Here is a 65,585-nt window from a genome sequence, read left to right as displayed (position 1 = left end):
GGGGAGGGGGTCATACTCGGACAATCAGAGAGGGGGCATATTATTGTGGCCCTGGTAGCACAAAATAATCAAAGGTCTGACTGCACAGAGATGCTTGGAAAATGGTCACAACAGGGGACCAGTGTGTGTGTGTGTTTCAGAGGAAGGGGGTGTATCTGATCTCCATGTGTATCTGATCTCCATCACCTAGGACTTAACAATAGTTAATGAAATCTCCTAATCTTTTTTTGGGCTAAATTTTGCATGCCTTCTCAAACAGCTGCAACTGTATATGCATTCGTAAAACAAGTCCTTTCTTGAGTTGGGCTCAGGGATGGAACAACTGTTGAGCGTCTGAGCTTATGGTAGTTTATGGGGAAAAGGGGTTGAGTGTGTGTGTATGAATGTGTGTGTGTATGTATCCCACATCTGTTGCTAAGGGGTAATGATGTTAGGGACAATATAGGATGAATCACAATAAATGTGTGCTAAAATAATAATTGCTTACCAAAAATATTATTTTTGTAATGGCAATCCTGGTTATAGGTACTAATCCTTTGCATGAACAGCCTACATTATCATGCATATTATTTGTTCATTATGGAAATTAAGATACGCAGGATTTTTAATATACAGTGCATTTCGGAAAGTATTCAGACCCCTTGACTTTTTCCACATTTTGTTACGTTACAGCCTTATTCAATTGTTTTGTTTTATCAATCTACACACATTACCCCATAATGACGAAGCGAAAAACTGTTTAGACATTTTTGCAAATTTATAAACAATCCAAAACTGAAATCTCACATTTACATAAGTATTCAAACCCTTTACTCAGTACTTTGTTGAAGCACCGTTGGCAGTGATTACAGCGTCGAGTCTTCTTGGGTATGACGCTACAAGCTTGGCACACTTGTATTTGGGGAGTTTCTCCCATTCTTCTCTGCAGATCCTCTCAAGTTCTGTCAGGTTAGATGGGGAGTGTCGCTGCACCACTATTTTCAGGCCTCTACAGAGATATTCGACCGCGTTCAAGTCTGGGCTCTGGCTGGGCCACTCGAGGACATTCAGAGACTTGCTATGAAGCCACTCCTGTGTTGTCTTGGCTGTGTGCTTAGGGTCGTTGTCCTATTGGAAGGTAAACCTTCGCCCCAGTCTGAGGTCCTGAGCGCTCCGGAGCAGGTTTTCATCAAGGATCTCTCTGTACTTTGCTCCGTTCATCTTTCCCTCGATCCTGACTAGTCTCCCAGTCCCTGCCACTGAAAAACATCCCCACAGCATGATGCTGTCACCACCATGCTTTACCGTAGGTATGGTGCCAGGTTTCCTCCAGACGTGACGCTTGGCATTCAGGCCAAAGAGTTCAATCTTGGTTTCATCAGACCAGAGAATCTTGTTTCTCATGGTCTGAGAGTCCTTTAGATGCCTTTTGGCAAACTCCGAGCAGGCTGTCATGTGCCTTTTACTGAGGAGTGGCTTCCGTCTGGCCACTCTACCAAAAAGACCTGATTGGTGGAGTGCTGCAGAGATGGTTGTCCTTCTGGAAGGTTCTCCCATCTCCACAGAGGAACTCCGCAGCTCTGTCAGAATGACCATCAGGTTTTTGGTCAGCTCCCTGACCAAGGCCCTTCTCCCCCGATTGCTCAGTTTGGCCAGGCGGCCAGCTCTAGGAAGAGTCTTGGTGGTTCCAAACTTCTTCCGTTTAAGAATGATGGAGGCCACTTTGTTCTTGGGGACCTTCAATGCTGCAGAACATTTTTTTGGTACCCTTCCCCAAATCTGTGCCTCGACACAATCCTGTCTCGGAGCTCTACGGACAATTCCTTTGACCTCATATCTTGGTTTTTGCTCTGTCTTGCACTGTCAACTGTGGGACCTTAAATAGACAGGTGTGTGCCAAATCATGTCCAATCAATTTAATTTACCACAGGTGGACTCCAATCAAGTTCGAGTCTCATAGTGAAGGGTCTGAAAGCTTATGTAAATAAGGTATTTCTGTTTTTTACTTCTAATAAATTTGCAAACATTTCTACAAACTTGTTTTCGCTTTGTCATTGTGGGGTATTGTGTGTAGATTGATGAGGATTCTTAAAAAAAAATCAATTTCAGAATAAGGCTGTAACGTAACAAATTGTGGAAAAAGTCAAGGGTTCTGAATACTTTTGAATGCACTGTATATACAGAACCAGTCAAAAGTTTGGACACACTGTCACGCCCTGACCTTAGAGAGCTTTTTATGTCTCTATTTTGGGTTTGGTCAGGGTGTGATTTGGGTGGGCATTCTATGTTCTATGTTTTTGTATTTCTTTGTTTTGGCCAGGTATGGTTCTAAATCAGGGACAGCTGTCTATCGTTGTCTCTGATTGGGAACCATACTTAGGTAGCCCTATTTCCCTCCTTTCTTTTTGGGAAGTTGTCTTTGTTTGTGGCACTATATGCCCTTAAGCTTCACGGTCGTTTTGGTATTGTTTATTGTTTTGTCGGCGTCATTCTAAATAAAAGGAATATGTACGCTCACCACACTGCACCTTGGTCCAGTTCTTTCGACGGCCGTGACACACACCTACTCATTCAAGGGTTTTTCTATATTTTTACTTTTTTCTACATTGTAAAATAATAGTGAAGACATCAAAACTATGAAATAACACATATGGAATCATGTAGTAACCAAAAAAAGTGTTAAACAAATCCAAATATATTTGAGATACTTCAAAGTAGCCACTCTTTGCCTTGAAGACAACTTTGCACACGCTTGGCATTCTCTCAACCAGTTTCATGAGGTATTCACCTGGAATGCATTTCAATTAACAGGTGTTCTTTGTTAAAAGTTAATTTGTGTTATTTCTTTCCTTAATGTGTTTGAGCCAATCAGTTGTGTTGTGACAAGGTAGGGATGGTATACAGAAGATGGCCCTATTTGGTAAAAGACCAAGTCCATATTATGGCAAGAACAGTTTAAATAAGCAAAGAGACACGACAGTCCATCATTACTTTAAGACATGAAGGTCAGACAATTATGACATGAAGGTCAGACATTTCAAGAATTTCTTCAAGTGCAGTCACAAAAACCATCAAGCACTGAAACTGGCTGTCATGAGGACCGCCACAGGAAAGGAAGACCCAGAGTTACCTCTGCTGCAGAGAATAAGTTAATTAGAGTTACCAGCCTCAGAAATTGCAGCCCAAAGAAATGCTTCACAGAGACACATCTCAAAATAAAATGTTCAGAAGAGAATGCGTGAATCAGGTCTTCATGGTCGAATTGCTGCAAAGAAACCATTACTAAAAGACACCAATAAGAAGAGACTTGCTTGGGCCAAGAAACACAAGCAATGGACATTAGACCGGTGGAGATCTGTCCTTTGGTCTGATGAGTCCAAATTTGAGATTTTTGGTTCCAACCGCAGTGTCTTTGTGAGACGCAGAGCAGGTGAACAGATGATCTCTGCATGTGTGGTTCCCACCGTGAAGCATGGAAGAGGAGGTGTGATGGTGTGGGGGTGCTTTGCTGGCGACTGTCTGTGATTTATTTAGAATTCAAGGCACACTTGGCTACCACCAGCATGGCTACCACTGCATTCTGCAGCGATACGCCATCCCGTCTGGTTTGCACTTAGTCGGACTATCATTTGTTTTTCAACAGGACAATGACCCAACACACCTCCAGGCTATGTAAGGGCTATTTGACCAAGAAGGAGTTTGATGGAGTGATGCATCAGATGACCTGGCCTCCACAAGAATCTAAAATATAAAATATATTTTGATTTGTTTAACACTTTTTTGGTTACTACATGATTCCATATGTGTTATTTCATAGTTTTGATGTCTTCACTATTATTGTACAAAGTAGAAAATAGCACAAATAAAGAAAAACCCTTGAATGAATTGGTGTGCCCAAACTTTTGAAAGGTACTGTATATGTAAATATATATATACACTGCTCAAAAAAATAAAGGGAACACTTAAACAACACAATGTAACTCCAAGTCAATCACACTTCTGTGAAATCAAACTGTCCACTTAGGAAGCAACACTGATTGACAATAAATTACATGCTACATGCTGTAGTGCAAATGGAATCGACAAAAGGTGGAAATTATAGGCAATTAGCAAGACACCCCCAATAAAGGAGTGGTTCTGCAGGTGGTGACCACAGACCACTTTGCTGTGTCTGTCAGCGTAGTGTCCAGAGCATGGAGGCGCTACCAGGAGACAGGCCAGTACATCAGGAGACGTGGAGGAGGCCGTAGGAGGGCGACAACCCAGCAGCAGGACCGCTACCTCCACCTTTGTGCAAGGAGGAGCACTGCCAGAGCCCTGCAAAATGACCTCCAGCAGGCCACAGAGCTGGTGTAACTGAGTCAGGTTTGTAGGACTCCTTGCTCGCACACGCTTTTTCAGTTCTGCCCACAAATTTTCTATAGGATTGAGGTCAGGGCTTTGTGAGGGCCACTCCAATACCTTGACTTTATTGTCCTTAAGCCGTTTTGCCACAACTTTGGAAGTATGCTTGGGGTCATTGTCCATTTGGAAGACCCATTTGCGACCAAGCTTTAACTTCCTGACTGATGTCTTGAGATGTTGCTTCAATATATCCACGTCATTTTCCTGCCTCATGATGCCATCTATTTTGTGAAGTGCACCAGTCCCTCCTGCAGCAAAGCACCCCCACAACATGATGCTGCCACCCCCATGCTTCACGGTTGGGATGGTGTTCTTCGGCTTGGAAGCATCCCCCTTTTTCCTCCAAACATAATGATGGTCATTATGGCCAAACAGTTCTATTTTTGTTTCATTCATTTCTCCAAAAAGTACGATCGTTGTCCCCATGTGCGGTTGCAAACCGTAATCTGGCTTTTTTATGGCGGTTTTGGACCAGTGTCTTCTTCCTTGCTTAGTGGACTTATGTCGATTATGTCGAGGTTATGTCGATATAGGACTCGTTTTACTGTGGATATAGATACTTTTGTACCTGTTTCCTCCAGCATCTCACAAGGTCCTTTGCTGTTGTTCTGGGATTGATTTGCACTTTCGCACCAAATTACGTTCATCTCGAGGAGACAGAACACATCTCCTTCCTGAGCAGTATGACGGCTGCGTGGACCCATGGTGTTTAAACGTGCGTACTATTGTTTGTTGAGATGAACGTGGTACCTTCAGGTGTTTGGAAATTGCTCCCAAGGATGAACCAGACTTGTGAAGGTCTACAAATTTTTTTCTGAGGTCTTGGCAGATTTCTTTTGATTTTCCCATGATGTCAAGCAAAGAGGCGCTGAGTTTGAAGGTAGGCCTTGAAATACATCCACAGGTACACCTCCAATTCACTCAAATGATGTCAATTAGGCTATCAGAAGCTTATAAAGCCATGACATCATTTTCTGGAATTTTCCATGCTGTTTAAAGGCACAGTCAACTTAGTGTATGTAAACTTCTGACCCACTGGAATTGTGATACAGTGAATTATAAGTGAAATAATCTGTCTGTAAACAATTGTTGGAAAAATTACTTGTGTCATGCATAAAGTAGATCCTAACCAACTTGCCAAAACTATAGTTTGTTAACAAGAAATGTGTGGAGTGGTTGAAAAATGAGTTTTAATGACTCCAACCTAAGTGTATGTAAACTTCCGACTTCAACTGTATATAGTTACAAAAAAATATATGGGAGATTGGAAATGATGCAGACAATTACATTGATGGAAGCTACAATCTACAATATTAAAGCTGATCAATATTAAAGGTAATCACAGCTGCTCTTGAAAGCCTGACACAGAATATCATCACCGATGTCATGGAAGATTTCTGTAGAGATGAGACTGTACAGTAAATGTGGTTGTGTAGCGGACGTACTGTAACATTGCTTGCTTAGCGAGAACCACTTCCTCCTAATTCGCTCAAACACAGGACCTCTGCCTTGCTAGCACATGTAACTACCCTCCCGAAGCGTATTACCAGTCGCGCCACAGGGAAAGCTAGGGAAAGCGAGCTATTCAGTGACACAAGTGGGGACACTTCAGACCGAAGAGTGAGTTTCACACATCCCCATGTGCTACATTCACCCCTCAAACTTACTCAACAGCGACCCCAGTGTTGAGCTGAGCGCAACTGCAGATCCAGGTCACGGCACCATCTGTAACGGATGTCACGTTGCTTGCTTAGCGAGTACCACTTCCTACTGATTCAGCTCACACAGAGGCTCGAACCCAGGACCTCTGTCTTGCTAGCACACTTGACTGTCCTCCCGAAGCGTCTTACCAGTCGGGCCACGCAAAAAGCTATCTATTCTGTGACAAAAGTAGGAACACTTCAGTCTGAGGATTGAGTTTCACACATCCCCATCGGATACATTTACTTGTTTTGGAAATTCCAAAACTCATACTGTATGGAATGTCTAGGAATGTTCTGATTTAAAATGTAGTGGGTGCGTGTTGGTGGCAGGGAAGTCAGGCGCAGGAGAACGAACTTGGTATAAACGGAGTCGTTTAATAAGTGCTCATAAAACAAACAAAAAAGTATATATATACAAAAAATGATAAAAGTGGGTACAAAACCCATCGCACACCGACACATGACTTGCACAATACATACAATCAAACAGTCTCCGACAAGGACATGAGGGGAAACAGACGGTTAAATACACAACATGTAATTGATGGGATTGGAATTGGGTGTGAAGGAAGACAAGACAAAACCAATGGAAAATTAAAAATGGATCAGTGATGGCTAGAAGACCGGTGACGTCGACCGCCGAACACCGCCCGAACAAGGAGAGGGACCGACTTCGACTGAAGTCGTGACATAAAAAGACAGTTCGATGGTGTTCTTAAAGCGTCAATCAGCATTTGAGACAATAACAAAGTGGGTTACCCACTCCTATTTTGGTAAAAAGCTGAGGGATGGGGTGGGAGAAATGTAACCACTCTCAAATTCATAGAGGAAGCTATTGTTGCAAGGACAGACCATCGATGACATTACAACTATTGACATAACCATGTTTTGAGGCTGTTTGTTTACATTTATTTTGTTTACAAAAATAGGAGTAAAACAAACTTATATTTTGGGTTCTGATGGGGTAAGACAGTTGAACTTAGCTCATGAGGCATTTATAAGATATATTCTTCAATAATCAAAGGAAAGATGTCCAGACCTGCACAGCACAGTCCTGTGTGAAGAGGCATCTTCAGGGACCCTGCAGAGGGTTTCAGACGTTCACTCAGAGACTTCTGCACCAGTGCCAGAGTGCAGTCCTGGTGCCACACAGGCAGCTCCATCATGCAGCGGCTGATCCGGGCCTTCTCCTCTTCCATCTGGAGCCCTTTATGGTGGGCCACGTACACCATGAAGGACATGTCGATGTTCACGCCTCCCCGTGGAGTAGCACAGTCAGCACTTTCTGCAAAGAAGGTCAAGTTATACTGCATGCATATTTCTTCACTTGTCAAAAATATATCTGAGCATTCACACCTTCCCTGATGCCATTTTCTCCATCCTTTCATATCCCTTCCATATTAACTCAGTGATAAACTTTTACCATTCGTAGCTCAGGGCTGACTAGGTGGCCAAAGTCCACCAGTCTGTCCAGGTCATATTCCCACAGGTTGGGAGCCAACTCATCTAGCATGGTTTCTATGGCAATCCGTGGGGATGTAGTGGCAGCATCCTCCAGGTCACAACAGCCACTGGTCTTCTGGTCATAGGACTGGAAGCTGAAGTCCAGCAGGTCCCCCACCTTAAGTCTCCAGGAGTTCAAACAGGCCCCTGTGTATCATCAGGGCCATCTAGAAAACAAAGGATGATGGACATAGCTGATTTATTAGCTCCATACAGAGTTTGGAAACACAATGTAAGTAAGACACTATCAATGGGGTGGTTTAGGTTTGTAAAAAGTGTTTGTTCATTAGTAATGGTGATTAGTAAAGAGTGTAACAGACATGTAATAGAGAGCAGACAAATACAACCACATCTTGCTGTTAAGGGATGCTTGTCCCGTTATCCAGATATGTCTCGAAATGCACAGAACAGTGTTCAGTCGTTTTAGAAAGATGATATGCTCAGTTTGTAATGCTAACACATATTCAACTCACATACATATTGTGATGAGTACCTTTAACATTTCTGCCATCCCAATAGAAACCTGCCGGCGAGGAACAGTTCGGTCTAAAAACGTTGCGACCGGGGGGGGATGTAACTCCCCAGCTTGTTCTTTCCATTGACAAAGTTGACTCCAGTTTTAGCCCCCACACTGGCATCAATGTAGAAGAGCAGGGTGGTCGGGACACGGATATAGGGGGTTCGTCTCCGGTAGAAAGAAACAGCTAGGCCCACCACATCCAGGCACACCCCTGCTCCAATAGCAATGAGGGGCTCAGAGCGCCTGTCTATGCCAAACTTGTGGACCTCCTCCAGAATCCTGGTCATGTGCTCCATGGACTTGTTGTCCTAGGTAGAGTGCAGTGGGAGGATCCTATAGAGAACATTTAATGGACCTGTTCTCCTCTGTAGTGGGCAGTGGGAGGATACTATAGAGAACATTTCTGGCATCAAGTACCTGGTGACCTGGGAGCCATAGAGCTGATTGACTGTCTCATCAATGACAATGAAGCCGTTGATGTGCTTGGTGTTGCTTCTCATCGCCTTGAGCTCCTCCTGGTCCTCTATATGACCACACAGCAGTGGGTCGTTCCCATCATCCAGCAGGTTGTGGCATTGGATCACTCTGTAGGTGAACACAATGGGGCTGACCACTGTCCAGGACATATTGAGATGCTCTGGATGCTGAGGAGCCAGCAGAAATGGTAAGTAATCACAACAACAGTCAGAGAGTGGCACGTCTGAATGGTAACAGAATTGCCATCAGTTACAACCCATGGATTTATAAAGCTTTACTATTTTTGCCAGGCTTGTCTATAAATACTTAACATCTCAAATCTTTAATAATGAAAACAATATTATGAAAATTACACCGTCAACAAGAACAGTAGTCTCCTATTAAAGTTGGGATGCAAAGTAGAAGTGTACAGACCAAATTGAAAGTGTTAAACCGCTTTTCCAGTATACTGGTCTACTGTACACCTACAGAACCACACGCTGAAATGGCAGCTGCACCCAAAATAGAAAGAGATTGTCTTCCAGTAAATACGTCACCGCTCTATTAAAAACACTGCTGACCCACATTTAGTCAACAAAAAATTATGCATCTCATAAGATTAAAATAGGCCCTGTTCTAAAATAACTAATATAGTTTAAATGAACACTAATCAAATGTATTAAATAATTTATTGTTTCCTAAGATTTGGAAACAGAGGTATACTGCCCTTTTTTACACTGCTGTTCAGCTAGATCATAATTTTGGCATGCTTATGACTAGATGTGATAAATCCTTCAACTTGTTCCACAAGAAAAAGACAACATGTAAATGATACTCACATTTTAGCAGCTGACAACTGACAGCAGCTGAGACTGTGCACCAGTCTGTCTGTTCCATGCCCAGTTCACTTGCACCAGACTGAACTCTTGTTTGTTGGCTCGTACCACTATCAGACTCATCATGTCAGTGCACGCCGTCATTTACTGAATGGGACACAGTTGGCTCTGTCATTTTGGAAGGATATGTACTGCGTCCCAAACTCCTAGACTGGGCTTCTGTGTCTGTCATCACTCTTTTACCAGAGTGCAGTCCGGTATCCACCTTTCTCCTGTAGTGTGCACTCAGTTACTCCTCCCTCTGTATCTTGTATTTTATTGCCAAGGCAACTACTACTCTTGTTGGGGCCAGCAATACTAAGGCAATGTACATACAGTTAAAACATGCTCAACGGGTGACATGTCTGGTGAGTATGTAGGCCATGGAAGAACTGGGACTGGGACTTTCAGCTTCCAGAAATTGTGTACAGATCCTTGCGACATGGGGCCGTGCATTGTCATGTGGAAACATGAGGTGATGGCGGCAGATTAATGGCTCGACAATGGGCCTCAGGATCTCGTCACAGTATCTATGTGCATTGAAAATGCCATCAATAAAATGCAATTGTGTTCGTCGCCCGTAGCTTACGCCTGCCCATACCGTATCCCCACAGCCAGCATGTGGCACTCAGTTCATAACAATGACATCAGCAAACCGCTCGCCCTGCGGTTGTAAGGCTGGTTGGACATACTGCCAAATTCTCTAAAATGACGGCTTATGGTAGAGAAATGAACATTCAATTATGTGGCAACAGCTCTGGTGGACATTCCTGCAGTCAGCATGCCAATTGCACGCTTCGTCAAAACTTGAGACATCCGTGGCATTGTGTTGTGTGACAAAACTGCATATTTTAGTGGCCTTTTATTGTCCCCAGCACAAGCTTCTTGATATGCCACACCTGTCAGGTGGATTGATTATCTTGGCAAAGGAGAAACGTTAACTAACAGGGATCTAAATACATTTGTACACACAATTTGAGAGAAATAAGATTTTTGTGCGCATGGAACATTTCTGGGATCTTTTATTTCAGCTCATGAAATAAGGGACCAACACTTTACATGTTGCATTTATATTTTTGTTCAGTGTCATTTGTATGGGGTATGGTGGCCATTGGCTCAACTTACCCCAAGGTAAACATTTTTAAAACAGAGTCTGGTGCTCTCTAATGTGTGGATAGGCCACTAGGAGTAAACGGATACCAGAGTAAACGGATACCGGACTGCACTCTGGTAAAATAGTGATGACAGACACAGAAGCCCAGTCTAGGAGTTTAATGATGAAACAGAGCATACATGTGCTATTTGGTCAAAAATGGAGAAACATCCCTGCAAATGGAAATGGTCTGATCTCCACGAAAGCCAACCAACCTGAGAAATAAGTTTAGTTTTTATACTAACAAGTGGTTGTGTAACAGTTTTAACTTTAGTCCGTCCCCTCGCCCCGACCCGGGCGCGAAACAGGGACCCTCTGCACCGCTAACTAGCTAGCCATTTCACATCCGTTACACTCACCCCCCTTTCGACCTCCTCCTTTTCCGCAGCAACCAGTGATCCGGGTCAACAGCATCAATGTAACAGTTTAACTTTATGGCGTCCTCTCGTCCCGACGCGAACCAGGGACCCTCTGCACACAACAACAGTCACCCACGAAGCGTCGTTACCCATCGCTCCACAAAGGCCGCGGCCCTTGCAGAGCAAGGGGAACCACTACTTCAAGGTCTCAGAGCAAGTGACGTCACCGATTGAAAGGCTATTAGCGCGCACCACCGCTAACTAGCTAGCCATTTTACATCCGTTACAGTTGCCATGGTGAATAATTCAATAATAATTGGTAGAACACATGAAAGGAAACAAAGAGTTTACCAGAATCTCTAAATGAAAATACTGGTAAATCAATAAAATGTAAATTGTAGATCTAATTAAATTTAAAGGATACTAAATTAATATCTAAGGGGCTTTTATACAATTTTGACTACATTAGTCCACACCGCTACAGGGATGCACTTTCATGCTAGCTTTAGGACTTTATATTGTAGCTTAGAGACCCCAACTGATGTATAAAGCAATCTTAAAATGATCTACTTTAGTTTAGATACTGTACAAGCATCATAAAACCTAGAACACAAATGAATTTGCCTTTGTGAAAAATATTTTTTTTAACCTAAATTACTTACCACTTTTTCCATGTAGTTTCTTCCTTCACAGACTCCAGGAAATGATGAACTCTTCCTAAATATTTGGTGACACGATTAATTTCATGTATGGTTTCTTAGAAATAAGGGGTGGCTCAACTAACAATTTGGCTCAACTTACCCCACTCTCCCCTACAGAATACAAGTCTGCAGCAGTCAAGGTAGAATGGGACCACATTTGCTTAAGCACTCTTGCAATGGAGATAAATTCCCCACTATGATACTTGGCTCTACCATTAACCAGTAAATACAAAGATGACCCTAACCAGAAAAATAGAAGATAACCAATTTTTAAAAACAAAGCTTTTTCTCTCAAGATTCAGTTATTAAAAATGTTTGATAAAATTACCACATGCCCATGCAACCTAATAATATAACCTATGTGCCTATATAATATTTGCAGATCATATTCCATTCCTTTCACGTATGCATATTTATGGTAAGATACTTATTCTTAATTAAAAATCAAATTGACTTTCCCTGAAACAAAACTTCACAAAGGATAACAAGAAAATGATTTATTGTCCACAAAGGGACAGAACCATCCAATCCTTGTAAAGCTGCTGGATCCTCCTGTGTGGATGAAGCGCAGCTTGGATCGCAGTGCTCTGTAAACGTGCAGGACAGGACACCCCCCCATTTGGATCCAAGCCATAGCCAACCAGACAGCGCAAAAAGTTTTGGCAGGAGGAGTTTTTGTCAATTGTAAGTATATTTTATCACTCTGACGACCTCAGTCTATTCAGTCAGATAGGCTATCACGGTATGAGCCTATATAGATGCCACTATAGGTTACTTACTCATCTCTATGCAGTGTGCACACATCCTTGCTGGTTGATGATGATGATGATGTGGTCTGAACTGAATGAAGGGAGTATATTTACAGTAGAACCTTCTCCTGCCAAACAACGTCTTCTTCCTGCCATCCATTAGATATCCACATTATATTGACCACTGAAGTATGGCCATTACCACACTGTTAAAACAAACTCAGGTCATAACTCAAAACCTGCTCATAAACACAATAATAAATGCTTCAAACCAGACATTCGCCACACACTTTTTATACGGAATGTATTAGAGACAGCGTTTAGTGCACAACTATGGGAATGTATGATACAACACTAAATTAAGTCCAAAAAGCCATGTTTGGGATAGTGGGGGAAAAAAATATGATTAGTAGGCTACATAAATAATAATATGCCAACAGATCAGTTACACATAAATCATATTTTTGGCAGTGTACAGCTCCCTTTTAAAAGTAACCAATTCTCAAGGATATCATGTCAAACAAAACAGCTTATTACAATCTGGTGGTTGTCTGGTACTCTCATGTCAAAATTAATTAGAGGGAGAAAACAAAGATTCATCTTCATGAAGTGCTGTCCATAAATATTGCCAATGCTTTGGTTATTGATATACACATTCTTGAAAGAAAATTTTAAAATATCTCTGCATCACTGAGCGAGCTCCCCATAGGGCTCCCCACAGCCTCACAATAAGCCGATAGGGATGCATTATTTGAGGACAAGGGGTGTTACAAAGCTTCCGCCATCAGCTCTTGTCTTCAACGTGAGCTCCGGTGGATAAAACCCAGTACAACAGAGAGGACAAAATATCCTCAATAAATAAAATACTAATTTATTTCCTCAACAGAAAATGTGTGTTTTTCCACTTGATATGAAGCAGTTCTATATTAATTTGGTATATTTCATAGTTGTCCAATGTGGGACTCTTGCAGTGGAAAGTGACAGGTTTGAAAACAGTCCCTCTTTCACTGCGAAGGCACATGAGCCAGCTGCAGGTTGGGTCTCTCTGGGCTACCGCCGTCTTGGTCCACATCTGAGCTGTGCTCATCAGAGCTCTCAGTCTCTGAACAGTCATGGGGCACATTCTCATATGCCTCCTCGTCCATTAGCTCTTCTTTTACGCTGAGAAGAAAAGTAATGATAAGGAAGAAATGTACTTATAATGAATTATGAAACTAAGAACCATTTCTCCTCTATCAAATCTAGTTTTGAATGGTGATAGAACTCACAGAGGGTGCATTGGGTACTGCTCTTCACTGCTGTCACTGTAGGATCCATTCCCATACCAGAGAGCTGCATTCATCTCCTCCTGCTGGAACAGAGAACATAAAGGGAGCTCCTATAGAGGCTGGGTTGAATGGAGGTATACTACTCTCTAGCCTTTTAGCCTGAAAAGACACGCCATAGGTTTATCCAGGGCCAGTGCCAGAACGAATAAGTTGGACGGGCATTTGATTTCCATAGGCGGGGCACCTTTAAAAAATATATATATTTACGGGACCTCCCATGTGTGCACGCGCTTGCAAATAATTTTTTTCATGGGTGTTAAAGACCATAGGCAGCTTATCATACTATTTCTACCGATCTGCATGCTAGTTATCATTATTTGTATATGCGGTATGCGCATTTTCATGTAACAGTTTAATTTCGATAATAACGTTTTCGTTTCTCAAAATCATTGTCATGTGATTAATCATAAAAATCATTATTAAAATGATAAAAATCTAAAAGTTAAAATTCAACTAATGCAAGAACACCAGCCTCTGCCATATGGACACATTGATACACCGTGGTCCATTGGCGGCTAAAGAAATTAGTGCATCTAGCCTATAGGCCAATGCAGTAGTAGGGCTACAATTTCCATCGTCAACCAAGTAAAATACATAGACCTAAAGCCGACAAATAAAAACATCCTGATGAATACGATTGAAAGAACTTGAATTTTAATCTCTCCTCCACCTGTATGCCTCCCTTTCTATTTAATTAGCCTATTCCGGGCCCTCAGTGTTTCCCGTACCAGTGAGCACCTTACAGACAGCAGTTATTTTTTTAATGACGTTTCCACTGAATATATGGGGTCACCAGATCATGATATATTTGCTCTTTCACACCGTGGCTTGATGATTATCGAGGCCAGGAGAGTGTTGGAATTATTTTTCAAATACTGTGAGGAACTACTATCATTTTCAATGGCTGTAGGCTTCGTTGCCTTACTGTGTGAGGTATAAAAAAAAATGACTGAGAAGCTCAGTTTATTATTAGTAGTGGATGTGGTGAGTTAAGACAATCAGAAATCAAATGGGCACTTTCCTACATTTGCACACAGCAGGCCAAGTAGGCCTACTTCTAGCGTGCTCAGGCGCACGCTCCCTCTACGTTATCAGGACAGAGAAACAAGACATGCTCATTGCTCACATGGAACATTCCAAATAAAAGACAATGAAAAAGTTTACAAAACTCGTAAATTATGGTTATGAAATAAACCAAAACTTGTGTTGCAGAGTTCACATTCTGCTAACAACGTTTCCACTCAGAATGAGAATAGAAAAAGACAAATGATTACATGCATTAACAGAAATGTATGTAACCAAATGACAGGGATTACCGGTATATTCACAAGGCCTACTGGTGACATGCAGTTGAAGTCGGAAGTTACACCTTATCCAAATACATTTAAACTCAGTTTTTCACAATTCCTGACATTTAATCCTAGTAAAAATACCAGTTAGGATCACCACTTTATTTTAAGAATGTGAAATGTCAGAATAATAGTCGAGAGAATGATTTATTTCAGCTTTTATTTCATCACATTCCCAGTGGGTCAGAAGTTTACACACACTCAATTAGTATTTGGTAGCATTGCCTTTAAAATTGTTGAACTTGGGTCAAACATTTCGGGTAGCATTTCACAAGCTTCCCACAATAAGTTGGGTTAATTTTGGCCCATTCCTCCCGACAGAGCTGGTGAAACTGAGTCAGGTTTGTAGGCCTCCTTGCTCGCACACGCTTTTTCAGTTCTGCCCACACATTTTCTATGGGATTGAGGTCAGGGCTTTGTGATGGCCACTCCAATACCTTGAATTTGTTGTACTTAAGCCGTTTTGCCACAACTTTGGAATTATGCTTGGGGTCATTGTCCATCTGGAAGACCCATTTGCGACCAAGCTTTAACTTCCTGACTGAGGTCTTGAGATGTTGCTTCAATATATCCACATAATTTTCCTGCCTCATGATGCCATCTATTTTGTGAAATGCACCAGACTCTCCAGCAACAACATGATGCTGCCACCCCCGTGCTTCACGGTTGGGATGGTGTTCTTCAGCTTGCAAGCCTCCCCCTTTTTCCTCCAAACATAACGATGGTCATTATGGCCAAACAGCTCTATTTTTGTTTCATCAGACCAGAGGACATTTCTCCGAAAAGTACGATCTTTGTCCCTATGTGCAGTTGCAAACCGTAGTCTGGCTTTTTTATGGCAGCCTTTCAGGTTATGTCGACATAAGACTTGTTTTACTGTGGATATTGATACTTTTGTACCTGTTTCCTCCAGCATCTTCACAAGGTCCTTTGCTGTTGTTCTGGGATTGATTTGCACTTTTCGCATCAAAGTACGTTAATCTCTAGGAGACAGAACGCGTCTCCTTCCTGAGCGGTATGGCGGCTGCGTGGTCCCATGGTGTTTATACTTACATAATATTGTTTGTACAGATGAACGTGGTACCTTCAGGCGTTTGGAAAATGCTCCCAAGGATGAACCAGACTTGTGAAGGTCTACAATTTTTTTTCTGAGGTCTTGAATGATTTCTTTTGATTTTCCCATGATGTCAAGCAAAGAGGCACTGAGTTTGAAGGTAGGCCTTGAAATACATCCACAGGTACACCTCCAATTGACTCAAATTATGTCAATTAGCCTATCAGAAGCCATGACATCATTTTCTGGAATTTTCCAAGCTGTTTAAAGGTACAGTCAACTTAGTGTATGTAAACTTCTGACCCACTGGAATTGTGATACAGTGAATTATAAGTGAAATAATCTGTCTGTAAACAATTGTTGGAAAAATTACTTGTGTCATGCATAAAGTAGATGTCCTAACCAACTTGCCAAAACTATAGTTTGTTAACAAGAAATTTGTGGAGTGGTTGAAAAACTAGTTTTAAATGACTCCAACCTAAGTGTATGTAAACTTCCGACTTCAACTGTATATAGTTACAAAAAAATATATAGGGGATTGGAAATGATGCAGACAATTACATTGATGGAAGCTACAATCTATCTGCAATATTAAAGCTGATCAATATTAAAAGGTAATCACAGCTGCTCTTGAAAGCCTGACACAGAATATCATTGGGATTATTCTGGACAGAGTTTGGGGCGAGAGTGAACCCTCGTGTCACCTCTTCCTTTCTGCTGAAACTCTCACCGGAGAAAGCATCCGAGCAAGCGAAACAGCACTCCTCTGTCTTACTATATGTAGACCATCTATCTGATGCTGTCTGGACAGAAATAGTATGACATGCCATATTGTTTTTGTCCAGACAGCATCAGATACACGGTCTACACATACTGAGACAGAGAGGAACTGTTTCACTCGGATGCTTACCCGAGATGAATGAGTCTTTCTGTCGGCGTGCTTCTCGGCCCAATAAATTATCAAGATTTCAATATATATTTGGACGGGAAAGGAGGTACAGTATGTGGCCAGGCCCCCTAACGCCGGTCCTGGGTTTAGCACTCAAAGTAGTCAAAAGAGCATTTACCTTAGGAGTAAGGAAAGCTGAGCTGTGACCATGGTCAGTGTTCTCCCTCTTGAGAGACCTGCAGTTACAAATAAACACATGTTCATCTATTCAACACACACTGGGAAATATAGGGACAAGATATCCTCACAAGACACTTTTATTTTAGTTACTAGTGCTGAGCGAATAACCGAAATATCAGTTATTTTCCATTTTTTAAATAACTGATTGACCGATGTCGATTCAATTATATGAATTCCATTTAGTTCGGGTTTTTCTGTGAACTCAATGTGCACATTGCTCTACAGTTTCTCTAGAGATAAATCAGATCATGCCCAAACTTAGTTACATGGTTTGTATTAGTATAATACCAACAAAAATACAGGTTTAACATGTTGAGAAACAGAGACATACATGGAGCTATACTGGAGATACCGAGCATGTTAAACGTACCCTTCACCAGAAGGCTTCTGGGGCCTTCTCCTCTGGAACTCCATCTCATCAACTGTCCACACAGCTCCTTTTACATTCTCCACTCGCACAAAACACTTGTGGAGGCTGAGGTTGTGTCTCACTGCATTCTGCAGAGTCAGAAAGAAGAACATACATATTCCATACAAGTTGATCTAATACCATGTAACATTCCTAAAAAACTTAATGAATATGGCATGGCAACTAAACATAGGACAAGGGTATTCATATACATGTAAATTACCCTTTAAATAGACAACGAAATACCTTCCATGTTGCGGCGTTGCGTCTAAAATAGGCAAATGTTCGTGTGAACCAATTGTAGATTTCATTTAGTGTCAGCTGCTTATAGGGCGATTCAAATATTGCCTGGAAAAATGCAAACATTCAATTAGCAAACAATAGCTAACATTTAGTCATCGGAGGATAAACCAGGGTGAAATAAAATAAAAGATTCCTTACCTGTCTTATTAGGGCTGCATATGTAAATGGCGGTCTAGCTTCTTTATTCTGAACAATATCTGTTAAGGAATTAACAAAATGTGTTTTATTAAAATCAATGATTGAAGCCATTCAAGTAGATAAACTACCACAGGCATCAAAATATGTACCCTACTACCCTCATTAGGTTCAGCATCACACTGCTAACTCACCTTGATTCATGGTCTTGCTGTATTTCATGGTCTTGCTGTCTGAGTACCATCTCCTTCCAGAGCTCACAGTGAGCAGGGTGTGGGGAGGGAGGATAGAGGAGGTGGTTGGGGGTGGTGTCAGGGGTGTAGAAGGAGCAGTGGCACTTTGAGACAAGCTCATGGAAGGAAGCACCTTGGGAAACGTCACCTGGGAGAAGGAGACATTGGGCACAAGATTCCCCTAGCAAATAAAAAGTAAAGATTAATTTAAAACGCAATACAGATAACACAGCTGTAGGGAATGCAAACTTGAAGGGTGATTATTTTACCATTGTGGCTAATACTCGTCTTACTCTGTTAGTAACATGATTTGAATTTAAGAAATGCCCACTTTAATACTCCAGAGACTTACCGTTGGGGTTGCTGGTTTGGACTTTTGCTCAGAGGATTTGAGGTGAGACATCATGGCTTGCAGACGCTCTTTGTCTTTTTTCAACTTCATTGAGGAGAAGATAAAACAACAAAGATGTCATGTGAAGTTGATTACAGTGAGAAGGTACTGTACAATGAACGGGCTTTATTTAAGCAAATGTCTTGTCTACTGTGTACCTGCAGTTCTAGCTGCTGAACAACCTGCATCTGTACTCGACACTGTGCTGTACTCTTGTCATCCAGTGTATGTTCACTGTTCAGATGCCTGGGAGAAAAACACATTCTATTATAAAACAAGAAAACACTGAAGAAGCCACTAGAACCCAGTGTTGCTATTACAGTAAGAGAGATTGACCTTAATTTGTATCTCAGAGATTGAATAGATGAGGAGAAACTCACTTGAGAAAAACTTGAAAGTCTCCAAAGACAGCCTCACAGCCAGACCATTTGCACATGCCGTGTCCATAGAGCGGGTGAGTGTTTTGTGTGTGATTATCCACAGGCCCACTGCAGAGAGACACACATATATATCATCAATGTAACACTTCAGGAAGAGGTTGGACAGATGAGAATGAATAAACACTGTTCCGAAATGACTAATCACCTGTCTTTCTTCTTTAGGATCTGTGATGAATGATTCCCATTGGTGCTAGACTGCTGACTGTGGAGCAGGTTCTTCTGAAGAGTGGCTGGATTCTCACCACCAGAGAGCAGGCTGGTGCCATTCTCACACCCTTTCATTAAACCTAGGAGAAATACACAAGTACATATATTAATTCAGCCAAATAACTATAATATTCTTGCCCAACAACAACCAAAACAAATGTAGCTGCCTTGTAGCCATGGAGGAGGACAGCAACAACAAACTAAGCATGGGGCAGATACTTGATGGGGGAAGGTATGTTAGATTAGGGTTGGGGCTGGGGGGGTAGACACTTACCCTGAGCTGCAGAGGGGCTCATGGAGGGCAGGACAGACAGGAGACCCTGTCTCTGGAGGCTAAGGAGGTGCTGCTGTTGGACCTGCAGGAGCTGCTGCTGGATGGCCATGTGCTGAGCAGCTAGCTGCTGTAGGGGAGTGGGGAAGAGGTACACATGAGGCCTCAGCAATACTATAATAATACATTGATTTTATATAGCGCTTTGGAACATTTAGATGACAGCAAAATACAGACTTATGACAAAAAATAAGTACGTCGGCCTACCTCTTGGCCTGACTTCTCAGCATGCTTCTGCTGTAGGAGCTGGGCATTGAACTGGTCCTGCTGTTTCTGGCAGAGATCCTGTATGTGTTGCTGTAGATTTTTTTTTATAGAAAAAACCCCACCTTGAGTTAATGGAAGGTCATGAGGAAATACAGTGGTCACGTTCAAGCCATCAGCATCTCACTGGAAGATCCACATGAAAAATAGGTGACGTACAGAGAAATGAACAAAAATTCCTGCTAATATTACAATTTTGAAACAGAACACAATAAAGCATTTACATGTAGATTTGTGTGGCGAATATGATGTAATTACCTGGTGTAACATGAGTGCTTTCTGCTGCTGGAGCAGGGCCTGGATCTGCTGTGGATTGAGGACCTGCTGCTGCTTTAGTGTCTGCTGAGTAGTCTCCACCGGAGGGGTCATCATAGAAACTGAGACTGGAACCTGACAACACACAAATACAGATGAGCACAGATTAGACATAGCCATGCCTGAAAATAACAGAAAAACTAAATGCCAACAACACCATTGAAGTGTTTTTTTAACATTTTAAAACCAAAACATATGAATAACCTTTGCTAGGCATCCAGCAATTACCCCTCCCTCTCTGCCTAACACCCACAGCTCTGGGGATGTTTACAGTAAACATAATAATTAAAGCCAAATAAATACACTGAACAAAAATATAAATGCAAAGTGTAAAGTGTTGGTCCAATGCGTCATGAGCTGAAATAAAAAAATCCCAGAAATGTTCCATACGCACAAAAATATTATTTCTCTCAAATTTGGTGCACAAATGTGTTTACATCCCTGTTAGTGAGCATTTCTCCTTTGCCAAGATAATCCATCCACCTGACAGGTGTGGCATATCAAGAAGCTGATTAAAACAGCATGATCATTACACATTGGGTGGGCCTATGCCCTCCCAGGCCCACCCATGGCTGCACCCCTGCCCAGTCATGTTAAATCCATAGATTTAAGGCCCAATTTGTTTATTTCAATTGACTGATTTCTGTATATGAAATGCAACTCAGTAAAATCTTTGAAATTGTTGCATGTTGCGTTTATATTTTTGTTAAGTATAGATAAAAAATGAATACAAAGCCAGGGATACATGGCAAGTTTTGCAAAAACAGAACTGCATTGCATTTTAGAGCCTCGTCACACTTACAATACTTTTGTAAAAATATCGTCGGATACACATATTATTCAAATGTAAACTTGCGTACTTGCAGGAACTTGGGGGTTCCTGGGGCCCAGAGTTATTCCTGATCTGATAGTAGGCTAATCTAACCAACTCTGGACCTTAGTTGTAGTGTATGACATAAATCAGCTAGAAAAAAAGAAAAAAAACATTCATAAACTGTTTTATATGGGCTATGATGGAACCAGATTTATTAAGTCATATGGTTTAAAAATTTGACAAAGATTTGACAAAAACGAACAGGGCTGAGCTCGCTGTATGGCTGGTTGCATCGTGTAAATACTCATATAGCATGTCATCACTATTGTATTGATTGACTCATTCCAGTCAATCATTTTGGATTAAAAAGACCTACACTACATAACCAAAAGTATGTGGACACCTGCTCGTCGAACATCTCATTCCAAAATCATGGGCACTCGGAGGTCCTGTTCTGTGAGCTTGTGTGGCCTACCACTTTGCGACTGGGCCGTTGTTGCTCCTAGACGTTTCCACTTCACAATAACAGCACTTAAAGGTGACATCCTATGAAAGTTGAAAGTCACTGAGCTCTTCAGTAAGGCCATTCTACTGCCAATGCTGGTCTATGGAGATTGCATAGCTGTGTACTCGATTTTATACACCTGTCAGCAACGGGTGTGGCTGAAATAGCCGAATCCACTATTTTGAAGGGATGTCCATATACTTTTGTATATATAGTGTAGGTAGCCTTGCCACCCGAAGTGTGAATATAAAATCACTTTCTCAGAACACAAATAAATGGGCCTATTTTAGGCTATAAAAACATGACATTACATTTCCCCTGGCCAAGCCCAGATGGGATCAGAGCGCATAGGCTTCTCTGGCTACCTGCAGCTGTGGTTGTTTTCAGTAGAATGTAGTTGGTCAGACTGAAGCACAAACTAATTGTGCACGTTGACAAATCATGAGGCTTTTTATTAAACAAATTTGGTGGCGGGTATGGACTCCCATATAAAACAGCTTGTTGTGGTGAAGTCAGTTATACTCACGTTTCCTGTCACAACTCGCTTTTACCACATTAAATAATTTTCATGATATTGATCAAAATGAAGCCTGGTTTGTTGTAATGTAGGCCTACTGTACTTTTATAATAATATGAGAGGGTTAATCCTTCATTTTTGATATGCTAACGTTACTTGATGAAGACATTTTGTTAGCTTTAGTTACCAGTAACTCTGTGCTTTTGTCTTGAAGCTAAATTGTATTGAGTGTAGCCTACAGACGAGAAAATAAACCCTTTAAATTGTCTGCACATACATGCTTGTGAATTGTTGCAGTGGAATATGGTTTGGTTGCATTATTCAACAGTGTAATATGTTTTAGAAGAAACTTTTGTCAATGTTGAATAGTTTGTGCTTTCTGGCTAGTGGCTACTGTGATATTTACAGTCAATTTGAGCTACGGACCAAGATTGTCATGTGGACAGCCACAACGAAAGGTAAGGCAAGGATGTAATGTGAATTGAAAAGTTGAATTCTCTTTCGCCACCCCGCTCCTTAGAGTCTTCTTCATATCTCCTAGTGGGAATAGGGCCTTAATTAAGGTCTGAACCACAAACAAACAATTCCCACTAAGGCTGGCTCTGTTTGGGATCCAGTAAACAAACTGCTGGAGGATGTCACAGACGCTCTAGGCTAACAATAACAGTGGATTGCCAAGGAGATGGCCCTTTCCCACACGGACTAAACATGCTCTGATGCTCAGTGCTCATCAAGATCCTTATAGACCTATACCCTGGAGCAGATACTGAGGATAAACTCATGGCTTACATGACTTAAAGCAGAAGGTAAAATAATTGCATCAGCTGGACTTAAAGTCTGCAGTACAGAAGAAAAAAAACTTCAGAGAGCCAGATAGGGCCAGTTAGTCACTGTATATGGTATGGGAATGGCTCATCTTTTGTATGCACAACATCAGCAAAACCTAATCCTGCACCTAATCCTTGTTTCCATGACGTCAGGGCAGACCAGCCCAAACATCTTTTGTTATTATTATTGTTGATGTGACAGAAACCCACATGCCCATGAAGGACAATGTAAACACTGGGCTAGTCCTCAAAGAGAGGTCTGTGCTCTATGACTAATGTTGCCAAAAACAAGTTACATCCCTTTTCTGAAACCCAGAAAATATAATCACTTTTCATATAACAGACCCTTATACTTAATCTCTCCCTGAACTGAGATTTAACAAACCATATGTAACCAAACTCAACTGAGACACACACAAACCATCAATGCACTAATATAAACTACAATGCAGGAATATAAACTACAAGACCAGAGTAAGGAAAATGCTTGGAAGAGGCAATAAAGAGCTAAGGACATTTTCATATGATTTAAGTAAATTACCTTTGATTATACAGTACAATAACATTATAAATATGTTAGGTAGTAGTGACACATGCAAATGCACTTTAACTAACACAGACACAATTACTATCTTGGTCCTTAGTTTACACAGATATGTGATGACCAGTGTTTCACTTTAACGTAGTCCTTTTCACCCAGCAAATTCTACCAATGTATATACCAGTAAACAAACGAGCGTTATCTATCTACATGTAGAAATAGGCTAGTAGACCAAAATACAATAATCAAGCTGACAAACCTGACCAACTCCATTTACAGTGGTCGTCTTTGGCAGTTAGAGACGCAGGGTGGAGAAAGACAGAGCAGTAAGCCGAGCACAACATTACACTGTCTGGCAGTCTGACAAAGTGCTTGTGTGCATACACAAAACTAACCAATAACACAGATCTATCCTTCTCCACCAATCACAAAGTGTCTCAGCAGTCTCTGTCTGCAGCACTACAGTTGGCTCAAAGCTCAGTGAGAGATATCCTACCTATCATACAAACAAAGAAATATGCTAAATGTGACCATTTGAGAACCCATATGCTTTAGTTGTGGAAAGTAAGCATGTGGCACACTTTATAAAATATGTTTGGTAACCTGGTTTTGCTGCTGGCTGTCAGCCCCAGAACCCTCTGGAGTTAGTGGCTGAGCACTCAGACAATCATCCTTCTCAGCACTGTCCCCATTCTCCGTCTGATTGGCTGGACTGGTGCAGGCTGTCTGTTCTGACCCAGACTCATGCATCTGGACTCACTGACCTGAGAACAGAACAAAAACAAGAGAGCCGCTGTAAACCTCATGTATATTCACAGTGACTTTCCACAATACTGATTTTAGGCTACATTTATTTTTGGAACAATTACATATGCACATGGGCAATTCCACGATAACGGAATTAAGCTTGAATTCAGATTGCCCATATAACTACATGCACATGGACTACTTTGAACAATTTACACAGAAGTTTCACAAAAACACATTTACTGAACAAACTGTGCAGATGCAAAGTTTGGTAACAGAATTACGTTAAAATCTCCCTCAGTTTTTTTGTTCAACCACATTCTCCAAAAAAGCTTAAATATCAGCTCTGAATTAAGATTCAAAGAGGTCTGCAGAAAGAATGGGGTGTCAGCTACATGACACCTTGAGTTTGAAAAATATATATTTTGGTTACTGAACTACAGTAGGGGAAGTGGATTTACATCCGGTAATGGAATTACATCCTGACCTGTACTATACAGAAATGCATAATTATGGACATGAATATCATTCTCTTCATGGTGATGTATCCTGAATAGGTACATAAAAGTAGAAATATGCAATATCCTTATTTTGCATATTTGGGTATTATGCTACACACTAGCTATTATTGTAATGAGCGCCGCCCCCAAACAAGACCACATCTGAAACAATCAGACGTCTTCGTTTTACAAGTTTGGACGTCACAGTACAGCACAGTAGAGTACGGTAGATATGTTCAGTACATTAGATTGTACTCCACTCTAGTGTGCTCTACTTGTCTGTACTGTTTTGTCCAAACTTGTGAAATATAGAAGCTTATGATTGGTTCAAATTTGGTCCGGCCAGGGCGGACTGACAAATTTCAACGTCCATTGATCTTTGGTATCGGTCGATGGTCAGTGGGTGAGGATGCTTGTTACACTAAATGGAAAGTGGGTAGGTGGTAGAAAGAGTCAGAAGAGGTGACATTAACTGAAAGAAAGACAGACAGACAACCAGACAGAGACAGGCAGGCAGACAGACAGACAGACAGGACCAGACTGTTTTCACAGTCTTGCTTTGACCACCAGACAAAAGGTATGAGCTGAACAGTATACCAGTGGAAGGAAAGACAGTAGCAGGTGACCCAGCTGTGGTTTGTGAATTGGATTTCCAATTGTAGCCAATTTAATTGCAGTAATTACGTTACTGATTTGATAACAGAATTACGTGTTTTAATCACTTAATAATTCATAAACAAATAAAAACACTAACTAATTGGTAGGTCTACCTTTACTTGTTATTTCTGTGAACGTTCATTATCCTCTCTCATAAGGGTGAGAAATTAGAAAATAACTTAAAAGATATGGGGTTTTGGTAACAGAATTACAAAGCACAAGGCAATGTTTCTTACATTTAAAGAAGGCAAATAATGTCTAACTATAATTTATAGAAGGCTTTCATTTGACATGCTCCTACAAACTTCACGTTAGTGAAGATCCTTTTACATGGAAATGCCCACATGCGGTTTCTTACTGAAGACAATCTATCTTATCCTAGAAACATCTTCAATATTGTTGCAGATCAGAGAAAGACAAGATGTTACTCTGCTTTAACTAATCAAGGCAACAGTTTCCCTCTTGCCAACATAAACCGGAGATATTTGTTGAGTAGCTGATTGCTGCCATGGCTACGGTAAACAAAGGGACCCTGGGTCGGTGTTTATGAGTAAACATGTCGTCCTTCTGGAGCAATTTAACATTAACCAGGTGGTGCGATAAACAGATCTGGCAGGTAGCACAATACCGCATTAAAGGGAGGGTCATGTGTACAGTTGGAGAAGCGTTCGACTCAAAAGCAACACAGCTAAAATAAACAGCAAATGTCCACTTAGCTGAAAACGTAGATACATTTTATGAATGTATTTATGACTTATCTACTTCTGGAGAAAGCTGAAACATAGGCTAACCTACTGTTAGATACAATATTGCATTGCCTATCAAGTCTGACTTCAGTACGTACTGGCCTTTTCATTCAACAGCAAAACTGATTCCTGTTTATTTTAGGCTACAGCAGCCAAGGGTGTATTTGCACACAAAACAGTGTTTCATCCTAATGCCCTTCAACATTCCCAATGTCGGATCCAGTGCTGCTAGCAAAGCAGACAAGCAACACAAACATTAGGTTTTTAGGGTAGAGGGGAATCCTCTGAATACCTACTTCAACAGTCAGGACCCGAAAATATAGGCCTAGTCTATACCACAATGCAACAATGCATTTCAATCCTGACTCTTAGATATAGCCTAGCCTACCATAGATCTGTAATACAGATCAATGAGAAAGAAAAAACACATTAAGAATTGTAACAAAGCAGACTATAGAAAGGTCAAATTAGTAGAACAATCATCAACGAGAGATTGGGGTTCAAGTCAAAATATCAAACCAACTGTTATGCACATCTTTACAATAGTACACCATCCTTACCTTGGCAGAAAAGGTACAGCGCTGTAGGTGTTCAACTGAGTTCAAAGCAGTAGCGTAAGAAGTGTGCAGCCTATGTGGACTGTGAACACATGAACAGGTGCTTTGGTTTAAAATGCAGGAGTACGCCTGTTTGCATAAACACGAACACTCTGCAAATAGAACAAGGGCAAACCATATGCCCACTGCAATTCCTGTCTGTCCAGGCATACACAATGAATAGCTACATTCTGTTAATTTTATTGAATGCACATTTCATTGTCTAATGTTCAGCTCCTTGCTACTTTTTGGGGATCAACATTTCCCTCGTGTTTCCATTGGAAGTTGTCACTCTTTTTAGTCAAAACTATAATTCAGAGCCACAAACAAAAGGCATTGTATGCCTGCACCAAAGCATTAGTAGGGCACTATAAAATCATAGGCGTGGGAACAACAACATTGGATGTTCTAAGTCCACAACAATGTTTAAACCACATCAGGTGACCACTTTGTAAGTCTGGGAAAAATAGAAGACATTTTTATTTTTGGGTGTAGTTAATCTTTAATGCAAATGTGCACCAGCAAGAGACCTTTGGTTAGTGATGTTTCTGTAGTGCTCATGTGATTGCAGAGTTTGTTAAGCAAATGGCCTGTGGATTGATGCATATAATCATGGTATCATTCTAACAGATAGGCTAATTGAGAAGGTTTTCGGGAAGGCCTTCCCATCTTTACCAGAAGGTAATCATTAGCATAATTGCTAACAGTTACACAAAGTGTAGACATGCGCACACCCCCCCCCCCCACACACGTTTCAGAAAGTTGCAGTAAAATAAAAATCACTGACGCATTTTGTTCATGACATGATTCATTTGGGCAAATTAATGAATTGTCTAATAAGTTCAATACATTTAGTTGATTTCCTACAAAGTTCAATACATTTTTGAATATTGTTGAATTACATTTTAGTGTCTGGATTCCGTGATTCTGTCCGCATTCTCTGCAACGTGGATATTATAGGGCCCTACATACTGTAAGGCTATCCTTTATAAGTGAATGTGTGTTAATCAATCACTGGCATGCTAAGTTTAACACACTGGGGAACAATTACCGGATAATGCAAATAGAAATAAGCAAATGTGAAATTCAATCAAATGTTTTCGTTGAACATTTGCATAGCTGACCCGCAGGAAGTTTAGTTTTATTGCCATTTTCATAAACCAGGTGGATGATGCTAGACTAGGCCTATATCATCATCTTCTTTGTTGCTGTGGGAGAGACACCACAGGATAGTGATTCTGAAAAGAATATCCACTCAAAGCCATCAAACTCTATCATGGATCAGCTTGAGCAGCAGTACAACATTAAGCATAGGTTCTGTCAGCTAGGTTGACTGGTCCCTACATGATCATAATATGCTGTATGCCAGGGATCATCAATTATATTCAGCCGTGGGACGATTTTTTCTTGAGCGGATGGTCGGGGGGACGGAACATAATTACAAATAATTTGTAGACAGCAAATTGACCGCAAGAAGCACAAACAGATAAAGAGTTTGACTAAAACATAATCATTTCAAACCTTGCTTACATTTGAATACGATCACGTCGTGTCTCTCTATTATCCGTGGGAATACTTGGGAACAGATTTCTTAAATTAAAATCACTTGATGTTTTTTACAGTCTTATGTCCAACAATGAAAATTCCACCCCCAAAAATACAACAGCAGGTTCCTGTAAAGATGTTGGGATTTGCAAGATGTCTGGAAGCTAAAATGGCAAGGGAACTCATCACTAGGTGCAAAATGTGGATTTAATATATTTCTGAGTTTTCGCTGTTTTTTGTAGAACCACCTGCAACTGGACATGGACATTTTTTCTCCATAGAATTGAGAATTAAGAAAATATCATCAATAACAGGTTAGTTAAAATTCCTTGTATGAGGCTTTCCATTAGCAAACCTGTAAAGGGTATGGAGAATCACATATCCTGTAGCAACTTCTAGCCTAAATAACTACATTGGAAACCATGCAAAAATATACAAAACAGCATGGGGTGATAATGTTTCAGTGCATTACATCTAATGTGAATGCTTTAATGACAGCACACCTGCCAGACATACACCTGCCCAACTGAAAACTCTTTGCAGTTGTTATTAGTAAGCTCCAGGTTTGGTACAAGACGCTATGGGCATAGTATGTGTGGGGGCCACATTCATCCAGTTGATGGGGGCCACATCCATCCACGAATCAGATTGCCAAACGCATGGGAAGAGAAGAGGGACAGTCAATTTGTCTTATGAGGCTACAAGTTCTTAGCTGGTGTTGTTGAAATGGGGCATTTCTGGCATTTCACAGCGAGAAAAAAGGAAATGCCAGTGGTGTAATGTACTCAACTGAGACTGCTCTTCTCTGTGTCACGGAGGCGCTCCGCACTGCTAAAGCTAACTCTCTCTCCTCTGCTCTCATCCTTCTAGACCTATCGGCTGCCTTTGATACTGTGAACCATCAGATCCTCCTCTCCACCCTCTCCGAGTTGGGCATCTCCGGCGCGGCCCACGCTTGGTTTGCGTCCTACCTGACAGGTCGCTCCTACCAGGTGGCGTGGCGAGAATCTGTCTCCGCACCACGTGCTCTCACCACTGGTGTCCCCCAGGGCTCTGTTCTAGGCCCTCTCCTATTCTCGCTATACACCAAGTCACTTGGCTCTGTCATATCCTCACATGGTCTCTCCTATCATTGCTATGCAGACGACACACAACTAATCTTCTCCTTTCCCCCTTCTGATAACCAGGTGGCGAATCGCATCTCTGCATGTCTGGCAGACATATCAGTGTGGATGACGGATCACCACCTCAAGCTGAACCTCGGCAAGACGGAGCTGCTCTTCCTCCCGGGGAAGGACTGCCCGTTCCATGATCTTGCCATCACGCTTGACAACTCCATTGTGTCCTCCTCCCAGAGCGCTAAGAACCTTGGCGTGATCCTGGACAACACCCTGTCGTTCTCAACCAACATCAAGGCGGTGACCCGTTCCTGTAGGTTCATGCTCTACAACATTCGCAGAGTACGACCCTGCCTCACACAGGAAGCGGCGCAGGTCCTAATCTAGGCACTTGTCATCTCCCGTCTGGATTACTGCAACTCGCTGTTGGCTGGGCTCCCTGCCTGTGCGATTAAACCCCTACAACTCATCCAGAACGCCGCAGCCCGTCTGGTGTTCAACCTTCCCAAGTTCTCTCACGTCACCCCGCTCCTCCGCTCTCTCCACTGGCTTCCAGTTGAAGCTCGCATCCGCTACAAGACCATGGTGCTTGCCTACGGAGCTGTGAGGGGAACGGCACCTCCGTACCTTCAGGCTCTGATCAGGCCCTACACCCAAACAAGGGCACTGCGTTCATCCACCTCTGGCCTGCTCGCCTCCCTACCTCTGAGGAAGTACAGCTCCCGCTCAGCCCAGTCAAAACTGTTCGCTGCTCTGGCACCCCAATGGTGGAACAAACTCCCCCACGACGCCAGGTCAGCGGAATCAATCACCACCTTCCGGAGACACCTGAAACCCCACCTCTTTAAGGAATACCTAGGATAGGATAAAGTAATCCTTCTAACCCCCCCCCTTAGAGTTAGATGCACTATTGTAAAGTGGTTGTTCCACTGGACATCATAAGGTGAATGCACCAACTTGTAAGTCGCTCTGGATAAGAGCGTCTGCTAAATGACTTAAATGTAAATGTACTTAATTAAAACTTATTTCAAGTACTACTCAAGTCGTTTTTGGGGGTATCTGTACTTTACTATTTATATTGACTTTTACTTTTGGTACCTTTATTTAACTAGGCAAATTCACTACATTCGTAAATAATTTTATTCTACTTTTTACTCCATACATTTTCCATGACACCCAAAAGTACTCTTAACATTTTGAATGAATAGTAGGACAGGAAAATGGTCCAATTCACACACTTTTCCAGAGAACATCCCTGGTCATCCCTACTGCCTATGATCTGGTAGACTCACTAAACACAAATGCTTTTTCTAAATTATGTCTGAGTGTTAGTGTGCCCCTGGCTTTCCGTAAATTAAAAAAAAAAATTGTGCCGTCTGGTTTGCTTAATATAAGGAAATAATTTATACTTTTACTTTTGATACTTAAGTATATGTAAAACCAAATACTTTTAGACTTCTACTCGAGTTGTATTTTACTGGTTGAATTTCACTTTTATTTGAGTCATTTTCTATTAAGTTATCTTTACTTTTACTCAAGTATGACAATTGAGTACTTTTTCCACCACTGGGAAATGCATTGTTTTAGCTAACGTTATCTAGCTAAGACAGGAAAATATCTACAACAACATAACTACGGACCATTGAAATTTATTTTTCTAGCTAACGTTAGCTAGCTAGTATTAACACAGAACAACGAACAAGATATAACACCGGATGTATAGATGTGAAGCGTCCGCTTGGCGGTTCCACTTACTACCAAATTTGGTGGTGAGAGGAAGCCTAGTGGCCAGCAGTGATAGAAGGAACAAGATGGATTTTGGCCGAAATTCTGAAAAAAAAAATATTGATGAAACCTTTGATCTCAATAGTTTTCTGTTGCCAAAACTATAATGTTACATTGTGTAAACTTTACCCTTTGCTAAAGTAAAAAAAACAATTACGTTGCTGAGAAGTGCAAAGGCGAATTGCGTTATTGCACTCGCGCACTTCAGAGTAGGCGTTCCCTAACGGAAATATGCAAACGTATGCTAGAACGCGCCAATAGGATCTCAAGCTCGTGCTTGAATCTGCCCAACTCCTTTATTGTTCTGTCCACTATGACTAATTTCTTCCCGTTTTTAACGACTGGCTGTGGTCTATCTTGGTTTATTTATAAATACATATTTGGTATTAAAGCTAACGTTAGCTAGCAAGTAAATGTAGCGAACAGCTAGCAGTCGTAGATAGGCAAGTTACCGAACAACATTGGAATTCGTTAACGTTAGCTAGCTATCCAAGAGAACATCAAAAATATTGGTTAGTTAACTAGCTGTTAAAAGCCACTTCGTCGTTGTTGTAACGTTAATGTTATTTAGCTAAACAACGGGTTGATGTGGTTGTTTTCCGCCTATGTTGGCTAGTAGCTGACTAGGCTAACTAACGAGATGAATAAATGGCATCAGCTATCCAATAACAGCATACTACCATTTACTTACCGGGTCATCAATGTGTAGCCTGAGCTACTAGCTAGCTATTTGGCACGTCTTGTTGAGCAAGATAAGAAGCGATTGACATACACTCACTCAGTAACCACCGTTAGCAAACAGATAAACAGTTGACACTGGACTGTGCATTTGATGACATCACTGCCACCTGATTAAAAACAAACAAAAAACAGCACCAGAGACCATAGATAACAACAAGGCATGATTGTTTAGCATTTCATTTTTCCAACATTTCAAAATCTATCAGCAAAAATATTGATTTTACATTTTGACTGGTTCAATGTTAAAAATAAACAACTTTCAAGACTGAAACCCTTGGAAAACACAAGGCACCATTCCAAAGATTAACAATCAGTTGAGATCTCACCTTGACTGGGCGCTATAGTAAAAACGGACAGAAAGTCCAGCTACATTATGTACGATTATTTGTTTCTTTCAACAAAAACGTCACTAATTAATGTGCTTAGTGTTTGAACATGGATGACCTGAGTCACAGAGAAGCTCATCAATCAACTACAGACACCGCATCTGATGACAATTACAACCAACAGGTTACAAAACTTAAAAAGCTTGGCAGGGAGCATGCACACACACATGCATGCTTGTGCACACACACATGACAGAGAGAGAGGGTTAGAAAGGTCTTTGGTAAAGATAAGTACTCATTCAACCCAAAGCACGGTTCATACATCATATCGTTTTTTGAATTTCAAAATGGTTTTCTTTTAAAGTTTGTAGGACTTAAATTAGAATGAACCAATTGATATATGCAATTGATATTCTTCAGAAAACTGATACCCATCTAGGCGTAGTCTATATTCCTTGATTAAACCACAATTATGTAGTTTATAATAAATGAGTGCACAACTTAGAAATCAGCATTAGTGAACTGAAGATACTGTAATAGTAATCCTGTCCATTACAGTAAAAATGAAAAAGGCCTGTTGTGCATTTCTGAAACAACAATTGAGTGTTTGTACAATGACCCACTGCTAATTACCAAAACACTCAGGGTAAACTAAACTATAGCATTTATCTGGTACTACGCAGAGTGGTGATTTAGATTTTGTAAAAAAAGTTGGTGTTATTTGACAAATCTAACAACCAGTAACAGTTAACAGATTTCTTTCCCCCCCTGCCAAAAACAAACTACCAACCCCCAAAAATAAATAAACAATTAGAATGTGCAACATTTTCACATAAAACTGTATGAATAATACTGGCTTGAGGAAAATACTCTCCATCATTCTAGAATCAGGGAACAATGTAAATTCAATGTAAGATCAGGAAACTGTGAAAACAACTAAAAGGCTCTGGTAAAAGTGCACTGTTGAGATAAAATGTGTGGTTTAGCTAAATATCTTTGTATAAAACAACGAACACTAAAGAACATGTATTAGTCATCCTAAAATGAAGCCCAGCTATGACATTTTCTGTCTGCCCAAATTGAAGTAATTGTATAACACATTTACAAAAGACAGTAGAGCTCAGAAGATTCAGTCAATTTCCAAGACCAAAAACAACAAAGTGTCAAATGTGCAAAGCTTGCTAATGTCTTGGGCGACCTCCTTCGAAGGCATGGTGCTCCTCATGTGCTGAAATAGAAACAAACACATTAATCTCATGAGTTATCAATAGGCTCATTTATAGTAAGGGAAGAGTAAAGTTGTTTTGATGGGTGAACTACCACGTACTTTACTCTTGTTTTTATCATGTCATACAAGATTGAAAGTACTCACGCTTATAAAATACTGCTTTAAAAGTTATCTGTGGAAGAAGTTCATAGATCCTTCCTAGGATGTTTGCTTCGTTAGCAAAAAAGGCATTTCCATTCCAGATTTGAACAACATCTTCTCTGTCTCGAACGCTGACACTAACACCAACCACCTCATCCTCTGAAACATAACCAGAGAAAAATATATATTTCAGAAAAACATCAATACCCTTACATTTACATTTAAGTCATTTAGCAGACGCTCTTATCCAGAGCGACTTACATTTAACCTTTTTATTTAACTAGGCAAGTCAGTTAAGAACAAATTCTTATTTTCAATGACGGCCTAGGAACAGTGGGTTAACTGCCTTGTTCAGGGGCAGAACGACAGATTTGTACCTTGTCAGCTCGGGGATTTGAACTTGCAACCTTTCGGTTACTAGCCCAACGCTCTAACCACTAGGCTACCCTGCCGCCCCTGCTGCCCCTTCAGTATTTTGAGGTACAATTTTACAATGGAATATTGTAAAGCTGTAAACTTTTTACATCTTTACATTTAGTCATTTAGCAGATAACCTTAATTGCTCCTGTAAGTCACTCTGGATAAGAATAAGTGTCTTGCTCAAGGGCACATCAGTAGATTTTTCACCTAGTCAGCTCAGGCATTCGAACCAGCGACCTTTCAGTTACTGGCCCAATGCTCTTAACCGATAGCCGACTATGTTATATTACAAACACACTCTGTAATACATATAGGGTATTTCATCTTATACATCCAAGTCAAATAATTAATTATATATTAATAATAACATATCCATTCAGAACAAAAATACATAACATCTAATATAAAGAGACAGATGTAAGATTAATTCGCTTTACAAACAATCAAGTAAAGCATCTTCATAAAGACCGAAAGTTGATATACAGCGTGACAACAGCAGGGTTTTTGAAGAGATTCTCACAGCAATCTCATATGTTGTCACACATTAAGAAGGTAACATCTAGCATAACATCAGAGGAGTGTAGTTGTCATTTAATACTACCCTTCTGTTTGTGCCAAGGTTTAGAGAAATTGCTTTTGGGCTCTTCACCATCAAATCAAACTTTATTTGTCACATGCACAGAACAAAACAGATGTAGACCTTAGCGTGAAATGCTTACTTACACACCCTTAACCAATAATGCAGTTCAAGAAAGAGGCAAGAAAATATTTACCAAATAAACTAAAGTAAAAAAAGTATAAAAAGTAACAATAAAATAACAATAACTAGGCTATATACAGGGGGTAACGGTACTGAATCAATGTGCAGGGGTACAGGTTAGTCGTGGTAATTTTTACATGTAGGTAGGGGTAAAGTGACTATGCATAGATAAACAGCGAGTAGCAGCAGTGTAAATACACTAAATCAAATAATCCGGGTGGCCATTTGATTAATTGTTCAGCAGTCTTATGGCTTGGGGGGTAGAAGCTGTTAAGGAGCCTTTTGGTCCTAGACTTGGCACTCCGGTACCACTTGCCGTGCGGTAGCGGAGAGAACAGGCTATGACTTGGGTGACAATTCTTTGGGGCTTCCTCTGACACCTAGTACAGAGGTCCTGGATGGCAGGAAGCTTGGCCTCAGTGATGTACTGGGCCGTACGGACTACCCTCTGTAGCGCCTTACAGTCAGATGTCGAGCAGTTGCCATTCCAGGCGGTGATACAACCGTTCATACTAAAAGCAAATCCAGGAGATTGAAGTACAAGGTTGAAGGTGAATTAAATATTTCTTTGTGCAGAAAGAACAATGTCTCCAAACAGAATCTCACACACCTGTTTAATACCGCTACTAAATCCATGTAAGACGTTACTACTAGAAGGTCTGGTCGTGAGACATGCAGAGTTAGAGGGTTAGTAGGTAAACAAAACACTGGTTTATTCTGAATTGGACCCAACTACATTGGAGCAGCTACACACACAGTATGTGATTGACTCAAGACAGATAGTCACTAGCGCCACCATTAGAAATGTCCCCGGAGAGAAGATCTACTCATCACTTTTGACTACTGGACACACACACACTTAGTATGTGATTGCATCAATAAATTGATGACCGTGAGATTTGCTGATTGTATTGGAGTTCAGTTAGAGGTTGTGTGATTTCTCTAGTCTAGTATAACAGCTCTTGATCAGGGTTCAATTAGGTGGGTGAAATACAACGATCTATAAAGTGCACAAGTTGCTGGATGCTAGCTAGCTAGCAAGCCAAGGATAATTACTTTGTATATAGGACATCCTCTGACCTTACAGACAGTCTAAAGCAGAGGTTACTGCATACATAGAGAATAAAGAGTCATATCAGACAGGTCTCAGGTCTTCAGTATGTGATAATACTGCAGCAGGTCATTAGTATGGGTTCTGGTAATACTGAAGCATATCGTAGGTCTTGCTCCTGCTGCTGAGAAAGCAAATCTGGATGACCTTGAAAGCAGCAACCTCATACTGAGGTTGAGTCGCTACTTCAGCACTTTGATGGTCTGTCCTCTGAAGCATGGTAGTCCAGTATCAGAGTAACTAGAAACACCATTGCATCCATGTAGGCCCTGACAGCCAGGTACCCCCTGACACACACCTCCATAAATCATTTGAAAGGTATGGCCTCCATCTTGCCTCCCATGATCACCACCATCTCATCAGTCAGCTTGATGTCTGGCTCCCAGCCCAGGTTACCACCAGGAGAACTCTCAAGCATGAAGCCAAAGTTGATGTGGATAAGGCATCCCTTGCTGTCCTGCATGATGTTCCTGTTGTGTCCATCTTTGATTTGTAACAAAGAGCAGCAGGGTGTAAGCAGCCATATTACAGATGAAGTTATACCTCGCCTTCTGGAAGGCTAGAGTGGACTCGTCTTCATACTGGTTTCTGAAGTACTCATACATCCAAAAGTCTGTCTGCCCATCTGGTCACGGGATTTACAGTCTGGGATACACTCGATCACACCACACCCAGGGTCGGTAGCCACCACTCTGTAGGGAAACAAACAGGTCCAGTCCCGCCAGTTGGAAGATGTTCTTAGACAAATGATCTGGAGAGCCAGCACGTCCTGTCTGCAGTCATCTTACTTTAAAGATGGCGACCTGCCAGACGATCCTGCAAGTTACGTCTTCGCCCAGCTCCGCATCCTGGGAGTCATTCTGACAACGCAGACCCTTCCTCTCCAGCTCACTGACCCCACAACACTTCACCTTAAACTTAGCCAGGTACAGGGCCTTGGCAGCACTCTGTATGGGTGTTCCAGACTCAATGTCCAGTACAACGGCCTCTGGGTTACTGGGCAGGTAGCAGCCTTGTTAGACCTTGTCAAACAGAGCTTTGAGACATGCCCTCTTCCTCTCATCTCCCTTTGGGGTGAGCTTGATGATGGCGGAGACGTTGGTGATTTTGTTGAAGTAGTATTTAACTGCACCAGACTGAGAACCTATTATCTCCTCAATCATCTCCACCGACAGATCCCCGATGTTAGTCTTCATGTTCCAGATGAACTGGTGGGCCAAGAGCTGAGACTTCTGGGCCACCCACTGGATGTACTCTCTCATAGCCCATCTTGTCATAGTGCAGGACCTGAACAATCTGAGGAATGTAGAACAGGATGGCATCCGAAGGAAAGGCCCAGAAACCGTTGGATGAGCATGGCATTTCACAGAGTTATTCTGTATGGTTGACTGACTGTTACGGATACAGGTATTCTGTGTGTATCCTGTGTATTTCTTTTCTCTCCTTCTCCCCTACTCACAGGTGACAATCACCATTCCCCAATCAGTCGCTAATCAGAACACCTGCTCCTTTTCTCCTACCCAATCACATTCCCTTTCCCTTGGTTTAAAAACCCTGTCAGTTGTGTTCTCTAGAGCTCAATTCTCTTTGTCAATGCCATCTGTCTGTAGATCTCTTGTTTGGTTTGCAACTACATGTCACTTTGTCCCCATCTGTGAGTATTGGTTTTGTTATGGTGTTTGAGTGTTTCTTTGATAGTGGGAAAGGGGGTAACCAGACAGGTCACCCATGGGCATACACTACCCGTAGGTAAACTTTGTTAAATACACTAGTTAGAACTGGGCGGACCACCCACTGTATTTTTGGTTAGTTAGCTGTTGAAGTAGGCTAGTCTAGCTTAGGGGTGTTTGTGGATACTTATTATTTATTTCCTTGGGTCCAGCTCAGCCCCTTTTCCTGCTCCCCCCATTACTGTGTGTTTGTAAATAAACCCTGAGTGTTTGACGGTAGATATTAGTTGTCATGGTTATTTCGTTCTCACTCTGTCACTATAATTTGCATGAGTTATGTTACGGGTCCCATTACCATCCCCCCTAGACTGTCGGGCCAAAGGGATTCGTAACACTGACTCATTAGACATGACTGTACAAGCTGACAACAGACCATGTAAACCAAAACCTGCAGTTGGAGTCTGAAAAACACTGCACACAATGCACTCTCTCTTCACACTCTTACCTGAAGCACAGTAATCAGTGAATTGTTCCCCAATAGTGGCCAGCAGTAACTCCTTCCATACAGCAGGCTGGGGAAATGAAGACACATTTGAGTATGTAACCAATACTACACCCATTTACTCAACATGATAAATTAAATTTGTATGAATAATTAAAACATAACATTACTTGTATTGTACTTACAGTGCTTTCTTTGGGTACTTTCATTTTCCAAACTCCCCCCTTTGCATTACTCTCTTCTTCCCTGGATGAAATAGAAAGACAAGAGTAAATGAAAGGTCATAGAATATAATTTACACATAAATATGCATAGACTTATGTATGAATTAGGTGAGTTAGGCTCACCAGAGTGGTCTTCTCTCCCCTCTCATTAGGTGATAGCTACATCTCAGTGGTAGGCTGGACACTCCAGGTATATTGTTGTACACACTCCAAAAGCTCTATTCAAAAAGATGCAAGGAAAAATAGGTTCTTTACCATGACTTTCAAATTGCCTTATTGCTGCATTATTATTGATAAACAAAGCCATAACATAAAGTACAGTACACGTATGTATAATGATGTGATGCAGGCAGATCGTAAAACTCTCAACTAAACTAACACGCAAACCTTACCTGAACTGTTTGCACAGTGTAGATTTTTTTCAGACCTGATTCACATTCTGCTGCCGTTGTTCCTGGTAAAGATCTGGAGGAAAGATAAACAAAACATTAGTGCTGAGCGATTAACTGAAATGTTCTTCGTTGACCGATGGCGTTTCTCTAGAGAGATTTCTCTCTGAGACATGTTATCCAACTTAAGCGAAAAAACGTGGTCCTTAACTACAATGATCAGAATACATTGCGCATGCAGCTGCTTGTTTTCGTTGGTTCTTACCAAGTAAGCCTGTGGGGCCCAAGCACAGTGGTATAATAAAAACTGGAGACTCATGTTAGAAAAAGCCGATTCATGAACCGTCTATATCCGGGTTGCATCCGGTTTATATAGACCAACATCACATGCGCACTAGCACTCAGTGCGCACAGGGAGCAGTGAAGGCAGCGACGACGCCATCACGTATTCCAAAAACATGACAGACATTGGATGAATCTAACTTGTTAGATGCAGTGCCTTAGACGGCTGCGCCACTCAGGAGCCCAATAAGTCATAGTAAATGGACAGTCATTACCATCAATTGGTTTATTCTGTGTTACAGCACTGAACCCACATAATGCATAAAAAAAATAAAAAAACGAAATTGAAAACTGTGACTATTTTTTTTTAAACGAAACCGAACTCGTAAACACTCAGCACTACAAAACATCAATATTTAAACGAATTTATAACTCCGCATCTGGCATGATCTATCAGTCCTAAAAAAAATCCCAAAACGAAACCGAACTCGGAATCGCCCAGCACTACAAAACATCAATATTTAAACTAATTTATCATCTATCAGTCTTAAAATAACCTGTTTAGTTTTGTACCTATAGCAAGCCTTCATCCCACTCTCTGTAAACAGGCCTTACTAGATAACTCAGCCAAAAGAGGTTGTGCTCAAAGCAGCCAGGTCGGAGATCAGGTGTCAATCCCCTTTCCACTGGACTCTAGCCCAGCAGTAAACAAGAATGACCCCCTTTAAATTGTCTGCGTTCTCTCTTGGCCAGAGCAGTACATTGATGGATATACATAATTTCAATAAAAACACATTGAAAGGAAATATCTGTATATGCAAAATGATAATCTATGGCCATTATTGTGACATCCATCACAATGCACATGTTTTTATTAGAAAAAAAGCTACATCTAAATTGAAACCAAGACAGAGAACAATTGCCCACATTAAAGTGTCAGTGGATGGCAGTTGCCTAAACAAAAACAGACCAGCCTATGATTTGACTTTTAGTCTTGAGATTGGAAATAAATACTTTCACCACTAGGCCGATGTTTCATAAAAAACATGTTTACAACAAATCAGAGGGCCAAGTGCTTTCCCCAAACCAAGGTCTTAACAGACTATGCCCCAATACAAGCACTCACAGTGTTCATGAAAATAGACAAAGTCCAATTTCTGCAGGTCATGTGTACACCTCCCATAATATAATCATATTTACAAATACAGTGAAGCGGTGATCTGAAGTTTTAAAATAAATCAAAGACTGAGTTTGAGAACACGATATATCTAATGGTGCGCATGGTATCAAATCAGCTGAGGAATAAGAAGCAATGTATCGTGATTGCGAAAACAGACATAGTCAAGTGTAATAATCATATAATGTATAATGAATATGGTAGTCATCTTGCCTTATTGCGGCGTTATACGCATAACTGATTGCAAGGCCTACTCCTTTGTTTTGGCAAGAAGGCTTTCTAGCTATCGCAAATGCAATTTTGTTGACACAAACTCATCCCCATGAAAGCATAGAAAGAATCGCCATTAAGTAATGATAAAATGGTGAGCTTACCTATCAAGCCAAAAAGTCCACGGAGAATGTAATGGGAGAGTGCCGTTTCCATCGTTGTTCGTGATGTTCTCCAATTCTGTTTCGTCAATATGGATGTTACGTTCTGGGGAGTTTTGACTTACTGTTTTGTTCAATTGCAGATTCGGGACAGCAGGAACTGCCATTTCCTTGCTTGTAAAAAATGATCGAGTTGATTGTTTTTAAAAGATCTCGTTTCCGTTGTGATTGTATTGGAAGTGCCTACTCTGCTGACTCATTCGTCGCTTTACTGGTCTGCCGCCACAACAACAGTAAAATGATGACGTCTTGCTGTCTACAGACCAAACGTTCTTGTCAAAAGCGGCAGGCGCGATGCTGTAGAATAGAATGGAATATAATACAATGTATTTGTTCTATACTTTTCACAGTCCATTACACAAACATCAATACAGTAAATATGTCTAAATCAACCAGAATTATCATAATATTCAATCATCAGCATCATGACCTTAACCCATTTAATCCCGAATTTTCCCCAGACATGAAAATATCAAAATCAAGTGTCATTAGTAACCCTTTGAAATAATCGATCATTCTTTTTTGAAATTTTCATGGAAAAGTAGGTGAACAAGTGTGTTTTATGGTCGGTCACAATTGTGACCGGTGGGATAATGTTACATATACTGAATTAACATATTTCTCCTATGCAGTTATCAAAGTTCTTATATATCCCAGCCCATTTATTAACACATTTAAAACTCTGTCACTGGCAGTCCCCAGCATTGCCACTAGAATGCCCCGTCACATTCTAGTGTGACTATTTTACATATCAAAAACCCTTATACAACACCGATATGAAAACTGAGAGAAAAGACAAAAAAACAACAACCATCAACGTATTTCAACATTGTTACATTATTGTAATATACATTGTAACATTGTTACTTTAGTGGAACATGTATTGAAACATTAATATTGTAACATTTGAACTTGTACTTTAGTGCAATGTTCATTGTAACATTTTAGTGCAACATTCACTAACAACTGTATAGCAGTTGTGTGATTCATTCCCACTGAACATAAAGGTAACATTTAGGATAGAGGTAGCCTGTAGAATATGCATTCAAGTAGAGGCCTACACTGAACAAAATAAAATTATATATATATATAATGTGCCACTGCACATTGAGTGATTATATATATATCATAGAGGTAGGCTTCAGAACCAAGTGCAAGATTAGTTTGTGCATCACTATTTTGAACTGTGATCAGTCAAACCTACTGTCATACAATATGTCTTGAATCAATTGATCCTCTTTTCCATAAACATTTCAGTCATTTTGATTGCCTTTTTTGTCGACTTTTCTTTTCTTCCTAGAGTCCAATGTACTGCTTCTCCTCACCCTTTATCGACTTTTCTATTTTTCTTTTGTCTTTTTCAGCCCTTTTTCATTCACTCTTATCTCCTTTTCTACTGTCCATGGTATATCTTGAAGCACTCAATGTGCAGTGGTGCTTTGCATTTCTCACATGCATAGGTAGTGCGTTTGTCACAATGACGACATCTCTGGAACCGGTGCATCGTGTTGATTGGCCAGTGAGAAGCTTTGTCATATCTTGCCTGATCTTCAACAGTAGCAGCCAGTAAAGTTCTCCTTCCGTGGCTCAGTGGTTTCGTGCCAAACTTTTGCATATTTGGGTTGTATACTATGTGTTTTGGAATCACATCGGTGGCAGGACTCTTCGATCATTTGAACACTCAATCTTTATTTTTGACCACCTGCAGCTTTTCCCTTGGCTCTTCTGACTGGACCCTCTGGCGGGTAGAGGCCCTTGGCTTTTCATTATCAACAATGGAGGGGGGTGGGGGAGGTTGTGTATGGGGGGGGGTAGGTCATCATCACTGATAACGTTGTTCCTGTCATGATCTGTTTGCATAGGTTCAGCATATGCATTCATAGCCGGGCTGGCAAATGGCCTGTTCATGGTCCATATCTGACCCATCGCTATCACAGTCACTGAGAACAGCATCTTTCTCATTTTGAGGGATAACTGCAATGTTGCATGCCTTGTCTGGGCAGTCACCTAGATCCAACATATCCAGAACTTGACTCAAAGTGAAACTAAAAGAAAGAACAGAGTAGAAAGTTACGTAAAACCAGAACTATGTGTGTATATAACTATGTGTATACCTAGATGCACTGTGTTATCCCGCCGGTCACTATTGTTGCCGTCGACATGTTTACTCATTCTATGACCACACTGAACAAAGTTGAGTAACTGCAAATGCATTTTTCAATACTAGACACATTAAAGATGATGTGTACCAAAAATCTTTGTCCTATCTTTATGTTAACATACTTTACTAACCTTTTGTTTGGGAGCTTTGATGCAGCCACCCTCTTCTCATGGTGCAACCAGGAAGTAAACAGCTCTGGTCATGTGACAATTTACACTAAACATGTGACACTGCACATATTTCATTGAAACCCTTCATTATTTAAATATTTGCTGGAAATGCATTGATACGTCATTCAGTAAAAATGTTTAGAGCCTTATAACTGGAAACGTTTTTTACGGTCACTATTGTGATTGATGGGATTAAATAGGTTAATAAACATCTATGGCCAGCATGGGTACCAGTCTGTTTATCTAACATTCCACTCCTTGAACTCGATGTCATTATGCTAAAGTTTATCATGACAGGACTGGCAAAGAGTAGAATGAACTAAACAAACTGGTACTCAGACTAAAACATCTAAGCATGACATTGATATTTTCAGTGACAATTGCATCTGCCAATATAAAATAGATTGATGATCTGAATGTGTGAATGAACATTATACATGCCCTTTATATTCAAATAAAATAAAATAAAATTTCCATTGTCACATGCTTCGTTAACTACAGGTGTAGACTAACAGTTTCAATGCTTACTTACTGTCCTTTCCCAACAATGCAGAATACAATAAAAAATATACAATAAAAAATTGTAACACAAGGAATAAATACACAATGACTCAATGATAGCTACCAGTACCAAGTCGATGTGTAGGGGTACGAGGAAATGGAAGTTGATATGTACATATACAGTGCATTCGGAAAGTATTCAGACGACCCCTTGACATTTTTCACATTTTGTTACGTTACAGCCTCATTCAAAAATGGTTTAAATTGTGTTTTTTTCCCTCATCAATCTACACACAATACCCCATAATGTCTCGAGATATTGCTCCCCTGAGGTAGAGTACCTCAAGATCAGCTGTAGACCACACTATCTACAGAGAGAGTTTTCATCTATATTTTTCGTAGCCGTCTATTTACCACTGTTGCTGGATCAATGACCGTGCTCAATGAGCTGTATTCCGCCATAAGCAAACAGGAAAACTAGTGGCCGGGGACTTCAATGCAGGGAAACTTAAATCAGCATGTTACATGTGTGGGGGGAAAAAAATAATTATAGACCACCTTAACTCCATACACAGAGATACGTACAAAGCTCTCCCTCGCCTTCCATTTGGCAAATCTGACCATAACTCTATTCTCCTGATTCCTGCTTACAAGCAAAAATTAAAGCAGGAAGCACCAGTGACTTGGGCAATAAAAAAGTGATCAGATGAAGCAGATGCTAAACTACAGGACTGTTTTGCTAGCACAAACTGGAAATGTTCTGGGATTCTTCCGATGGCATTGAGGAGTACGCCACATCAGTCACTGGCTTTATCAATAAGTGCATCGAAGACGTCCCCCCCACAATGACTGTACCTACATACCCCAACCAGAAGCCATGGATTACAGGCAACATTCGCACTGAGCTAAAGGGTAGAGCTGCCGCTTTCAAGGAGCGGGACTCTAACCCAGAGGCTTATAAGAAATCCCGCTATGCCCTCCGACGAACCATTAAACAGGCAAAGAATCAATACAGGACTCAGATCGAATTGTACTACAATGGCTCCGACGCTTGTCGGATGTGGCAGGGCTTGCAAACTATTACAGACTACAAAGGGAAGCAGAGCCGAGAGCTGCCCAGTGACACGAGCCTACCAGACGAGCCAAATAACTTCTATGCTCGCTTCGAGGCAATTAACACTGAAACATGCATGAGAGCATCAGCTGTTCCGGACGACTGTGTGATCACGCTCTCCGCAGCTGATGTGAGTAAGTGGCAAATGTCTACACTGGCATTATCAACCTCTCCCTGTCTGAGTCTGTAATACCAACATGTTTCAAGCAAACCACCATAGTCCCTGTGTCCAAGAACACGAAGGTAACCTGCCTAAATATCTACAGACCCGTAGCACTCACGTCTGTAGCCATGAAATGCTTTGAAAGGCTGGTCATGGCTCACATCAACACCATTATCCCAGAAACCCTAGACCCACTCAATTTGCATACTGCACCAACAGATCCACAGATGACACAATCTCTATTGCACTCCTCACTGCCCTTTCCCACCTGGACAAAAGGAACACCTACTGTATGTGAGAATGCTATTCATTGACTACAGCTCAGCGTTCAACAACATAGTGCCCTCAAAGCTCATCACTAAGCTAAGGACCCTGGGACTAAACACCTCCCTCTGCAACTGGATCCTGGACTTCCTGATGGGCTGCCCCCAAGTGGTAAGGGTAGGTAACAACACATTCGCCACGCTGATCCTCAACACGGGGGCCCCTCAAGGGTGCGTGCTCAGTCCCCTCCTGTACTCCATGTTCACTCATGACTGCATGGCCAGGCACAGCTCCAACACTATCATTAAGTTTGCTGATGACACAACAGTGGTAGGCCTGATCACCGACAACGATGAGACAGCCTATAGGGAGGAGGTCAGAGACCTGACTGTGAGGTGCCAGGACAACAACCTCTCACTCAACGTGATCAAGACAAAGGAGATGATTGTGGACTACAGGAAAAGGAGGACCGAGCACGCCCCCATTCTCATCAACGGGGCTGTAGTGGAGTAGGTTGAGAGCTTCAAGTTCCTTGGCGTCCACATCACCAACAAACTAACATGGTCCAAGCACAGTTCATGCTTGGATCAAGTCGTGAAGAGGGCATGACAAAACCTATTCCCCCTCAGGAGGCTGAAAAGACTTGGTATGGGTCCTCAGATCCTCAAAAGGTTTTACAGCTGCACCTTCGAGAGAATCCTGACAGGTTGCATCACTGCCTGGTATGGCAACTGCTCGGCCTTCGACCGCAAGGCACTACAGAGGTAGTGCTTGTGGCCCAGTACATCACCGGGGCCAAGCTTCCTGCCATCCAGGACCTCTATACCAGGCGGTGTCAGAGGAAGGCCCTAAAAATGGTCAAAAACTCCAGCCACCCCAGTCATAGACTGTTCATTCTGTTACCGCACGGTAAACGGTATCGGAGCGTCAAGTCTAGGTACAAGAGGCTTCTAAACAGCTTCTACCACCAAGCCATAAGACTCCTGAACAGCTAATCAAATGGCTACCCAGACTATTTGCACCCCCCCCCCCCCCCCCCCTTCCCCCACACTGCTGCTAGTCTCTGTTATTATCTATGCATAGTCACTTTAATAACTCTACCTACATGTACATAATTACCTCAATTACCTCGACACATTGCCTCTGTACCGGTACCCCCTGTACATAGCCCCGCTTTTGTTATTTGCTGTTGCTCTTTAATTATTTGTTATTCTTGTCTCTTACTTTTTTTGTGGTATTTTCTTAAAACTGCATAGTTGGTTAAGGGCTTGTAAGTAAGCATTTCACTGTAAAGTCTACACCTGTTGTATTCGGCGCATTTTACAATTTTAAAAAATTGTATTTTATTTAATTGGAGAGGATGGGAGGAGTGGTGGTAAGCGTTTGCTGGGATCCCGCCCATGTGGGTGTGGAGTGTAATGAGAATACCGATGTGGTGGCTAAGAGTGCTGTGAGGAGAGAGGGGGTAGATATTCAGGTCCCACTGGGCCGCAGGGAAGACAAATTCTTGATCCGGGAAAAAGGCCTCGATCTTTAGCAAAAAGGGAGTGGGATGCTAGTAGTAAGGGGAGGCAATCCCTAACAAAAAATGTGCAGTCAGCATGCAGTATAACTGCAGTACATTGTAGTATAACTGTAGTTATAATGCAGTATAACTGCAGTATGCTAATAATGCTGCGTCCAAAAGAACACCGTTATTTTTACTGCAGTAACTTTGAAGTGTAACTGCTGTTACAGTGCAATATAACTGCAGTACATTGCAGTTATTCAGCAATCACAAAACAGCAATCCTTTTTTGTAAGGGATTTTATCCCGTGCATCGATCATTAAAGGAAGAGGTGGGGAGTATGGGATGTAGGAGAGAGGAAGTTCTGTGGAGTAGACTACGGTTTGGGCAGACAGGTTTGAATGACACGCTGTGGATGATGGGGAGACATGAAACAGGTCTATGTGGTGAATGTTTAGTGGAGGAAACGGTGGAGCATGTGTTGATATTTTGTGAACTGCATTATGTAGCTCGACGGGGTTAGGGTTTGGGTGGTGAAGTGGGGGGGTTCGGGGGGGGTGTTTAGGGCTCTATTTCACTTTCTTAGAGGAACAGGACTAACGAAGATAATTTCATGTAGGTAGGCTGTGACTGGCCTCACACTCCAGTACAGTAGGTGGCGGGGAACGCACCTTAAAAGTTGGATGCGATCCGCCAAACCAATCCCAAAGAAGAAGCCCGGTTTGCCAGACATACTCTGACTGGACATGCCCAGTTGAGTGGGTAGCTAACGTTAGCTAGCAAGTGTGTGACAAACGGCGCCATAAACTCACTGGGATGCATTGTTGCTAGCTAGCGGTAGCTAGCTTTTTCTGATTTCCTGTCGCTGGTGTGTAGGGGACTTCGGTTGCCATAAAATAGCTTACGTTACAACCATGGAAATCGACACACTTTTGGAGGGTTTTACGGGTAAGTCAACTCGCGTTTGCTGATTTTCCGTATATGTACATGATTAACTAGCTACATTTGAATTTACAAGCGTAACGTTAAGTAGCTGCATATATTATACTCGTTGGACGGCTAACTTGGCTAGCTAGCTTGTAGCTATCAGTCGAAATTGTTAGCTAGCTAACTCGCGCTAGGCCTATTTTATTTAGATAACGTTACTGTACTTGTATAATTCAAAACGTATGTGAATAGGTGTATTGTGTTGAAGCTATTTTACCCACATTGTAGTTGCATAGTTATCCGGTCGCTGTAACCTAGTTTATGTTAGCCATGGATGGTTAATTAGTTTTCTAGCTAGGTAACGTTACTGTTAGATCGCTAACGCAGTGGTTCCCGTGCAGTTAATTATTGGTGCCTGCTAACGTTACCCTGCACTGCAACACTGCACATAACTTGAAATAGTTTCATATTTTCATGCATCTACGTTCAGACTTCGAGAAGAAAGGGAAGAAAGATGCCTGCCCTGCCCTGGATCAATTTCTGTGTCATGTCGCCAAAACGGGAGAAACGATGTGAGTGTCTGATAAATGATTCCAACGGTGCCAGCCACTTTTCTAATGAGAAGACAATGTGTCAATACAGGATATAAATAAAACGACTGGTAAATTACAACTCGTGGATAGTCATATTCCAGAAATCTCGATATGTTACCAAATCCAAAGTTGTTTGAGGAGACATGATTGTGTGGTCCCAAGACTGGTAGTTATCACAGCATCAAGGCTGCATCTCTGTTGGATAGGTTATAAGGTGTCTGATCTAGAGAGGATAACTTTTTGGTCTCTCATCCTTTCCAGGATTTCATGGTCACAGTTCAAAAGTTATTTCCTGTTTAAACTTGAGAAGGTAATGGATGACTTCAGAGCCTCGACACCAGACCAGCGAGGGCCAGCTAATCCTAATGTGGAGTACATTCCGTTTGAAGAGATGAAGGAGAGGATTCTCAAAATCGTAGAAGGATACAACGGGTGAGTATCCTCTACTAACCAGTGCTGAAACGTCTAATAAAACTATCCCTTTTCTTGTTTTACCAGTAGGTCTTTGTGTAGCCCTAGTATACAGCCATGGTGAGGAAAGTATACCTTCTTGACAAATATCCATATTTTCCAGGATTCCGTTCACCATCCAGCGTCTGTGTGAGTTACTGACTGAGCCAAAGAGGAACTACACAGGAACAGACAAGTTCCTCAGGGGAGTGGAGAAGGTAAGTATCATCACTTCTACTGACATCATTTCTCATAATGGGTGTTTGAATGAGGGTATTAAGCCTAGTAAGAATACCTAAGTCACATACACATGTCCTTGTGTTGATTTGAGTGAGTAATGTATTCTCGCATGGCCCAGTTTTATTTTTTTATAAACAAGTTAGAATTGCTTGTATTAATATACAATATAAATGCTTGGGGATTGATGGTGTTTATGTTTTGCAGAATGTGATGGTGGTCAGCTGTGTGTGTCCTACATCAGAGTAAGTATTCTGTCATGTTTCTCTACCCTACCCCTTTAGTGTTTTTTTTTTTATAGCAAAACATACTTTAAAGGTGCTAATGTACACAGGATTTTTTGCATTGTAATTACAGAAAATATCGGTGGCTAATAGTGGAATGATAGTGCTTCACAGTATTACAGTGTTGCATTTTGATTCACTGTGATATTCACTTGTTGATTTCTTCCGCTGGTGTGGCATCTTTTGTCAAACTGGGAAAGCTGTTCTGACTTTGGCTGTGTTATCTAGTGGAAATCGCTAATTTCCTGGTTGCTAAAATTCTACACTGTTCGCTCAATTTCCACTTATGTGAGAAAACAAGCACTCAATATTGTAGGGAATCATTGTACCATCTAAATCGCTGTGAAATGTATTTTCAGCAACAACAAAAATCATATTTACAGCTGTTTGAAGCTGGTGGACCAAAAAACGAAATTAACTTGTTTTGGTTCACCCTCTTCAAACAGCTGAAAATATACTTTTTTGTTATTGATTTAGATGGTACAATGATTCCCTACAATATTCAGTGCTTGTTTTCTCACAGAAATTGTGAGAAACTGCTTCCGTCCCTCTCCTTGCCCCTACCTGGGCTCGAACCAGGGACCCTCTGCACACATCGACAACAGTCACCCTCGAAGCATTGTTACCCATTGCTCCACAAAAGCCCAGGCCCTTGCAGAGCAAGGGAAACAACTACTTCAAGGTCTCAGAGCGAGTGACGTCACTGATTGAAACGCTATTAGCGCGCACCCCGCTAACTAGCTAGCCATTTCACACAGTTTACACGAACAGTGTAGAATTTTAGCAACCAAGAAATTAATTTCCACTAGATAACACAGCCACAAAGTCAGAACAGCTATCCTAGTTTGACAACAGATGCCGCACCGGCGGGCAAAAATCAATAGGCGAATATCACAGCCAATCACAACACTGTGGGTAAGCAATACTGTGAAACACTATCCTTCCACCATTAGCGCCAGATATATTATGGAAAAGTGCTGAAGTTACAATGTAAAAAACCCAAAAAACAAATCCTATGTATAGCACTTTAAAGCTAACAATCACTTGGATTTGTTGAGTCACTCTGCCTCTTTTTAAAGGAAAAATGAGGCAACCAGTGTAAACAGAATCAATGGAGTGATGTTCCCTGGCAATACCGCTATTTATTCAGAAAGGTGAGAGATACCTACTTGTCAATGGTTAACTTTCAGTTATGCTATAAAAATTTACAAAAACATAAAACCGGGATAAGGAACCCAAATGAAACCCAGCAGTCTTTCTTTCCAGGGATCCCTGAACATAGGGGGAGAAGGTTTACTAATTTACTCATACCAAATATGATTGTCAGACAGTGGGCAGCACTGTAGTGTTGCTTGAATTAATCTCCTTGTTATTAATTAAATTAAATTGCAATATGGATTCAGTTGCGACAACATTTGATTGTATGAAAGTATTAGATTATGCAGAGATTATTTTCTCTCCTTACGGTAGGAATGTAAATGGACCAGGCACCCCAAGGCCACTGAACAGACCAAAGCTATCACTATCCACCTCTCTGGCTACAAACGGTCTCCCTGACAGCACAGAAGATAAGGAGCCACTCACAGAACAAGAAGAGGAGCATGTTGTCAGGTAAATAGCATTGTGTGAAAGCCAGGTGACTGTCAGCAGAAATATAATGCCCTGATAACACGTGTAAATGTTTTATAAGATATATATATATAATTAGAGCAACTGGTTCTGATGTTTTGACCCTTCTTTTAGTGATTCCTCGGTATCGGAAAGTGATGCCACACAGAGCAGTCTGATGAAGACTAAGCATCCGGAAGAGGATGTAACGGAGGCAGAGAGCCACGAAGTCAAGAGGCTGAAGTTTGACAAAGACATGGATGAAGAGGAGGATGAGGTAGACAAGGAGATGTCATGTCCTGCACCTGCCCAAAGTTCATCAGACATGCCAGAATCGTCAACAGATGTTGTTGAGGAAGAAAAAGAGAAGTCTGCTGATATGCTCACCACAGACGATCATGGTATGTATTTTGTACAATGGGGCATTTTCAAATCACATTATGTGATTTGTGAAAGGGAAAATGACATGAATCTAAAAATAACATTGCTAAAATGGATTAATTGATTTATGGAAGGAGGTAATGGTATTATTGTTCTTGCCTTCTGTCCCCCAGAGCCCTCCAGTACTCAGACAGAAGATCCCTTTGATGACGAGGAAGAGCCATCAGAGAGGGAGGCTGAGTATGGCCCCATCCACAGTCTAAAGAGTGACAGCACCATGGACCAGTCAGAGGAGCAGCTTGCTCAGTCAGGGAATGATCTGAGTTTAGAGGAACAGGATGAAGGAGATTGCAGTGACCCAGTAAGTAGCAGCAGTAGCAGCAATGGGGAGGGAGCACCCAGTGAAGAGCCGGTCCCCTCTGCCTCTCCCAGCAGTACAGCTGAGTCGTTGGCAGAGGGCGCTGCTGCAGAAAACTGTTCGGAAAGCTCAGAGATGGCAGATGAGCCCATGGAACAGGACTAACCTGAGGCTGAGGGGCCCCCCCCCCCAACATTATTTTACACTGTATATTGATACTGTACCAAACCCAGGAGATCTCTGTACCACCATGGACCTGTAATCTCCCAGCACAGGGAGGCTTTTTGTGAGGCCTCAGAGGATTTTCACCCTCAGGTCTCTTCTTCACGCCTTTTTTGACCCACCCACCTCCTGACGGCCACACATCAGTCCGTTTTTAAAAACTGGAACTTATCATTTAAAGTTCCCCTCCAGCTAGTTTTTTTAAAAAGCCTGTGGCATTCAAAAAAGCGACTCAGCTGTACTTTTTTATCACCTTGATAGTTTTTATTTCTCTCATGGATCATTGTCATTTTAATATTTACTGCTATTTTAGACACCAGTTCTAAAGCTGTTTGGTTAACATTGTGATAAGGAATGAATCAGCCACTTCTGTGTGTTGTGATCTCAATCTGTGGTGAACGTATCATGTTGGCCGGCCCAGTTAGGGTCTCCTCTGGATCTGTGGGATGCCTTGGGTTTTCCCTTGGTAAAGCTACCGTTCACATCTATGTTTAAATTTTTTGTATAGTTGTCCATACTTTGGAATGTAAAGTATGAAGGATTGTCCATGACACACATCTGTTCCATAAAACCACTGGAAGCCCTTGTCCTGCAAGTTTGGTAATCTTGCAAAGTTAACATACTGAAACCATGGATTGCAACCAATCCTCATGTACTATTGCACTCTGATTGAACAAAACAGATAGTGCTTTCAGAAAGTATTCATACCCCTTGACTTATTCCACATTTTGTTACAGCTTGAATTCAAAATGGCTTGAATGTTAACACACAATACCCCATAATGAAAACACATTTTTAGAAGTCTTTGCACATTTATTGAAAATGAAATAAATATCTAACTTACAAACTTACACACCCCTTTGTTATGTCACACCAAACTGAGCTCAGGAGCAGCCAACTTCCTTTGATCATCCTTGAGCTGTCACTGCAACTTGATTGGAGTCCACCTGTGGCCAATTCATTTGTTTGGACATGATTTAGAAAAACACCTGTCTATATAAGGTCCCACAGTTGACAGTGCATGTCAGAGCAGAAACTATACCATGAAGTCCAAGGAACTGTCTGTAGAGTGCCGAGACACGATTGTGATGAGGCATATATCTGGGGGAAGGGTATAAAACAATTTTAGAGTGTTAAGTTTTTGCGAGCACAGTGGTCTCCATCATTGGGACATTGAAAAAATATAGAACTACCCAGACTGCCTAGAGCTAGCCGTCCGACCAAGGCAAGAAAGACCTTTGGTAAGGGAGGTGACCAAGAACCCAATGACCACTCTGACAGAACTACAGAGTTCCTTGGTTGAGATGGGAGAACCTGCCAGAAGGACAAGTCTTTACGCACTTCACCAATCTGAGCTTTATGGGAGAGTGGCCAGACGGAAGCCGCTCCTAACAAAAAGGCACATGATGGAAGGCCTGGAGTTTGCAAAAAGGCATATGAAAGATGGAGCATAAGGAAACATATTCTGTTGTCTGATGAGAGACAAATTGGCCTGAATGCAAAGCGCTATGTCTAGAGAGAAACAGGCACAGCTAATCACCCATCTAACACCCTACTGTATAGCGGTGGTGGCAGCATCTTGCTATAGGGATGCTTTTCAGTGGCAGGGACTGAGAGACTGGTAAGGATACCGCGAACAATTAATGGTGTCAAATCCCTGATGAGAACCTGCTTCAGAGTGCAAATGACCTTGGACTGGGGTGAAGATTTACGTTCCAACAGGACAATAACCCCAAGCATATAGCCAAAGCAATGCTGGAATGACTTCAGAACAAGAGTTTGAAAGTCCTTGAGTGGCTCAACCAAAGCCCATTAAATCTATGGAATGACTTGAAGATTGCTGTTCACCACCACTTCCCATTTAACTTAACAGAGCTTGAGAAAATCTGCAAGGAAGAATGGGAGGAAATCCCCAAGTCCAGATGTGCAAAGCTGATGCAGACGTACCCAAGATGACACAAAGCTGTAATCGCCACCAAAGGTGTTTTTACAAAGTATTGACTCGGGTGTGAATACTTATGTAAATTATATGTATTTATTTTTCAATACATTTGCAAAAATGTGTAAATGTTTTCACTTTGCCATTATGGGGTATTTTGTGTAGGAAAATTGAATTCAGGCTTTAACCCAACAAAATGTGGAATAGGTTGAGGGGAATGAATACTTTCTGACAGCACTGTATAGCTGTGAATCAATTGCTCTAAACATTCCAGGAGCACTCTATCCCATCGTTCTCTACCTTCTCACCTGTTGCTAAGTCTTCCAAAACATCAGAAGACAATAATATTGCCAATTTCCTGATTTCTGTTGTCTGACAGTATTGAGTGAATGCTTTTCTGTTGACCACAGTTACTGTCAGTTTTTGTGTCCGATTTACTCAAATGGTAAGAAAACATGGTGTACTTAAGTTCTCACAATCTTTTCAATTGAATAAAACTACATTTGTCAAATTGAAATGTCTATATCAGCACTAAATGTCATTGATCACAAGAATCTTGTTTGATTTTATTTTGAGAGTTTACTGGCTGCCATATCTTTACCAGTTTCTGCAACTGTCTTTTTATATATTAGGATAAACATTTCTGTAAAGTAGATTTTGTAGATTGTAATATGTGTTCACTGCCTTTGTGAAACCGATTGATATCTGTAAATTGAATGATTGGCTTTCAGCACAGTATTCATATGAAGCAATAAATGCTAACATTTTAAGTGTGGGGTTTGCTTAATTTGTATCAGTACGTTTTTCAAATAACTTTTGCCAACTATGAATACATCCTTTGAATATATTATGTCCTTATCTGTACATTTTCAGAGAAAGTTATGAGAGTATCTCCAGATGGCCTTGACACTCAGGCTAATGATACTTATCCGTGTCCCTATGAAACACCTAGTCAGCAGATTACATGAGCCAAGATGTGCTAGACGGGGGTGTTCAGTCAACACACTGGGAATATCTCAATTGCATATTTCTCGCGTCCTCAAAATCCAATGGCGCAGGTCAGAGGGGAGGGACCTCTGGCTTTCTCATCCAATTGGTTTTGAGGAGGAGCCGGAGAGAGGACACTAGGAGTATGCAATTGAGATCTTCACACTGTTCAACTATAGGAAACAAGGACAGTCAGTCCCACAAGTGTGTTTTTCCAACCTCTGCCTCCTGCAACCTGTCTAGTGTATATACATTTGATAAATGTTTCTCATATCGATATCAGGATTTTCATGTCTTCCATTCAAAAATGTAACAAGGGGTATTTGGAGACACAGTCAACTGGTAAATTGTTAGGCCTACTACTGAGCCATGGAATACAATAATAAATGTTGATCATAAAGTACTTATGACATAATTATGCTGCAACAGAGACACAATGTGTACATTCTGTCACACAGGTTATCAAGGAAGGTCCTAGAAATAGCATCACCTTAAAGAGGGATTACCAAATGCCTGGCCTTTATGAGTCATCAGATTTGCAAACAAAAAGGAGGATCCCATGTAAGGGACATTGTGTAACTAACCTTTGGCAAGACATGAACTTCATATTTCACCACGGGAATATACTGGGTCCTGCCTGTATATGGCTCAATGTAATTCTCTGTAGAGATGACATGGGACAGTTTGCTGGACCCTGATTAAACCTAGTCCTGGATGAAAAAATCATTTTCAATTGATAGTTTCCATTGAAAGTGCATTTTAGTCCAGGACTAAACTGGGTCTGGGAAACTGGCCCTGTACCTTTTCTACAATGACTTGTATGCTGATTTCAATTTCCTCATGTCACACTATTACCATGATCAAAGAAAAATGTCAAGTCAAGGGCTCTTCCTTTTAGGTTTAGTAGTCTAAATTAGCAGTTCAGTTAGCAGTTTAACATCTTTATACCTATTATTTTGTTCACCGCCTGTCTGTTGCAGTGGTTCTAGCAGGTTGACTTGCCTTGGACTGACTGGACTTCTTACACTGACGCTTGAGCAATAGAAGATGGACAATAGCAAATCTTCTCGAGAACTCACTATGAACTAATTGATCCAGACAGTAGGCATGTATTCCTAATCCCATGTGTCATGTGATCTACATCAGTCCTTGCCCAGTCTCTACCATCAGTGGAGAATGGTCAGACAAGGGGTAATATAGTAACTCACTGTTTCTGTCCGCAGTGTTTTTGTTTATGTGTGGTACCTTTATGGAAATATTTAAAAAATGTCAGTAATAGTACAGACACAGTGGACTGATTAAAAAGTTGCAGTTGTGATGTAAATGAGCACATAGTTGGAAGAGCAAAATTATTTGTGGAATGTCCAAAGAGTAGAGCTACACCCCTGACTGACACAACTTTCAACCATGAGAGACAACTTCTTCAACTAAGAAGTCCAATCAAACATGAGCGACAACACCTTCAACTAAAGAGGCTCATCACAGTATTTGAGAACTATTTCCGTGATGGGTCAGCGACTGAGTGAGGAGAGTGATTCAGACCAGGAAATTGATGTTGCAGAGCTGCAGGACTGGTATAAGAAGTTTGTGGTGGAGTGCCCAAGTGGAACACTCTTCATGCACGAGTTCAAGAGCTTCTTCGGTGTTACTAACAACAAGGAGGCGGCCGATTATATTGAGAATATATTTCGCGCATTTGACAAGAACGGAGTGAGTAGCTACAGATGATGGGGGCCTTTGAGGGCCACAGTGTCCACATGTCATTCAAGTGATAACTGTTGAACATCACTTTCTCTTAATTTCTGTATTTCTTTATGAGTATCAAAATATTATTTTATAATTTCTTTCCTTTGCAGGACAATACAATTGATTTTCTAGAGTATGTTGCAGCCTTGAACCTGGTCTTGAGGGGCAAGTTGGAACATAAACTGAAATGGACTTTCAAAATGTACGACAAAGATGGAAGTGGCTGCATTGACAAGACAGAGCTGCTGGAGATTGTAGAGGTAACAGACGTTCAAAGATTAGTGTAGGATTACATAAAATACAGTTATGATATCCCATACATATATGGGATATCATTCCAAAATCTGCTTGTCTTCTCTCTCAGTCCATTTACAGACTGAAGAAAGCCTGTCATGGAGAACTGGATGCAGTGTAACCTCCTGACCCCAGATCAAGTGGTCGACAGAATATTTTAACTGGTTGATGAAAACGGAGATGGTGAGGACGCTTTCTTTATCCTCTTACTGTTCTCTGACAGCTTGATCTGTGGTTTTAATAATGTAATGATGTAGCAGGTTCTCACTGTGATTCCATATCATTATGACTGTGTGTAACACATTATTGTGTGTAAAATTCTAAAGTATTTAGAAAATTGGACCATTGGACAATGGGTGTTAGTAATGTTTTTCCCTCGGTGTAAACAGTGTTTGGTTTCAGTAGTTAGTGAGTAATGCTAACTGTCTCTTCCCTCAGGGGAGTTGTCTCTGGATGAGTTCATCGACGGGGCCAGGAGAGACAAGTGGGTGATGAAGATGCTGCAGATGGACGTCAACCCTGGGGACTGGATCAGTGTATGGCGACGCAAGAGCTCTGGAGCGAGCTCTGAAGCTGAACCTCTGTAATAAGTTTATAGACTTCTTTCAATCAAAATTTGAATCCATCTACCAGCAGCTTCAACTATCCTGTGCCCTGCCCCTGTGCCCAGGTGGTGGCTGACACTACCACCATACCCATGGGGACTATGGACTCTTGAGCAGAGGGGGCAACCGTTGCTGTAATACCCTCTCTCCCCATAACCTGCACACCACACACCATAACTTGTTGCTTCTTTTATAACTTTCTTTGTTTTCTCTTTTGAAATCCCTAATGTGTACATATCTGCGCGTTTCTGTTCCTACTGATGGTTATGTGTGTGTTCTACTGACCATGATTTCATTTTGTATGTGCAGTGTAAAGTAAAAGTGACCAGTTTTCTCCATCTCTATATGGTTGAAAGACAACATGCAGTGGCAGATCGTAAAGTTTATTTTGCAATTATGTTTTGCTAGGGAAAAATGTCAATGGTTAGAGCTGACAATAATATAGTATTCCGGTAGCAGACTTGGTTGTTACATATCTGGCACAATTTTTGCATTTGTAGAACAAATCTTTTTGTGTATGTTGAACAGTAAATGTGTATGAAGATGTATAATAAACAAACCAATTTTATGGAATGTAAGTCTATTATATAACCCTGAATACATGCACTATCAATTTCAGAGTATATGAGGGTAGCTCGTACATCACAATATCATGAATAACCTGACACTATGGAAATCATACTGCCCATCTTTGACAGTATTCACTTCATCACATTCCAGAATGGATGGTGGAGGTAGGTACTGGAGCAGGAGCAGAATCAACCTTCAGCTCCTCCTACCTCTAGGTACTTGTAGATATTAAATGATTGGATAGGTTTAAGCAGCTTCACCTTGAGTAATGGCGGTAGGCGGCAGATAATTGCGGCTGGTAGAGCTTTATGAGTCGACAAGACATGGCGGCAAATTCAAGATACAAGAACCATTTGAACCATTTGCTACTACAGCGGATGAAGGAGTAGAAAGTGCGTGGAGGTTTGTGGAAATGGACATCAAGGAAGAAGGAAAGGAGCTAAGTGTAGAGGGAAGCAGTGTGGTGAGGAAGATTTTAGTCAAGTACAAAGAGAAAAAATGTAACCTGACAAGAGTGAGGATTTATTACCTGCGGTGCCATGTGCGGGTTTGAGCCTTTTTTGAGAGAATGGATCCTTTCCTTCTTGTGGATCCATATGTGGTGTCAGGTTGGGTGGAGAAGAGGTTGGGGACTGTTGAATCGGTGAAAGTAACTCGAAGTGGACTCGTGATGATATTTGTGTGTCTTCCGCCAAGAGGGAGCGTGCACTCTGCACCATGCACCTTGGGACAAGACCTGTGACTTTCTTTACTCCCTGGAGCAGGGCGCCATTGAAAGGAGTGATAACTGGTGTGGCGTGAATGTTGAGTGTTGATTCCCGGTGTTTGTGATGCACAGCGTTTGGTGCGATGCAGACTCGGTGGAGAGCGTGATGAAACAGAGAAGACACTGTCTTTACCCAACAAAGTCAAGTTAGGATGTTTACAGTATTTTAGGTGTCAAACTTATGGTCATGTTGCAGCAGTGTGTAAGAGGGAGATTCCTAGATGTGAGAAGTGTGCAGGAGACAAAGGAATGTGTAGTATCGGTGGAAAAAGCTGTGTGTTAACTTTAGGGGTACCCATGTTGTTGGAGATCAGAAGTGTCCGGTGAGAGAAAGGCATGTCGAGGTTGCTAGGGTGAGAGTAGTACAGAAGGTGTCGTATGCTGAGGCAGTGAAGAGAGTAGTAGAGGAAGATGGATCCAGGGCGAGGGATCCTAAGACGATCCCTGTGAGTTGCCCGAGGCCAATAGAGAGTGATAGGAATAACATGTGCTTCAGTAAGATTAGCTTCTTAGCATTCATACCCATGGTTATCAACTGTACCGCAGAAATGGAACATAAATTACAGAAAATAGATGTTGTGGTGGCAGTTGCAGAAAAGAGCTTGGCTGTACAAAATGTTACTGCAAAAGAGTGTTCAGCACGGTGTGTTGAACAATGCCCTCTCAGGCTGACGGCCTGGCATAGGATCAGATAGAGCCAAAGTAGTCGAATAGTGGTGAGGTTTTAATGGGTGTAGGGTTAGTTGGTAGGTCAATTTTTATTCGTTCTTATTTCCCTCCTCTTTGTGTGTCACAGTGTAATTCATTCACAAGCCAGAACAGTAGGCTGACACATCAGGGGGCAGCATGCACCTCGAACGTTTATATTTGCGGACCACGATAATACCATCGAAGAAGAAGAAGAGTCAACATCTCCTTGCCTTCTGATAGGCTTACTTACACCTTGTGGCAAAGAAGAAGTAGATCGCTAGCTAGAGGGTATATGCTAGAAGGGATACAGCTTTTGTCGAATTAACGTCGTCAAAAGTTGGTTATTCTTTTCATTTGATCTAATCATTCCAACCTGCGGCGTAAATTCTAACCTACGAAAAGTCAAATCTGACAAAAACTGGATCCCATCTAGTTCTAACCCTTATAATACCTACATTGGTGAAATTGAAAGAGAAATTTAACGACTTCGACACTAGCTAAGTAAATTGATACATTTGGGAAAATGCACCATAGCTAGCTAGTTGCCGTGTGCAATTTTCAGACAAATGTGCCGGCTCTGTAGATGCTAAAGCTAGGGTCAGGGAGACACTGCATAGCTAGCTGTGACTGTAGTGATATAACTAGCTAATGCAGCTTTAAATAATCAATGCACTTTCATTTGCTCGCAGTAGCATTGCTTTCCCTCGCAGATTAACAAAACAGATTGCCCATCCGTCCCACCTGGTTGACTACAGCTCACCTGCCAAAGTAATGTCAACCGCATCTGTGGAGCCAGTGCGCTCTATTGACAAATCGAAGGTAAGTGGCCAGCATGAAAACGCCTTAGTTAGCTAGTAGGTAATGCTGCAATACCGTTGAATGGCATGTAATCAATGGCTATAATATGTTGTTACTTACTGTGAACAGTCCTATTTAGCAAGCTAGCCACTTTTTATGCCAAAACTCTTTGGATAGTGGTTTTGGGTAGTGGTGACTGGTTCTGTGGTGTAATGCTGCTCTCTCCTGGCCAGCCTGCAGAAGGCATCTGGAGCCTACATCATGTGAAGGGGGACCTGTTCTCCGGTCCTGAAGATGAGGCCCTGGCCCACTGTATCAGCAAAGACTGCCACATGGGGGCTGGCATCGCAGTTATGTTCAAGAAAAAGTTTGGTGGAGTGGCTGAGCTAAAGGAACAGAGTGAGTTGTTCTGTATAATGTATTATTAATGTATTATTTGTTATTACGCACTGCATGCAATGGAAGTCTGTTGTGATGTGCCCTTTTCATTTTAAAATGAGCCCTGAATTTGGAAAAGCATGGCTTATATCATAAGCCCATGTCATTGATCAAGATCACTGTTCACTAGTTTTGCTTTACTTCACAGAGAAGGTGCCAGGACAATGCGCTGTACTGAAAGGATACAAGCGTTTTGTGTACTACCTGGTAAGACAGTTGCCTTGTTAGTTTCATTCAACCAACAAACATTTTAAAGCATTTTTTTTGTTGTCTCTGGTTGTGTCTTGCTCTATTACAGATAACAAAGGAAAAGTACAGCAACAAGCCCACCTATGACAGCCTGAGGCAGAGCCTTGAGGACATGAAGTCTCATTGCTTGAAAAACGGAGTAACTGCAATATCAATGCCTCGGTTTGTATGAATACATTCTACACATAAAAAGGTGTCATTAAATTATTTTAACATGTCAATCATTTCCATTTGATGTATGACTAGATGTTCTATCCCTCTATTTTACAGCATTGGCTGTGGCCTTGATCGACTGAGCTGGGACAAAGTGGAAAAGATGCTTGAGAAGGTATTCCAGCCCACAAGTATCAGTATCACTGTGTACACCCTCCCTGTAAAACCCACAGGGAAACCAAGTCCACGGGGCAACCAAGTTTCCAATTATGTTTTCTGTAAAACAAAATTACGTTAAACTCACAGACAATATATCAGCATACTGGTATGCATCTGTACAAAGTTTGCCCAAGGCTGTACTTTTGAAAGAGAATAAACACACTTTTCCTTGAAATCATACCCCCTCATCTCTACTTTACCCCTGTTTAATTGTTCTCTGAAATTACATGTTCATATTTTGCACTTTAATTACTGTCCTATATAGTAGCAATATCATATTCATTGGAATTCTCTCCACCAGAAGGGGGCACCAATGATTGTTTTCTCTTGTTCTGTACTGCTTTTTGTCATATGCTGATTTTAAATACCCTGTAATGTTGATTTTTTTTTGTAACCCTGTAAGTACCTTACACGAGCATGAATAATAAAAAGTAAATTGTGATTTTAATTTCAAAAGATAATAAAATCTGTTTTACACCTTTCACTAGACCTGTGGTTCTTGTGTAATATACAGAAATTGCCTGCTTAGTGTAAATGGTGTTATGCCATCATTGGAGCATATTCACCTTATGACTAAATGTAGCTATATCACCCATCATACAATACAGGAGGGCATATGATCTTCACAAATACATCTAGTCACTCCTACCTATCTCTTCATTTACTGACTATGCTTAATTCACTGTGCTGTGATTCAGGCATTGCTCATGAGTCACAAGCTTGATGCTTAGTGGTTAGAGCATTGGACTAGTAACCGAAAGGTTGCAAGATCGAATCCCCTGAACAAGGCAGTTAACCTACTGTTCCTAGGCCGCCATTGAAAATAAGAATTTGTTCTTAACTGACTTGCCTAGTTAAATAAAGGTAAATAAATAAAAAAGCTGTAGACTGAAAGCTACCTTGAATGTGATTCTAATTCTATGACCAACACAGCAGGGTGCAGATATGGCCATGGTATTGTATGATGTAATATTGATCTTGAGTATATTGCACTCTAACGCAACTGAAAAACAATGTAGGCACCAGATGTAATGGAGAGTGGGGGTGGGGAATCTGCCACCACAATTTCAAACCCACAGATCCATTTTATGTGTAATATGGGAAAGCCCTCCTGTACATCATGAAACTTGATTCGAATCTACACCAAACCATCTATCCTTTCGATGGATTGCCTGTAGTAACATTACTTGAAACGAAGAGCATATTAAGTTAACAATTATAAATATACATTTGGTTGTGATAACACAAGCTTACAGTAGTTAGCTAGACAGTGTACAGTCTCAGTCTTTGCCCCCTGGCACCCACTCCCTATACCTCCTTCTTTGGTGCACCAATAATTCATGAGGAAAATGCATTAGCCGCTGTGTACACTGCGGCTGCCTCCCTCTGTATTCCTGGCTGGAAGACTGTGCTTCGGCATCACTGCATCCGACCCCCTCCTCCTCCCATTCCCCTTTGCCCAGCAATTAGACTGCACACTGCAGCAGAGCCACCTAGTCGCTCCGCTAGCCCTGGAAAATATCCCTTTTATCTGGCCTCAGACTCCTCTGACACCCCACTGTACTGCAGAGGTTCATCACAGACTGCAGACATGCAGAGGTGGTCCTTGCTTATGTCTCAAAAATCCTCCTAACCCTGGCAAAATGCTGCATCCTATCTCGGTGTGTTTGTCCTATGGCATTGATTTCTTCCTTAGCTCTCCCTCCCTCCTAACACTCAATCTCAGTTTTTTTTCCATGTCCTCCCTCCTTCCATCCTCGCTTCCCCTTCTTTTTTACGCTCTGTGTATGAATTTGCAGAGCTCAGCACTCTTCTCCACGGGCGCTTCAGAGAAAAAAAAGAGAAGAGCTAGGCGGGAGGGGTCCTGATGCACCATGAAACTGCCCCCTCCCAATTAAAACAGAGAGCTTATGTTATTGAAGAGCATCTTAGCCAATGGGGTGGCGGCGCAGGCAGATACAGCAGTAAAAAAACAGAAGAACGAGTGGACAAGAAATAAATTGCAGTGAGTGTGTAGTTTTTATCCCTCCCAAGAGCTGATTTTTATCAATTTACTGTAGTACTCCAGTCTTAGGGTGATTGTGTGTGGATGTGAGGCAAGAGTCCACAGAAGGACTAAGGAAAGGTGTGTTCTAGGACTATACTGTAGTAGTCCAGGCTTATTCATTCTAACACTGGAAATAAGAGAAAGTAATTATTGAAGGAATATTTATTCTCTTTTCTTCATTGTCTTTTTTGTTCTGTCTATGTCAAAGTGCCCTGAAGCCGCTAGAGAAGGTTTTCTTGAGGAGGAAGAGACCCAGCACCCAAGGTATGCTGCTTTTCACATCTACTGTTGGGCTGGTGGGATGCTTTTGAAGTTATCTATTTTTTTCTTCAATATCTAATTGATATAATTGAGCATATGTTTCTCACACTGGGTTATGACATGAAGTGATATGGGAACTAAATCATTGGTAATTAATTTGGAGATTTTTTTCTTTTTTAATTTTAACATAATTGAGACTTGACAGGGAAGGAGAGAGAGGGTGGGGGAAGGCTAGAGCGGGACTCTCTAATGCTTCCAGGCAAGTTACTCTCTGTGCACACGGCTGTCAAGCGCTGCAGTATCCCATTTCAGTCCATAGCGGAGCTTCCCCAGACCTCAGCATCTTGCTGGTGTGTGGCAGGGGGACTGAATATAACCATGTAGTTTTGGTGAATTCAGAGCAAACTTGAAGTTTCATGGGACATCTGAGGCTTTTGACAGAATGTACTAAAAACATTTTATAACAGTTTGATGTTGATGGTTCAAATTTGAGGTCAGGTGGGGGACAGGGGTATCATTTCACTGTGAAATATATGTAACGCAAAATGATAGTCCCGAAATGGGATGGTGTGTGCACTCGTATGTGTGGACTCTCATTTTGTGTGCAGCCGTATGTGAAAACTCTGTGATGTGATGCATGCATTTGGGTTGCTTAGATAACACATGCATTAGGAATGGTGTGTGGAGCTTGATTAGTCGGGTTCACTGCTGTTCAGGGACTTTCCTTAGTCTGTGCCTGCAGCCACAGTGAACTATCTGACAGGGAGTGTAGGCTGGGCTGTAGGGGTCTCCTTCCAGGGAAAGAGGAGGGCTTCGCTCTCACCCGTCAGTGGTCACACAGTAGGATCCGCAGAGGAAAGTGAAGGCCAAGGGAATTTTAAAGATTTTATGAAGGGCTACTGGACACATTCTGTAACAGATGGATGAAGTGTTTTCTAAATATAAAATAGATTTTCATCATACTAACATCATTCATGAAGTGTATTTACACTTCTTTTGGTCATTGTAGGGTAATTTGATGTTTTTATGACCTTCAAATGTTTTGGTGTGAATAATTTACACCTGCCAGCAGTGGGCGCTGTTACTTTCATCTGTTAGCCTTTCTAAAATATTTGAGATGTGTCATTATAGATAGTACTGTAGAATGAGTGAAGATTATATTTGAATGATTTGCTGTTTATTTTGAAGGAGCAGCTCTGCTATCCACAGTTGTAGGCTATTTATCTGGAAACCAGATAAATGTGTTAGTTCTGTGTTAGTTTGGGAGAGTAGTGTGAAGAATCTGTGTTTTAAAATGATTCACAGACCATGTCCTCATTCTGTCATTGAAAAGCAGCTGCAAAAATCTTCTGTGGAAAAGCACTCTTCTTATACTGCTAAAAGGAATTGGGCGGGATGTTTTATAACCATAGATGGAGACGGGCTCCAGCACTTAAAACAAGCTCAAGTCCTCATAAGTGGAAGGTACCAGTGGTAAGGACAGTAGGCAGGAAGGGAGGAAAGCTAGGGAGGGTAAGGGACCCATTCTCTCCTGACCAGAGCTGTTAACCCCTAGATCCTGGCTCTATAGTAGTCAGACCCAATCTCCCATAGATGCCATAGGAGCTTTGTGAGTTTATCCAATCTAATATGGCAGTTGTGGACCAGGCAGGGAGAAAACCCAGTTTACTATCCATGTATCTTTGCCTTTCTAGAGCATGGTGGCTCTTACAGCAAATTACTTTTGCTTTGAGAGACAGCAGAACTATTTTAGTGTGTCCCGTCCTCAGCATTTTGTTTTACACTACCACTGCCAGCCCAGTACCATAATGAGAGACGATTGTACCTGACGAGTAGTACCTACCCAATTCTGTGAGCAACTTCAACAATCATCACATCCCTTCCTGTGCTTGCCAGTGGCCACGATGAATCACACATGAAAACACAGTCAGAGCAATAATCTTCAAATGGAAAACGTCATAACCATGCAGTTTGTGAGGTAGGCCCACTACTGTGTAGGCTACACTTACAGTGAGTCTAACATGAATTTAACAAAAATTACCAAATTATTCATAATAAACTTAGATTTAGCATTCTGGAAAATGAGTAACGTATGAGCTGATGTATATTTTGCAGATGAGGTGAATTATTATGCCAACAACACTTTAATGACGTTGCCACCCATGGCGTTATGGAAGACTGTTCCTCTTCACATTATCCTGAGGATGAGGTGGAGATACTCCCAGTAGGGTAGAGACATCATGCTGAGGAAGACACTCAAATAGCACAGGCGCCTAATGGCAACACTGCAATG

At 41.4% G+C, this 65,585-nt stretch overlaps 4 protein-coding genes, 1 long non-coding RNA gene and 1 pseudogene across 11 annotated transcripts; 3 read left to right on the top strand and 3 right to left on the bottom strand.

The window, feature by feature from the left end:
• Window positions 1–6,706: 6,706 nt before the first annotated feature.
• On the bottom strand, window positions 6,707–9,318 carry LOC120058866. The gene is made up of 3 exons (XR_005478066.1): window positions 8,083–9,318; window positions 7,510–7,756; window positions 6,707–7,371 (listed from the first exon to the last, which is right to left on the bottom strand). It is a non-coding gene; the product is annotated as an uncharacterized LOC120058866 (long non-coding RNA).
• Window positions 9,319–12,680: 3,362 nt separating this feature from the next.
• LOC120059201 (forkhead box protein P1-B-like) lies at window positions 12,681–31,990 on the bottom strand. Of its 7 annotated transcripts, none has more exons than XM_039008064.1 (16): window positions 31,880–31,990; window positions 24,098–24,258; window positions 20,234–20,365; window positions 19,919–20,008; window positions 19,655–19,781; window positions 19,319–19,460; window positions 19,114–19,221; window positions 18,892–18,979; window positions 18,695–18,778; window positions 18,304–18,523; window positions 18,113–18,171; window positions 17,918–18,019; window positions 17,633–17,760; window positions 17,201–17,258; window positions 13,671–13,753; window positions 12,681–13,563 (listed from the first exon to the last, which is right to left on the bottom strand). In XM_039008064.1, exons 2-16 carry the CDS (start codon window positions 24,242–24,244, stop codon window positions 13,407–13,409), a joined length of 1,725 nt encoding a protein of 574 aa, XP_038863992.1. In that variant the 5' UTR covers window positions 24,245–24,258; window positions 31,880–31,990; the 3' UTR covers window positions 12,681–13,406. The 7 variants fall into 7 exon arrangements, with proteins under 7 accessions (XP_038863992.1, XP_038863991.1, XP_038863995.1 ...); XM_039008063.1 differs by lacking the exon at window positions 31,880–31,990 and adding an exon at window positions 26,705–26,789; XM_039008067.1 differs by lacking the exon at window positions 31,880–31,990 and adding an exon at window positions 26,705–26,789 and having other exon boundaries at window positions 13,671–13,750.
• Window positions 31,991–32,090: 100 nt separating this feature from the next.
• Window positions 32,091–40,846, bottom strand: LOC120059202 (eukaryotic translation initiation factor 4E type 3-like). Its single transcript, XM_039008071.1, has 7 exons — window positions 40,534–40,846; window positions 38,704–38,776; window positions 38,435–38,529; window positions 38,273–38,333; window positions 38,091–38,157; window positions 33,628–33,783; window positions 32,091–33,483 (listed from the first exon to the last, which is right to left on the bottom strand). The coding sequence occupies exons 1-7, from the start codon at window positions 40,695–40,697 to the stop codon at window positions 33,437–33,439; spliced, it is 663 nt and encodes a 220-aa protein (XP_038863999.1). The 5' UTR covers window positions 40,698–40,846; the 3' UTR covers window positions 32,091–33,436.
• A 6,377-nt stretch (window positions 40,847–47,223) lies between these two features.
• On the top strand, window positions 47,224–54,239 carry LOC120059200 (serine/threonine-protein phosphatase 4 regulatory subunit 2-A-like). Its single transcript, XM_039008062.1, has 9 exons — window positions 47,224–47,418; window positions 47,888–47,969; window positions 48,252–48,422; window positions 48,565–48,658; window positions 48,885–48,922; window positions 50,041–50,115; window positions 50,432–50,572; window positions 50,705–50,970; window positions 51,124–54,239. The coding sequence occupies exons 1-9, from the start codon at window positions 47,385–47,387 to the stop codon at window positions 51,471–51,473; spliced, it is 1,251 nt and encodes a 416-aa protein (XP_038863990.1). The 5' UTR covers window positions 47,224–47,384; the 3' UTR covers window positions 51,474–54,239.
• Window positions 54,240–55,962: 1,723 nt separating this feature from the next.
• LOC120058624 lies at window positions 55,963–57,083 on the top strand (annotated as a pseudogene).
• Window positions 57,084–59,341: 2,258 nt separating this feature from the next.
• Window positions 59,342–61,468, top strand: LOC120058865 (ADP-ribose glycohydrolase OARD1-like). Its single transcript, XM_039007606.1, has 6 exons — window positions 59,342–59,628; window positions 59,817–59,946; window positions 60,159–60,324; window positions 60,512–60,570; window positions 60,662–60,774; window positions 60,883–61,468. Exons 2-6 carry the CDS (start codon window positions 59,899–59,901, stop codon window positions 61,061–61,063), a joined length of 567 nt encoding a protein of 188 aa, XP_038863534.1. The 5' UTR covers window positions 59,342–59,628; window positions 59,817–59,898; the 3' UTR covers window positions 61,064–61,468.
• Window positions 61,469–65,585: the final 4,117 nt, after the last annotated feature.

This window comes from Salvelinus namaycush, chromosome 14 (genome assembly GCF_016432855.1).
Source record: "Salvelinus namaycush isolate Seneca chromosome 14, SaNama_1.0, whole genome shotgun sequence".
In the NCBI taxonomy this organism is placed as follows: domain Eukaryota; kingdom Metazoa; phylum Chordata; class Actinopteri; order Salmoniformes; family Salmonidae; genus Salvelinus; species Salvelinus namaycush.
Note: the sequence above shows the minus strand (reverse complement) of the source record. Positions and strands in the feature narration are given on the sequence as shown.

What these genes read in the sequence shown, in the direction of transcription:
- LOC120059200 (XM_039008062.1), top strand. Translation starts at nt 47,385, where the DNA reads ATGGAAATCGACACACTTTTGGAGGGTTTTACGG. An exon ending in TCCTCAGGGGAGTGGAGAAG is followed by an intron (nt 48,659 to 48,884) that starts GTAAGTATCATC and finishes TATGTTTTGCAG; the next exon opens with AATGTGATGGTGGTCAGCTG. An exon ending in TGTGTGTGTCCTACATCAGA is followed by an intron (nt 48,923 to 50,040) that starts GTAAGTATTCTG and finishes CTCTTTTTAAAG; the next exon opens with GAAAAATGAGGCAACCAGTG.
- LOC120059202 (XM_039008071.1), bottom strand. Translation starts at nt 40,697, where the DNA reads ATGGCAGTTCCTGCTGTCCCGAATCTGCAATTGAACAAAACAGTAAGT. An exon ending in GGGGAGAGAAGACCACTCTG is followed by an intron (nt 38,334 to 38,434) that starts GTGAGCCTAACT and finishes TATTTCATCCAG; the next exon opens with GGAAGAAGAGAGTAATGCAA. An exon ending in CACTGATTACTGTGCTTCAG is followed by an intron (nt 33,784 to 38,090) that starts GTAAGAGTGTGA and finishes GTTATGTTTCAG; the next exon opens with AGGATGAGGTGGTTGGTGTT.
- LOC120058865 (XM_039007606.1), top strand. Translation starts at nt 59,899, where the DNA reads ATGTCAACCGCATCTGTGGAGCCAGTGCGCTCTATTGACAAATCGAAG. An exon ending in GCTCTATTGACAAATCGAAG is followed by an intron (nt 59,947 to 60,158) that starts GTAAGTGGCCAG and finishes TCTCCTGGCCAG; the next exon opens with CCTGCAGAAGGCATCTGGAG. An exon ending in GGCTGAGCTAAAGGAACAGA is followed by an intron (nt 60,325 to 60,511) that starts GTGAGTTGTTCT and finishes TTTACTTCACAG; the next exon opens with AGAAGGTGCCAGGACAATGC.
- LOC120059201 (XM_039008064.1), bottom strand. Translation starts at nt 24,244, where the DNA reads ATGCATGAGTCTGGGTCAGAACAGACAGCCTGCACCAGTCCAGCCAAT. An exon ending in ACAGCCAGCAGCAAAACCAG is followed by an intron (nt 20,366 to 24,097) that starts GTTACCAAACAT and finishes GTGTGTTGTCAG; the next exon opens with GTTCCAGTCTCAGTTTCTAT. An exon ending in TTCAGCAGCTAGAACTGCAG is followed by an intron (nt 18,779 to 18,891) that starts GTACACAGTAGA and finishes TCCTCAATGAAG; the next exon opens with TTGAAAAAAGACAAAGAGCG.